Source organism: Bombina bombina, chromosome 1 (assembly GCF_027579735.1).
Source record: "Bombina bombina isolate aBomBom1 chromosome 1, aBomBom1.pri, whole genome shotgun sequence".
NCBI lineage: Eukaryota > Metazoa > Chordata > Amphibia > Anura > Bombinatoridae > Bombina > Bombina bombina.
In genome coordinates, this window is record NC_069499.1 from 444,305,820 (window position 1) to 444,377,908 (window position 72,089).

The following is a 72,089-nucleotide window of genomic DNA, read 5'->3' on the forward strand; positions in this document are numbered from 1 at the left end:
AACTGGATGCCTCAGTACCACCGCCGGTGGGATCCCCTGTTCTAAGAGAGGTGCCTTCCCCTCAGCAAGACCACAACGGGGATATATCTTTGCCTCCAGCGGACTCTTGTTCACCATCTTCTGTATCAGAGGACAGTTCATGCAAAGTTACATCAAGCGGAAGAGTGGTGAAACTTCCGGCCCGATATAGGGACTGACTTTAGCTAGAACAGTGACCGGAAGTATGGGCAGAATAATCCCATGGTCACTGTGGACTAGGGTAGTCTACCCCGATGTCCAAGTCAGGATGTAATTTATTTGTTCATGTTTTCTAACCTATTTGTTTATATAATGTTCAAAAACAAAAATGTTGTTGTATACTCTGTTTGTGTACCTTGTTATTTGTTATATGTAAATGTATGCTTCGCCTTTGAAAAAGGGGAAGATGTGATGTCACTAGTTTGTGGGCGGGGCTTAGGTCCGGTGTCTGTGTCGCAGTTAGTTTAGTACAATCAACCTGACTAGATGTGTATTGCTATGCTCTGCAATAAAATAGAGTTGTACCATCATTGCTGTGTCCTGCATATGTCCTGCATCTCATGACAGTGTCAATATACTGTGTATCTTTAATGTGTAATATTAATAGATAGTCTCAAATGAGGAAGAGAGGCAGAAGCTCATATGTTAAAACATAACTTTTAATAATTGTTTGTCATTCTAAAACTTCTTGGGGAAAAAACTTAAAAACACACACATTAATTGATCCTGCATATGAATGTCTCCCCACTATTATAGGACTGCAGTGATGTGCAAGGGTTGAGGGGAGAGAAAAGGATAGGTGTCAGGTTAGTTTTATACTTCATTGCTTATCTTGAATAAGATTGGAAATATACAGTGTTCTTAGGGTTACAACATATGTGCTGTGTTGCAGCATATACAGTGGGGCAAAAAATAATTTAGTCAGCCACCAATTGTGCAAGGTCTCCCACTTAAGAAGATGAGAGAGGCCTGTAATTTTCAACATAGGTATACCTCAACTATGAGAGACAAAATGTGGAAACAAATCCAGACAATCACATTGTCTGATTTGGAAAGAATTTATTTGCATATTATGGTGGAAAATAAGTATTTGGTCACCTACAAACAAGCAAGATTTCTGACCTGTATCTTCTTCTTTAAGAGGCTCCTCTGTCCTCCACTCATTACCTGTATTAATGGCACCTGTTTGAACTTGTTATCAGTATAAAAGACACCTGTCCACAACCTCAAACAGTCACACTCCAAACTCCACTATGGTGAAGACCAAAGAGCTGTCGAAGGACACCAGAAACAAAATTGTAGACCTGCACCAGGCTGGGAAGACTGAATCTGCAATAGGCAAGCAGATTGGTGTGAAGAAATCAACTGTGGGAGCAATAATTAGAAAATGGAAGACATACAAGACTACTGATAATCTCCCTCGATCTGGGGCTCCACTCAAGATCTCACCCCGTGGGGTCAAAATGATCACAAGAACGGTGAGCAAACATCCCAGAACCACATGGGGGGACCTAGTGAATGACCTGCAGAGAGCTGGGACCAACGTAACAAAGGCTACCATCAGTAACACACTACGCTGCCAGGGACTCAGATCCTGCAGTGCCAGACGTGTCCCCCTGCTTAAGCCAGTACATGTCCGGGCCCATCTGAAGTATGCTAGAGAGCATTTGGATGATCCAGAAGTGGATTGGGAGAATGTCATATGGTCAGATGAAACCAAAGTAGAACTGTTTGGTAGAAACACAACTCATCGTGTTTGGAGGACAGAGAATGCTGAGTTGCAACCAAAGAACATACCTACTGTGACACATGGGGGTGGCAACATCATGCTTTGGGAACAGGATGACTGATCCGTGTACATGAAAGAATGAATGGGGCCATGTATCGTGAGATTTTGAGTGCAAACCTCCTTCCATCAGCAAGGGCATTGAAGATGAAACGTGGCTGGGTCTTTCAGCATGACAATGATCCCAAACACACCGCCCGGGCAACGAAGGAGTGGATTCGTAAGAAGCATTTCAAGGTCCTGGAGTGGCCTAGCCAGTCTCCAGATCTCAACCCCATAGAAAACCTTTGGAGGGAGTTGAAAGTCTGTGTTGCTCAGCGACAGCCCCAAAACATCACTGCTCTAGAGGAGATCTGCATGCAGGAATGGGCCAACATACCAGCAACAGTGTGTGACAACCATGTGAAGACTTACAGAAAACATTTGACCTCTGTCATTGCCAACAAAGGATATATAACAAAGTATTGAGATGAACTTTAGAAATTGACCTAATACTTATTTTCCACCATAATTTGCAAATACATTCTTTCCAAATCAGACAATGTGATTGTCTGGATTTATTTGCACATTTTGGGGGGTAGTTATCAAGCCGTAAACCTCAAATATGCTGGAATTCCGCAGCGTATTTGTGGCGAGGCTGATTCACCTTAGTTATCCGATAGTGTTCCGATCAGCCAATAGAATGCAAGCTCAATCTGATTGGCTGATTGGATCAGCCAATCGGATTGAACTTGAATCTGATTGGCTGATTCCATCAGACAATCAGATTTTTCCTACCTTAATTCCGATTGGCTGATAGAATCCTATCAGCCAATCGGAATTGAAGGGACGCCATCTTGGATGACGTCCCTTAAAGGAGCCTTCATTCGTCTGTAGTTCGTTTGGAAAGAAGGATGTTCCGCGTCGGCGGGATGAAGATTCAAGACCCGGCTTCGAAGATGACATTGCCCGGATAGAAGACTTCTTCAGCGCCTCTTGGAAGATGACCTCGCCCGGATGGAAGATTTCTTCAGCGCCCCTTGGAGGATAACTTCTGCCGGTCCGGATGTCCTCTTCAGTTCCATCGGTGGCTCGGCTGAGTGAAGACAACTAAAGGTAGTATGTTCTTCAGGGGATTAGTGTTAGGTTATTTTAAGGGGGGTTTGGGTTAGATTAGGGGTATGTGGGTGGTGGGTTTTAATGTTGAGGGGGTTGTATTTTTCTTTTATAGGCAAAAGAGCTGAACTCTTTGGGGCATGCCCCCACAAAAGGCCCTTTTAAGGGCTGGTAAGGTAAAAGAGCTTTGAACTTTTTTAATGTAGAATAGGGTAGGGCATTTTTTTATTTGGGGGGGTTTGTTATTTTATTAGGGGGCTTAGATTAGGTGTAAGTAGCTTAAAATTGTTGTAATATGTTTTTAAATGTTTGTAATTTATTTTTTTTATTTTTTGTAACTTAGCTTTTTTTATTTTTTGTACTTTAGTTAGTTTTTGTAATTGTATTTAATTGTAGTTATTTGTAGGTAGTTTATTTAATTTATTTAATGATAGTGTAGTGTTAGGTTTAATTGTAACTTAGGTTAGTTTTTATTTTACTGGTAAATTTCTCTTTATTTTAGCTAGGTAAGCTATTAAATAGTTAATAACTATTTAATAGCTATTGTACCTAGTTAAAATAAATTGAAAGGAACCTGTAAAATAAAAATAAATCCTAAGATAGCTACAATATAATTGTAGCTATATTAGGGTTTATTTTATAGGTAAGTATTTAGTTTTAAATAGGATTAACTTAGTTAATAATATAAATATTATTTAGATTTATTTAATTAATATTTAAGTTAGGGGGGTGTTAGGGTTAGTGTTAGACTTAGGTTTAGGGGTTAATAATTTTATTACAGTGGCGGCGGTGTAGTGGGGGGCAGGATAGGGGTTAATAAATTTATTATAGTTGGCAACGGTGTAGGGGGGGCAGGATAGGGGTTAATAAATTTAATATAGGTTGCGGCGCGTTCAGGGAGCGGCGGTTTAGGGGTTAAACTATTTTTTTATTTGCGGCGAGGTGCAGGATCAGCAGGATAGGGGTTAATAACTTTATTATAGAGGGCGACGGTATAGGGGGGGCAGGATAGGGGTTACTAGGTATAATGTAGGTAGCAGCGGTGTCCGGGAGCGGCGGTTTAGGGGTTAATACATTTATAAGACTTGCGGCGGGGTCTAGGAGCGGCGGTTTAGGGGTTAATACATTTATAAGACTTGCGGCAGGGTCTAGGAGCGGCGGTTTAGGGGTTAATACATTTATCAGAGTTGGGGCAGGGTCTAGGAGCGGCGGTTTAGGGGTTAGTAACTTTATTTAGTTGCGGGGGGCTCCGGGGGCGCCGGTATAGGGGGTAGAACAGTGTAGTTTAGTGTGGTTGCTTAGTGACAGCAGAAAGAATGTCATACTTCACTGGTATATTCTGATTTCTTAGTCACATTGAAGAGTAAATAAGAATATCTCATCTAAAAATTCACCATCCTCTCTATTTTTAGTAAATATATACTAATGAAACTATCTGCATAATTCCACTATCTGGTGTATGCGTGGCTTGTTGGCTACAGGCACTCAGATGTGTGGTTTTAATGTATCACAGTTTTCTGTACTGATGATTGTTTCCATGGAGACAGGAAAGAAAACTGTTTAGGATGTGAGAATAAGTCCTTACAGATATTTATTTTAATGGTTTAACATTTTCAGTTCCAACCCCTTTATTTAACAAGTTTCTTGAAGTGGGATTGCAAGTCTAAGCCCATTCAAATGAATGTAAAGCTGATCACTTCTCCCTGGCATAGCTAATCAGCTTCAATGGGGTATAGCACTGGTTTTCAAACCTGTCATCAGGCCTCCCTAACAGGACACATTTTGAGGATATTTGAATTAGAGCACAAGTGAAACAACCAGCTGATTAGTAAACATGGTTATTTCACCTGCTCTCATCCAAGGTAATCCTGAAAACCTGGCCTGTTAGGGAGGCTTGAGGGCAGGTTTAAAAACGAGTGGGGTATAGTGAAGGGATTAGACAACAGTACTGTAGCATGAAATTAAATTTTTATTTCTACTTGTAAATGCACAATGCAGTGTGTCCAGGTGGGAGGTTTCTCCACACTGTTGCCCCTACTGTAGTGCCACTCCTTTACTACCCCAGCTATGCTGATTACCTCTACTAAGTTGCAGGAAGGGGTGATCATTTGCATTAAATAATATTCTCCCACCCTTACTTAGGTAACCCTAGGTACTCTCCCACACTTACACACAAGCAGTAGGTGCTCTCCCACAGTTACACATGCAAGTACTAGCCTACATTTACAGTGACCAGACAATCTCCAGGCTCTCTTCTAACCATATGCTGACATAAAACACTATTGCAATATAAAATGTTTCATTATGTACAATAAAACAGCATTGCATTATACTTTATTTATTTTGGCTTCTTTTTTTTTGTTTTGCAAGTCTGAGAACTGGAACTACACATTTTCAGACTTCAGAGGCCAAACCTTCCTAACCCTAACTGGCCTCATTAGGGGTCATCAGATAAGGAACTAACTAAATGGCAGTGGTAAGCCTTGTGTACTCTGGTAACAAGTCCAGATTGCCTCCTCGAAATGAGCATTTTTGCATTTTTGCACTCATTGTAACTATAAGGTGTTATACATATGTCATAACGTTTTCCAACTTTTATTCATACCCATCACACATACAACACTCACCCACCCTTATGTGCAGAATACCCAGGCACTCTCTCACCCATATGCATAAATCCTAGGTAACTTCTACACATGCCAGATTCTCCTTACATGCACTCTTCAAGTCTTATGTACACACGCGTACACATATGCTCTCACACACACACACAAGCACACACGTACACACATGCTCACATACACAAGCACACACGTACACACATGCTCGCACACACACTTGTGCACACACGCTCACATACAGATTCAAACACATGCTTGCATACATGCACACTCACGCTAGCACACATGAGTACACACACGCTCACACACACGTACACACATACAAACACACATACAAGTACATACATGCTCACACACACATGTACACATATGCTCACGCACACATGCATACACACATGCTTGCATACACGGGCACACACACACATGTAGACACATGCTTGCATACATGCACATACACTCAAGCTTACACACATGCTTGCATACATACACACATACTCACACGCTCACACACATGTACACACATACACACACACACGTAAACGTACATACATGCTTGCACACACACAGATGCTCGCACACACACGTACACACATGCTCACACACACACATATACACATGCTCGCATACACGCAAACACACACGTACACACATGCTCGCAAACACGCACAAACACTCCTGCATACACACATGCTTGCACACATTCACAAGTACACACAGGCTGACACACACGTACACACATGCTCTCACAGACACACACGTGCACACATGCTCACACACACACACACACACATGTACACACATGCTCGCACACAGGCAGACACTCACACTCTTACCACTGTAAACAAATCTCCAGACATTTTCCTAATCTTATGTACACCTACCAGGCTTTCTGCCACTCTTATGTATCCCGGGCACTCTCCCATAAATCCACATCCAAACACTCTTTCTCCCATACACACAGGTTCTATTCCCAATCATATATAAGATTTTAGCGAGTGAGAAAGGGAATACAGATTTTTGTGCTTGGATTAGGTTATTAGCAGAACAGGATGCACTAGGATTGCCCTATTACTGGATAGCTACAACTCAGCAGTGTGCCGCAGGCAGAATGGCAGAACTAAAGGAATGGGGAGTTATTGTGTTCTTTTATAATGTCTCTCCTATTTTTAAAGGGACATTAAACACTAAATACATTTTATAAGTATTTATTCCCTGCCTCCCTCTAGTCATGTGTGCCGGCTACTGAAATCTATCTTTCAATACATTCCAGTTCAAAACTTTCCAGTTTATTTCTATTATCAAATTAGCTTTATTCTCTTGGTATCCTTTTTTGAAGGAGCAGTAATGCACTACTGGCAGCTAGTTGAACACATCAAGTGAACCAATGACAAAAGGCATATGTCAGTATACTTTAACAAAACAGATCTCCTTGTAACACCTTATCTCCATTGTGGGAAGTATAACTATGTATACTGTAATGTCCCTTTATGTCAGGCTGCCCAATTTTGTCCATTAGCAGTGTTGTCACAGTTACTTGTGTTGACCTATTCATTTAACCATCAATTCAGTAGTATTTTCAATAAATGCAAACTCGGCTTACCCCAGCTGTCCCATTGTGTGATACAAAAAATTCAAGAGTGTGGCAGCACAACAGATTTTTATTTGAACACACAAGGAAAAACAGCAGAGCAACGTTTCGGGAGTGTGTCCCTTTGTCAAGCTGTATATCACACCACTCTGTGATACATCTGGTCCTGGGGAAAGGGAACTCCCTGCGCTGTTCCGTGCTGCTTTTGCTGCTTTCAGACAGTCCAGGGATCAAGCGTGTTCCTCTCAGCCTCCCTCTTCAGACGTCACCGGGGGGGGGGGCAATCTGTATGGTTACTGCAGTGCAAACTGCTTCCATGTTGCGGTCAATCCTCAGGATTCCATTGGGCAGCCCCTCTTTAGCTCCTAGCCAGCTCAGTGGATGAGCCTAAGAGGGAATTTCCCTGTTATTGGTGCTTCTAGCTTCTGAGTCGGTCAGAAGGTAATTAAGGATAAAGAGAATGAAGTGGAGCACCAAATATATAAAGCTTAAATTTTATATATTTGGTGCTCAGCTTCATTCTCTTTATTCTTAATTACCTTCTGATGAAATACTATGGAGAGGATACTGAATTTTGCCAGTTTGTACTCAGAGCAGCTGAAGTTCTCCTTACCCACAACTACTTCGAGTTCAAGGGGGTTTTCTACCTTCAGATATGTGGGACTGCTATGGGGGCAAAGTCTGCCCCCTCCTACGCTAACCTCTTCATGGGGTGGTGGGAGCAGGACCACATATATGTGGTGGGGAACCCCTTCGGCTTGAAGATAGTGATATACAAAAGATTTATCGATGATCTGCTGTTTATTTAGAAGGGAAAGGATAAGGAACTGCCACTCTTTGTCGATTATCTCAACTCAAACAATCTAGGTATCTCCTTAACATCATAATTTAATCCTTTTAGTATCAACTATTTGGACATCACCCTTATGGGCCGGAGTGGAGAAAAAGTACAAACTAAGGTCTATAGGAAACCAATTAGGGAATACACTTCTCCACGCAAAGAGCTGTCTTTCCATGGGATAGCGAAGGGCCAATTCATTCACCTAAAACGTAATTGCTTTAATCAAGAGCAATACGAGATAGAGTCCGAAGACCTGACTAAAAGATTGAAAGCTAGAGGATACAAAAGCGAGACCATCCAAAAAGCTGCAGAATCTGTAAAGGATCTAAATAGATCAGACCTAATACGTACTAAAGGCGATACGGTTAAAACCAGAAAATCTGTATCAGAAAAAGATGGCATACTCTTTATTACTGAGTACACCAAGCAGTATAACCACATCTGCAATATAGTAAAGAGACATCTTCCAATGCTAAAAGCAGATGATGGGCTTGAAGAATTCTTAATCAGAAACTGCAAATTCGCCTATAGACGAAATAGGATAATAGGTAATCTGGTAGCCACTACCAAATTAACCTCCACTACTTCCATTCAGTCTTCCTGGCTAACAAACAAGGGCATGTACAAATGCCACAACAGAGACTTTGTAGACTGGGAAAAGGTAGAACAAGGAGAATTGTTTAGATCATCAGCTACAGGTTTTACATACACAAAAAATATGTGCCTGAATTGCAAATCTACCTATGTTGTTTACCTGATCACCTGCAGAGAATGTGATAAACAGTATACAGGTATGACAACTCGTGAGGTAAGATTGTGAATCAGAGAACACCTATCGAGTATTAGAATTGGCAAGGCTAGTACCCCACTTGTACAGCATTTTGTACAATCACATAATAAAAGTATAAATACATTTAAATGGACCTAGATTGACAGTCTAAAAGACAATACACAAATTCTTGGGGACCTATAGCACACTCTTAGAATTAATATAAGCATAAATGTAATAGGAATAAACTTGTCTTAATCTAGGATTAATGGAGTATAATCAAATATGTTTATACTGTGCTCCGTGGAAGGCATAATAGTGCCAATTTGGAATTGTGCATAGCAAGCATTGAGCATTATAATAAATCAAGATATATATAGGCATCCATATAAAGGAGACAAGAGGTTTCATGTATTTGAATATGTTTTATTCCATTCAATATAACATAATATACTGTCCTGATGCTTGACTTATTAGTAATGTACAATAGTTGGTATAGTTATTTGTTGTTGTTCTTTATTATTCCTCCATTGTCCCTTTAAAATGATACATAAGGGACCATTGTAAGTGCAAGGCTAACTAATCAGAGTCAATGCTATATTTATTTTCAGTTAAATTCTTATAACATACACTGGCAACTGTCAGCATAATACCTCCTCCCCCTTACTTACAAATAGAAGGCAACATAATGAGTCAATGGAAGCATGTTACTATTAACCAATAAGGGCTCACTTGTTTCTAAAAGAGGTGGGGATATACTCACTTATTTTATTCAGCTTTGACAACGGCAGGAGGCCAAGACACATCAGCTATGTTCTGACTTCCTTTTTTGATTATTGCTATGCATGTGAATTCAGCTTTTATGTTGAAAATATTTTTATTCATAAATTTTAACATATACAATAAACAATAAACATTGGTCACAAATTCCAGCATTTAGAGGTCATTCAGTACATTGAAAAAGCTCTAGATTCCCATGTAATATAATTTACAGATTTTGAAGATGTCTCTACTCCCCCAAGGGGGTTAGTGGTGCTGTTTCTGAAATGCTTTGCTCAGCCTGGTCCATTTCCGCCCCCCCCCCCTCCTCAGGGCTTCATAGTAATGTATAAAGGGCTCCCATTGTTGAAGGAATGGTTTTTTATCATCTAGATATTCTGCTGTGGAGCTCACCATATCGAAATGGAATATCATCTTTTGTTTTATCATTTCAAAACTAGGGGGGGTTTCTTTCCTAAATTGGGCTATGCCCAGTCTAACAATTGTACATATCCACCTAGCTAACTTATTATTATGCTTGGATATTCCAGGGATCGGAAAGTGGAGTAAGGCCTGCTCCATTGACAAAATTATTGGTTTTTGGAAAATATCGCTCAGAAGAGCAGATGTATGATTCCAAGTTTCCCTAACGCTTCTACATTCCCACCACATATGTGGGTATGTCCCAGGTTCGCCACAACCTCTATAGCAGAGTTTGGATGATGGGTCTCCTCTATTACCTGATCTAGTTGGGAATAAGTACCATCTAAAAGCCACCTTAAGGAAATTTTCCCTAAGGGTCGCGTTTTGCGAGAAAGATAAGCCATTAACTAAGGCCTCCCTCCACGTCTTAACTGACCAAGTTCTCCCTGTGTCATTTTCCCATTTTAACATTATGGGTGGTTTACTGTCTTGAGGTTCGCTGTTGAATAGTGTGTACAAGGTGGATATGCCCCCTCTGATTTGATGATCCGCTAGGCAGAGCCTCTCTAGTGTGGTGCTTGTTGGGACCCTCTCTCCCCCCAGAACTTGCTGTGCTCTGGATTTTAATTGTAGGTAGTGATACCAAATATTCTTGTCTTCGTGATCCAAAGCCTGATATTGTTCATATGTAATCATCCTACCTTCTTTATATATATCTGCAATTCTATAGAGTCCTCTATTACGCCATTTCTGTTGAGTGGTTTTATCAAAAGAGGTAGTATTAGTTATCAAAGGGGTGATCATAGATCTCCTATTGAGTAGGGGGAATTTGGAGTTTAATGTTTTCCAGATGTGTAGGGTGTGTTGGATTGTGATATATTCACATTTTTTGGGAGTAGTTGTGGTGTCAGGGGTCCACAAGAGGTTAGATAATGGAATGGTATTCATAACGCTTGATTCAATATTTACCCATTGTGAATTATTGTTGATATTGAACCAATGTAGGGTTTGGGCAGTGCGGGCCGAATAATAATATGATATTAGATTTGGGAGACCTACCCCCCCATCTCCCTTAGTAGTTCACATAAGTTTCTTATTGATTCTCGCTCTTTTTCCCTGCCACACAAATTTTAAGATGTCCTTCTGGAGTTTTTGCAGGTCTGATAGAGGAAGAGATATGGGTAGGGAGCGAAATAAGTAGAGCAACTTAGGTAGTAAGGACATCTTAGTCGAGATAATTCTTCCATAGAATGAGATTTTGAGTTTCATCCATTTTGTAATTAGGGCTCTAATGTTTTTAAACATAGGCAGGTAGTTCAGCTGGTATAAAGAGTGTATATTATTAGATAGATTTATTCCTAAATATTTAATGGACTTCTTTGGCCATCTAAATGAAAAGTTAAGTTCCATTAATTTTTTAGTGTGGTTTGGGATACCGACTCCAAGGGCTTCGCATTTCTCGTCATTTATTTTATATCCCGAAAGGGATCCAAATTGTTGTATTAATTTATATACTGGAGGGAGGGAGAGTAAGGGTTTAGTTAATGTCAGGATTACGTCGTCAGCAAATAAGGAGATCTTATGTTCTGTTTGGCCTACCTGAATACCAGAAATATCCTGGTTTTCTCTTATCTTGATAGCTAACGGTTCTATGCTCAAGGCGAATAAAAGCGGGGATAGTGGACAACCTTGTCTAGTTCCATTATTAACGTGTATGGGTTTCGATTGGTAGCCTGACAATTTAACATAAGCTGTTGGGTGTGAGTATAATGTTTTGATGGCATCGTAGAATGACCCTGTGATGCCTACTTTTTCTAGAACTGCAAACATATAGTCCCAGTTAATTCTATCGAATGCCTTCTCTGCGTCCAACGAGAGGAACAGAGAAGGCATTCTTTCAATCGTGGCTATATTAATCAAATTGATAATTTTCCTCGTGTTGTCTGGGGCTTCTCTTTGCGTGATAAATCCTACTTGGTCTGGGTGGATTAATTTAGTAAGGAGTGGGTTTAACCGGTTTGCTAAGATTTTGGTAAATAGTTTAATGTCCTGATTGATAAGGGAGATGGGCCTGTAGTTTTGGCAATGTTGTTTGTTTTTTCCTGGTTTTGGGATCACTGTGATTCGAGCCATCAACATTTCTCTGGGGATTTCCTTACCTTGCATCATAGCATTAAAAACTTTAACTAATTGGGGTACTAAAATAGGATGCAATATTTTGTAGAAGATGGCAGGATAGCCATCAGGTCCTGGGGCTTTGGATCGTTTAAGATTCTTTATATTGAGTATTATTTCCTCTGGAGTTATGGGTTTATTTAGGGAGTCAAGATTGTCTGTGGTGACGGTTGGTAGAGTGCTATCTCCGAGAAAAGATAATAGATCAAGGGCTCTGTTTCTCTCTGTGTGTGTTATTGATAAGTTATACAGTTTACCATAGTAGTCTGCAAATAGGTTCGCTATGTCTTGAGGGTCATTGGTGGTCTTGTTGTTTGGGGCTTGTATCTGTGGGACTGTCGTGGTTTTCACTATATCTTTCAGTTTGTTAGCTAGCATTCGGTCCGGCTTATTGCCATAGATGTAGTATTGGGTGTCCACTATTTTTATTGATCTAGCTGCCTCTTTGTTTAGAAGTGAATCTAACTCTGCATTTTTAGCTTTAAGCTGATTGGCTAAGGAGCGGGAAGGATTAAGCCCAAGCTGTGATCTTAGCCTGTTAGTTTCTGCTTTTAATTCTAGTGTTTTAGTTTCTCTGATCTTATTTTGTCTTCTAGATTCGGACATGAGTAAGCCTCGTGTGTAAGCCTTCAATGCTCCCCATTCAAGGGCGGGGTTTTGTGTGGAGTTATTGTTAATGGTAATAAATTCAGATATTTGCTGTTTTAACTTTTCTAGTTCCGGCCCTTCCCTAAGCAGGGATGCATTTAGAGTCCAAGATTTAGTCCTATGTGGATTAATCAATCCTGCTAGAGTGATTTCCACTATGGAGTGGTCGGACCAAGAGCAATTTGTGATTGACGCGTCATTAAGTAGTGGTACTAAGATTTGACTTACAAAGATATAGTCTATTCTGGACTGTGAGGAGTGCATAGGAGAATAGTATGTGTAGTCTCTAGCATCCTTATTCTGGGCTCGCCAGCAATCTATCAAGTTGTGATCTAATGTAAAGTCTAGTAAGATTCTACTCGGTTTTGTAGGTGTGTTGTGAGGTGTGTGTGCTTGTGAGGATCTGTCAATTTTGTCATTCATAGTGATATTGAAATCACCTCCTACTATAGTTTTATATCTCTTCCATAGGGTTAGGTGCTTGCTATGTTTAGAGATAAAGTTAGCCTGTGATTCATTGGGGGCATATACGTTAACTAATAGGATTGGGGTGTTTTGTATCAAGCCTTGTATTATTAAATATCTACCCTCTTTGTCTCTTATTACCGATTCTTCTTGGAAATTTAGAGATGAGTGAATTAGAACGGAGACTCCGCATTTTTTTTTCGGGCCTATAGCATGAAATTGCGTGGGGTATGCCTTATCCCAATATGTGGGCGTATATGCTGATGTGAAATGTGTTTCCTGTAACATTATTATCTTGGCCCCCAGTGCCTTGTATTCTATGATTGCTTTTTTCCTTTTGATGTCAGAGTTTAACCCTCTGACGTTATGTGATATTATCTTTATGAGCATGTTGTAGTGTTGGGGAGGACTGCTTTAGAAGAGTACCTGTGAGTCTGTGAGGGGAGGATCGTGGTCTCTCTGAATTGGAGGAGGGGTTTCATGGACCAGGCCGAGCTCAGCTTCTGTAGGGGAGTTGTTATCACGCCTTCATGAATGATAGAGAAAAGGTTTAGCAAAACATACAGTGCTTCTACAGGCATTACAAAATCAACATCAACTTTCTGAGCCAACTCACCAATAAGAAGTGACCTAAAGATTAGTGACCAAAATTGAAACAAAAATGAAATACAAATAAATGTTGGAGATAAAGACATATACATGACTTATCATATAAGTGTTACATCTCATTTACCTGATCAAGTGCTTAACATGAGCGTGGGTAAGGGAGGGGGGGGGAGACAAGGGAGGGGTATGGATGGTGGGGGGTGTTGAATAGATCCTAAGAGTATATATTATTTGTGCAATAAATGGTATTGAACAATATAATCCAATATTTTAGTGAGGGTTAAAGGGTGTAAGTCCCTGAGGTCCCTTTTGAGGTAGATTGGTAATTAAGGGTGAAAGGGGCCAATAGTGTCCCTTGTCTAAAATTTTAGCGTAGGAGCCTCATAGGGGCAAAGCTCAACTGTGGAAAGCGGGAAGCTAGATAGGGGGCTTTACCTCACTGTAGCGAGTTATGCCTAAGGAATTTAACTTGTAAACATTTTAACCTAGAACTGGTTAATAAAATCAACATGAACACGAACCCAATAATAATGAGTCTTACACAGAAAAATGTTACCATGTAGGCCTTGTCCCAGTTCATTGGGATAGACCTTACATCTTGAGACTTAGTCCTTAGATACTCGCAGCTTCTTATATTAGCCTTGGTCTCATGTTGGTGAATCAGTAGCTTCATCAGAATCTTCTTCCTCTAGATCTTTGCTAGGGTTAATCTTTTGTTTCTTTGCTTTTCCATTCCTCCCGACTGGGGTCCACTCTTTTTGGAAAGCTTTTCTGGGAGGCACTAAACTTGCGGGAGTAATAGTAATGTCACTTTGAATTTGTAGGCGATCTAATAGAGCCTTTCCTTCCTCTAGGGTAGTGCAGCTGTAATTCCCATTCTGGTGCGTAAAGGCTAATTTAAAGGGGAAGTTCCATCTGTATTTTATATGTTCCTTTGTAAGAGCAGCAGTGATGGGTTTCAAATCCCTTCTTTTCCTGAGTGTTATTGGAGCAAGATCCGTGTAGATTTGGATATTGTGTCCTTCGAATTCTATACATCTTTTGTCTCTTGCAGCTTTCAAAATCTGTTCTTTAATGTGATAATAGTGTAGTTTTAAGATGATATCCCTGGTGGCATTTTGTTGTGGTCTTGTGAGGGCTCTATGGACCCTGTCCATCAACAGCATGGTTGGTTCTATATCTGGAACTAATTGTACAAATAGCTCAGTAACTGTTTCCTCTAAATTATTATAAGTCTCTGGAAGATTTCGGATTCTTAGGTTAGATCTGCGTGATCTGTTTTCCAGATCTTCAATCTGCTCTTCAAGTCTACGGACATATGCAGAGTTATCTTGTATCGAGTTTCTGAGGATGGGGATTTCCTCGGTCACACTATCCAATTTTTCTTCCAGTTCAGCAGTTCTCCCACCTATCTCTCTGAGGTCTTGTTTGATCTCAGCTAGAGCCATTTTAAATTCTTCTTGGAACAAAGACTTAATTTGGGATAGGAGCTCTTTGTTGGTTTCCTCTGTTCTGGGTTCCCCAGGTTTCTCAGCGCTCTGTGTTGGTGAACTAGTTGCCATAGGGGAATTACCTTTATCTAGACCTTTTTGTTTAGATTGAGATCTCGATAGGCATTCTTTCACTGTTTGTGATTTATTCTTCCTTTTGAGAAGTTTGATAGATGGTGTCTCTTGTTTGGGGTTTACCGTTGTGGGGAACCTAGGTGTTCAATATGCCTTGTGCTTGCTTACTCTTAGGATTTATGGGGACTCTTTAGGGTTATGCGCTCATGTTTATAATAACCCTCTACTTGCAGGGTACATGTGGATCAGTTGTCAGGCAAAATAGATGTCAAGACTGCAGTCTATATCACATTGTGTTTTTAAGGAGGTGAAATAGATGTGTTAAGTGGTCTCTCTTGTCTGGTGACCTAAAGGCTCCTGTAAATTCTCTATAAGTGTTCCCAAGCCGCTGCTACAGAGTTTCACAGGCCAGGTATAGAGTTTGGAGAAGGGGAGCCTTGTAAGGAGACTGTCCATATATAATCAAAGTTGCACTCACATTAGGTCTTGTTTCGAAAAATGGCGACTTTTCCCGCCTGCTAAGTCTCCCTCACTGCAGACCCCTTTACACTCTTGTATGTTTCCAAGCTGTCAGCGCTAACTGTGAGAGCCCTTATGCAGGAGAGAATACCTGTATAAATCGTTCTTTCCCAATAATGTCCTTATTACAAGACCTTTTTGTTAGCCAAAGTTCATGTGCATCGTAATGCCCTGTGCTGTTACGTGCAGGCCGCAGCCCGAGGTAATTATTATCGGGTGTGTGAAGGAGTAAAATGTCTTACCCTCTCTCTGCAATTTGTTTGCCTGGGAAAAGTCTCCTCTCTCGTTCCGGCTACAACCGGATTGGTATGTCACTGTCCTTTCAGACGATCCGGTTTTATGTTGTCTTAAATGCCGATATAGGCCGAAGCCCCGGACTTTCCTGTCACCTCCTCCGGTACTTCAAGTCGGCCCGGCTCCGGATCCTCTTTTGCAATAAAAATACTTCCCAGGAAAGCTATCTATGAACTCTCAGATGCTTCTCTGTTGTTATTGTGGAGATTTGTGTGCTTATTAACGCTGAAAACAATACTTTAGAAGGCTTTTTGTGCACAAGCTCTATATCAGCACGTCTCGTGAATTCAGCTTTTAATCGATTTCTAATAAACTGAAGTTTTATATATTTGGTGCTCTGCTTCATTCTCTTTATCCTATATGTCAGTATACACCAGGGTTATAATACAATTTCGGCTAGATTAGGAGTCTTGCGTTAGGGTTAAAAAGCAGCGTTGAGAGGTCCCAATGCTGCTTTTTAACGCCTGCTTTTTAACGCCCGCTGGTATTACGAGTCTGGCAGGTACAGGTGTACCGCTCACTTTTTTTCCACGACTCGAACATACCGCAAATCCACTTACGTCAATTGCGTATCCCATATTTTCAATGGGATTTTCCTACGAGTCTTGGGAAAAGTAAGCAGTACAGCCTCTCCTGTCAAGACTGATACCACATTTAAAAGTCAGTAGTTAAGAGTTTTATGGGCTAACGCTGTAACATAAAACTATTAACTAAAGTGCTAAAAAGTACACAACACCCATAAACTACCTATTAACCCCTAAACCGAGGCCCCCCCACATCGCAAACACTTAAATAAAAGTTTTAACCCCTAATCTGCAGACCGGACATCGCCGCCACTTTAATAAATATATTAACCCCTAAACTGCCGCACTCCCACCTCGCAAACACTAGTTACATTTTATTAACCCCTAATCTGCAGTCCCTTACATTGCCGACACCTACCTACAATTATTAACCCCTAATCTGCCGCCCCCAACGTCGCCACAACCTTATTAAATGTATTAACCCCTAAATCTAAGTCTAACCCTAACCCTTACACCCCCTAACTTAAAAATAATTTAAATAAATCGAAATAAAATTACTGCAATTAAATAAATTATTCCTATTTAAAACTAAATACTTACCTGTAAAATAAACCCTAAGCTAGCTACAATATAACTAATAGTTACATTGTAGCTATTTTAGGATTTATTTTTATTTTACAGGCAACTTTGTATCTATTTTAACTAGGTACAATAGTTATTATGTATTTAATAAGCTACCTAGCTAAAATAAAGACAAATTGACCAGTAAAATAAAACCTAACCTAAGTTACAATTACACCTAACACTACACTATAATCAAATTAATTCCCTACACTAACTACAATTAAGTACAATTAAATACAATTATCTAAATTACGAAAAAAAAAAAAACACTAAATTACGGAAAATAATAAAATAATTAAAAAAAATTTAAACTAATTACACCTAATCTAATCCCCCTAATAAAATAAAAAAGCCCCCCAAAATAATAAAAAAGCCCTATCCTATACTAAATTACAAATAGCCCTTAAAAGGGCTTTTTGCTGGGCATTGCCCCAAAGTAATCAACTCTTTTACCTGTAAAAAAAAAGTACAATACCCCCCACAACATTACAACCCACCACCCACACACCCAACCCTACTCTAAAACCCACCAATCCCCCCTTAATAAAACCTAACACTAACCCCTTGAAGATCACCCTACCTTGAGACGTCTTCACTCAACCGGGCAGAAGTGGTCCTCCAGACGGACAGAAGTCTTCATCCAGGCGGCATCTTCTATCTTCATCCATCCGGAGCGGAGCAGGTCCATCTTCAAGACATCCGACGCGGAGCATCCTCTTCTGTCTTGATCTGACGACTAAATGATGGTACCTTTAAGTGACGTCATCCAAGATGGCATCCCTTCAATTCCGATTGGCTGATAGAATTTTATTATTTAGTATTAAGGTAGGAAAAATCTGATTGGCTGATTGAATCAGCCAATCATATTCAAGTTCAATCCGATTGGCTGATCCAATCAGCCAATCAGATTGAGCTCATCCAATCAGCCAATCGGATTGAACTTGAATCTGATTGGCTGATTCAATCAGCCAATCAGATTTTTCCTACCTTAATTCCGATTGGCTGATAAAATCCTATCAGCCAATCGGAATTCGAGGGACGCCATCTTGGATGACATCACTTAAAGGAACCTTCATTCGTCGGGAGTCGCCGGAAGAAGAGGATGGATACCCGTCGGCTGCTTCAAGATGGTCCCGCTCCGCGCCGGATGGATGAAGATAGAAGACGCCGCCTGGATGAACATGTCTACGGTCCAGATGTCCTCTTCTTGCCGGATAGGATGAAGACTTCGGACCCTCTTCTGGACCTCTTCTTGCCGGATAGGATGAAGACTTCGGACCCTCTTCTGGATGGATCGGTGATACCCGGCATGGTGAAGATAAGGTAGGGAGATCTTCAGGGGTTTAGTGTTAGGTTTTTTAAGGGGTGTTTGGGTTAGATTAGGGGTATGTGGGTGGTGGGTTGTAATGTTGGGGGGGTATTGTATGTTTTTTTTAAATGCAAAAGAGCTGTTTTCTTTGGGGCATGCCCCGCAAAAGGCCCTTTTAAGGGCTGGTAAGATAATAGAGCTGTTAACTTTTTATTTTAGAATAGGGTAGGGCATTTTTTTATTTTGGGGGGCATTGTTATTTTTTTAGGGGGCTTAGAGTAGGTGTAATTAGTTTAAAATTCTTGTAATTTTTTTTAATTTTTTGTATTTATTTAGTGTTTGTTTTTGTAATTTAGTTTAGTTGATTTAATTGTAGATAATTGTAGGTAGTTTAGTTAATTAATTTATTGCTAGTGTAGTGTTAGGTTTAATTGTAACTTAGGTTAGGATTTATTTTACAGGTAATTTTGTAATTATTTTAACTAGGTAGCTATTAAATAGTTATTAACTATTTAATAGCTATTGTACCTAGTTAAAATAAATACAAAGTTGCCTGTAAAATAAATATAAATGCTAAAATAGCTACAATATAATTATTTGTTATATTGTAGCTATATTAGGGTTTATTTTACCAGTAAGTATTTAGCTTTAAATAGGATTAATTTATTTAATAAGATTTATTTTATTTCGTTAGAATAAAATTATATTTAACTTAGGGGGGTGTTAGGGTTAGGGTTAGACTTAGCTTTAGGGGTTAATACATTTATTATAGTAGCGGCGAGGTCCGGTCGGCAGATTAGGGGTTAATAAGTGTAGTTAGGTAGCAGCGACGTTGGGGGGGGGGCAGATATGGGGTTAATAAATATTATGTAGGTGTCGGCGATGTTAGGGGCAGCAGATTAGGGGTACATAGGGAAATTGTAGGTTGCGGCGGTGTGCGGTCGGCAGAATAGGGGTTAAAAAATTTTATTAGAGTGGCGGCGATGTGGAGGGACATCGGTTTAGGGGTACATAGGTAGTTTATAGGTGTTAGTGTACTTTAGAGCACAGTAGTTAAGAGCTTTATAAACCGGCGTTAGCCCATAAAGCTCTTAACTCCTGACTTTTTTCTGCGGCTAGAGTTTTGTCGTTAGAGTTCTAACGCTCACTTCAGCCAAGACTCTAAATACCAGCGTTAGAAAGATCCCATTGAAAAGATAGGATACGCAATTGGCGTAAGGGGATCTGCGGCATGGAAAAGTCGCGGCTGGAAAGTGAGCGTTAGACCCTTTCCTGACTGACTCTAAATACCAGCGGGCGGCCAAAACCAGCGTTAGGAGCCCTTAATGCTGGTTTGGACGGCTAACGCAGAACTCTAAATCTAGGCGAATGTAACTATTAGTTATATTGTAGCTAGCTTAGGGTTTATTTTATAGGTAAGTATTTAGTTTTAAATAGGAATAATTTAGTTAATTGTAGTAATTTTATTTAGATTTATTTAAATTATATTTAAGTTAGGGGGTGTTAGGGTTAGATTTAGGTTCAGGGGTTAAGAACTTTAATATAGTGGCGGTGACGTTGTGGGCGGCAGATTAGGGGTTCATAATTGTAGTTAGGTTGGGGCGGCAGATTAGGGGTTAATAAATATAATGTAGGTGTCGGCGATGTTGGGGGCAGCAGATTAGGGGTTCATAAGTATAATGTAGGTAACGGCGGTGTCCGGAGCGGCAGATTAGGGGTTAATAATATAATGAAGGTGTCGGCGATGTCGGGGCGGAAGATTAGGGGTTAATAAGTGTAAGATTAGGGGTGTTTAGACTCAGGGTTCATGTTAGGGTGTTAGGTGTAGACATAAAAAGTATTTTCCCATAGGAATTAATGGGGCTGCGTTAGAAGCTGAACGCTGCTTTTTTTTATTTATTCAGCCGAATCTGCCCCATTGATTCGTATGGGGAAATCGTGCACGAGCACGTTAAGCCAGCTCACCGCTACCGTAAGCAGCGCTGGTATTGAGGTGAGATGTGGAGCTAAATTTTGCTCTCCGCTCACTTTTCTGCGGCTAACGCCGGGTTTGTAAAAACCCGTAATACCAGCGTTGTTTGTAGGTGAGCGGTGAACTGAAACTGCTCGTTAGCACCTCAAGCCTTACCGACAAAAAATCGTAATCTAGCCGTTTATTTGTTATTATTCTTTAAAACAACTTCCAATTAAAATGTATATATGAAACAATTGAAATAATTATTTATTCCTACATTTTTGAGATTAGTTAAATTTATAAACACATTAAAATATATTTATATAGAAAAGATACTAGATTATGAATTGACTATACACGCATATGCTGTTATAATATTCTTTACAAAGATCATAAAAGATATACCTTTAAAATTAACTTTACTCACAATGAATCACATTAAAATGCCACAATAAAATACCAGAGTATGGACCGTTAGCTTAACAGTGTTTAGTTAAACAGTATAACAAGATACTTCACACAAATCTTACTGGATCTCAGTAGATTTAAGATAACTTTCAGACAAGTATAATTAAGCAACTTAGCCCACAAATTATTCTATATAATTTCAATTAAAAACACCAGAAGTTGTTTATATTAGTAATGCATACAACCAATTTATATGCCAATATGTCTGACCTGAAATAACCTCTTATTTATCTACAATAAGGCAAATTCTAAAATATATATATAGCAATAACTGTAATTAATTTATGATATTAAAATACAAATTTATTTCTAAACATTAATATTTAATACCAGTATACTTATTGCTCTTGGTCTAATTAATATTAAATATAAGAATAAATTATCCTTTTAAATCACAACTACGATATAACTATAGTTTTAGAATACCTTTGATTTAAAACATTCAAAAAAATATATAAAGCAGTCATATACATTACCAAATAACCAATGAGTGTTCAGCTTCTTCTTGTGGGTCATCTAAGAAGGATTTATCCACTATGTGCAAAGGTACAGGCCTCAAAATTGTTATCTTCCTTTGTCCAAGAAAGTGTCCCAACATGGCAGAGAATATACTTGGTATAAATCCTGTGTATTTTTCTCTCCAAAAGTTTATGCTTCTTTGAGTCTGTGTGTGTCTAGTGTCTGTGTGGGTCTTTATTCAAAATAAAGAATCCCTCCTCCTTTTCTTTAATCATTCCCACAATATTTTGATAGTCCCTCAGAGCTTGTCTGTTTGATAGGCCCTTAACGGAGCTTGTTCCTGATTGGCTCTGGGAATGTAAACATCTCATAGGCTATTTGATACTATAATTCCTTTTGGTTGTAATTCTTGCATAAACCACTAGATGGCAGCAGACAAACAGAAATGTAGTCTCACCATCAAAACTGTTAACATTAAATGTAGCTATCTATATATCTTCAAATGTATATTTAATACACTAACTATTTTCTGATATTATTAAATTATCTGGTCAGCACATAGGTCCCATCTAATATAATTTAGCATGTATTTATAGAGACTAAACATGGGCATATCTCTAGTAATATTTTAAAATGCCTTTAAAATCACATTTTCCATGAAAGGTTTTAAAAGGATTTAATAGGATGCTAATGAATTATTAATATATCAATTCATATTCTAATATAAGATTTTTTGATTGCATGAAAACACAGATATGATATACTTCATGGGACAACACTGGTTTCTCACAGGTCTGAAATGAAAGAAATAATGTTATTATTTTGACACAGTTAAACATTTCAGATTGATTATATAGCTACTTATTAAATTCAGCAAATATTCATATTTAATATTATACAAACAGACAATCTCATATCCATTTATTTGTATCTATTAGTTGGACAGTCTGAGGAACATATTAAACACTTGAAAACCGTATAGACAACCCGTTCAAACCTCAAATCCTCAAGACATCTATGCTTTCAAATAACACATGTTTTAAAACACTTTCTTTTGTCTGTGGATAATGTTTATTAAAAATTTAGCATGTACCAACTTGCATCGAAGTGTGAATGGTCACTTCCCCCTGTAAGACTGGTTCTTCTCTGCATACACTTAAGCCTCAAAGAGTTTTCCTATAGACAGTGTGTCTGTATATATCCACATGGAGTTATTATCTGATAACTTTTCTTACATGGAAGTAAGATCAGGAAATCAAACTTGAGAGAGCCATGTAATAAAAATTTCTTTGAACTCAACTGCCTTCACTAATTGAACCAAATGTTTTCCTTTTGTCTTCACTTGTTTTAAGTTAGCAGTGAGGGGGGCAGGGGCTATAGTGAGACCAATTCATATCAAATTAGATATTAGCTACAATGAAATATTAAATTCTGTGATACATCTGTAGTTTATTCAATGTCATTTCACAGGTACCCTGACATAATTCCCCTTCCAATTTTAAATACATGTAGGACACATGTATTTGAATTGGATCAAAGTCAGTGGTACTTGGTGAGTGTACTGACATTATCCATCATAGACAGTCTTCTATGAAGAAAATCCGTTATTTTTGAGCCCTCATGCTCGCTAGCTAGGCATCTTTAAACTACAATATTTGTTTAGTGCACTTGGGGATATGACACTTCATTCTCCCTCTATGACTTGTAGTTGGGATCTAGGATGGCACACTCGCATCTGATTAATATGGACCAATTTATCCAGAAAAGTATAATTTCTTATTTTATAGGCAACTGGAGATATTTTGTCAGTAATGACAAAAGGACCCTTTCATGACGGAAGGAATTTATTTTCCTTAACCTGATCTCTTCCAAAGTTATAAAGATAAACTTTATAATTTATTTCATATTCCTTTTTGGACGTCTTCAGATCATAATAGGTTTTAGCGGCAGTTGCGGATTTTTCTATGTTTCTTTGAGCAAATGCAAAGGCATATTGCATGTGCTTCCTTAAGTTCTCCACATATTGATGTGTATTGGCAGCATTTATTAAGTTCTGGTCTGATGCACGGTACAGTGGATGTTGAGGTAGAACCATTCTTCTACCAGTCATCAATTCAAAAGGTGACATCTTAGTAGCACTACTTGGAGTTGCTCTTAATGCCATTAGGACTAGAGGTAATTTTACATCCCAGTCTTTACCTGTTTCATTCATAAACTTTTTGAGGATTTTCACAATGGACTGGTTGTAATGCTTTACACCACCACTTGAGGCAGCTCTATATGCAATATGGAGCTATCTTTTAACCCCTAGTATTTTCCACATTTTGGTCATCACTTCGCTAGTGAAGTGGATTCCCCTATTGGATTCGATTCTCTGGGGTAAACCAAATCTGGAAAACACATGGTTGATGAGCAATGCTGCGCATGTTTCAGCACTATTGTTAGGTGCACTAATGCACTGTACCCATTTAGTGAACAGGCATGTCACTGTTAACATGTATCTGTTACCTCTTGATGACCTAGTTACTGGTTAAATCAATTTGTATATCTGACCATGCCATTACCATCCCCCTTTTCTGCAATAGCACTCTATGCGTTGGTGCAGTGGGTTGGAACTGTGGACAGATTAAACAACCTTGACAGTAGGTTTGAACATCCTTCAATATATGCGGCCAAAAGGCGTAGTCACGCAATATCTCATACGTTAATTTGGCACCACGATGGCCGGATGTGGAAGCATCATGAGCATGTTGAAGCATGAGACCTCTGAATTTTTTAGGTACCACCCATTGCTGGATGCCTGTTTTGGAGGTTCTAATTAACAAACAATCCTGTAACTTGAATTGTGATCTGGACTTCATTAAGATTCTAAGATCTTTCTTGCCAATAGCGTCCTATTTTGAGATGGTGTTGCTTTTAGGATCTTCTATGTGTTTATAGAAGATGCCTACAATAGGGTCTTCTTTTGACTAGTGATCAAGTCCTCAGTAGGAGAATCCTGACTCCATTGTACCAGGTAAGGCTCATTTTGTTGTTTAGCCTGGTTTCTGGTAATGGCTTCTACCTGAATTGCACCCATTAAGTGGTCGATATTAAGGAGTTCTCCAGTTAAGGCTCCTTGTTTGGCTAATGAATCCACAAAATCATTGCCTTCCTTATCAGGACCTAGAATCCTAGGTCCAGTGTATGGTTAAACCATTGGACACCACCAGATTATCAATCTTGCAGAACAAATTGCCATGTTTGACTGGTTTGTTGTTAGTTTTCTGCTTGTCATTTCTTTTTCAAGTTGGCGGGTATTCAAAAAAACTGTCACGCACATAATTTGAGTCAGTAATGATCACAAATTCATGAATACCTTGTTCAATAGCCATCTCAATGGTTTTTAGAGCAGCAGTTAGTTCTGCTACTTGACTGGATCTTGGTCGAATGTTAAACCCTACATAAATATTTGGGAATCCATTTCCCCAAGTTATACCAATGCCAGCGACTAGTCAGCACTCATTTTCAATAGTGGCATGGTAAGAACAACCATCAACATATACCCAAGGTAGTGTTTGACAATGGTCCTCATTGTACATTTTATATGGGAAAAGCATTTGTTCCTCCAGGAAATCATCTTCTAATAACTGTTCCCCATGATCCTTAGCAGTACAGTCGTGTAGCTCAGCAAGCCCCTGCGCAACTGGATTCTTTTTATTTTGCTTGTAGCGAATTTCTAAAGGCCAGCCTTGTAAGGAAAGAGTCCAAGCTGTCATGAGGCTATTAGACAGATCCCCATCTCTTATTCTCTCACTTTGCAGATATAGCAAAGGCTGGTGGGCCGTTTCTACAATTATTTTCTCGCCCTGTATATAGCTGCGGAAATTTTGTAGAGCCCATACAGTAGATAAGAGGGCTTTTTCGCAATCACTACATTTTATATTTACTGGGGATAGAGTTTTACTTGCATAAGCAATGACTTTGCTTAAATTATCATGCTTTTGGTATAAAACAGCACTCATACTTATAGCTATGTAACCTGTCTCTAAGTAGAAAGGTTTAAACCCTTCCGGGTATGCTAAGAAAGGTGCTTAAATGAGTTTCTGTCAGGGTGCCAGGAATCAGACTGACACGAGAAGTGCAAAAATAATCACACCTTTATTAATAGCAAAAAGTAATAAAAAGTCCACAAGTCAAATAACAAGCCAGGAGTCAAAACCAGAGCTGTTAGTCAGACAAGCCGAGTTCAGAGCCAAAGCGAATAGTCAGACCAGCTGAGTCAGGAGCCAAAGCGAGTAGTCAGATGAGCCGGAATCAGGAACAAGGAGAACAGCAGAGTCAGGAATAAGCCAGGGATCAGGAACCAGGAGGGACGTCAGACAGCCAGGTAATACACTGGAACTCACAAACAGGTCTGAGACAACACAAGGGCAAAGCGTACTGAACAGAGGCCCTCTAAATAATAAGTGATGACATCACAATTCTGAGACTGCAACCTGTCTCACACGGATGATGTGCACCAGTCTGCCATTAAAGGGCGTGCAGGAAATGAGCAACATCACACACTATGCACCAGAGTCAGCAAGAGAGGTGAGTAAAATGGCTGCCAGCAGCACATGGCAAACAAAGCAGGGAAAAAGCCCTGACAGTTTCCTCTTCAGCTCCTTGATGGCTGTTTCTTGAGTCTCACTCCAGTGCCACTTCAAATCCTTCTTTAGAAGAAGTATGTCAGGGTTTTTTCCCTGTTTTGTTTGCCATGTGCTGCTGGCAGCCATTTTATTCACCTCTCTTGCTGACTATGGTGCATTGTGGGGGATGCTGCTCATTTCCTGCACTTCCTTTTATGGCCAGACTGGTATGCATCATCCGTGTGAGACAGGATGCAGTCTCAGAATTGTGATGTCATCACTTATTATGTAAAGGGCCTCTGTTCAGTATGCTTTGCCTTTGCATTGTCTCAGACCTGTTTGTGAGAGTTCCTGTGTATTACCTGGCTGCCTGACATCCTTCCTGGTTCCTGATCCCTAGCTTGTTCCTGACTTTGCTGTTTTCCTTGTTCCTGATTCCTGCTCGTCTGACTATTCGCTTTGGCTCCTGACTTGGCTCGTCTGACTACCAGCTCTGGTTTTGACTCCTGGCTTGTTATTTGACTTGTGAACTTTTTAATTTTTTTCTATTAATAAAGGTGTGATTATTTTTGCACTTCTCGTCTCAGTCTGATTCCTGGCACCCTGACATTATGCAAAGGCCATGAATCCTGATAATAATCCACCTTTACCTGCCATAATTTCCAGGATGGATGTACAGGATCACCGCTTGGATCGATTTACACTAGCCCTGAAAACCCTGATGACTCGTACTGCACATTTGGACTAAAGTGTCCCGCAAGTTATGGCTGCTCCTGTTTCCGCTGCTGCACCTATGCCTACCAGGAGCATTTCTGGTTCTGCACCTCTATCTCAGCAATATGAAGGCAATCCTATTCAGTGCAGAGGGTTTTTGAACCAGGTGAGCATTTACTTTGAGATGTTACCTCAGGCGTTTCCCTCTGACAGAGCTAAGGTGGGATTTCTCATCTTGTTCCTCTCTGACACAGCTCTTTCCTGGGCTAATCCCTTGTGGGAGACTAATAAACATGTGAATTACCCTGAATTTGTGGCCTCCTTTCGAAGGGTATTTGATGTTCCGGCTCGCTTCTCCTCTGCTGCTAAACGACTCATGTCCAATTAAGCAAGGTACAAGATCTGTTGCTCAGTATGCTATTGAGTTCCGTACGCTTGCCACAAAGGTAGGTTGGAACAATGAAGCTCTTGTTGCCGCCTTCTTTCATGGGCTCTCTGATGCGATTAAAGACGAAGTTGCTGCCAGAGATTTACCAGAGGATCTCGAGGCATTGGTGTCTTTTTTTATCCTAATTGACATCAGACTCAGAGAGAGGCCCTCTTTCAAGGAGTGCTTGCGGAAGCCTCCTGTTCCGTTGTCTCCTATGTGTTCGTTCACACCCATGCCTCCCTCTCCTCCCATGTCTCCTGGTCCCGAGTCACCAGGTACTGCTGAGCCGATGCAGTTGGGATTCACACGTCTCTCCTTGGCAGAGAGGGCCTTTAGGAGGAGGGAGGGGCTCTGCATCCCTTCAGCCCGCACTTGTTACTCACTTGTTACTCACGAAACTGCTCCATTGTCCATGGCTGTTGGGGCTCTCCATTTTGAAACCCTCCAGTTCCAGGTGATTAACTCTCTGCATTTTCCGGTTGTTCTCGATTATCCCTGGCTCCAAAAGCACAATCCCAGTCTCGACTGGCGCAGTTCTGAAATTTTGTCGTGGTCCCCACAATGTATTTCCACTTGTCTTTGGAAACCAGTTAAAGTCTTGTGCACTTCTTCGGTATCTCAATTGCCAGAGGAGTACCGAGAGTTCCTAGACGTTTTTGACAAGGTGCGTGCCGGTACGTTGCCTCCTCACTGGTCTTACGATTGTGCCGTAGACCTGCAACCCAGAGCCATTCCTCCTCGGGGCCGGGTGTACCCTCTGTCTGTTGCAGAGAATTGTGCTATGGAGGAGTATGTTGCTGATGCTCTGTCGCGGGGATCATCTGCAAATCCTGCTCTCCTGCAGGGGCTGGCTTCTTCTTTGTGAAAAAAAAGGGTGGCGAATTATAGGGGTCTTAATCGTCTTACCATTAAGAATGCTTACCCTATTCCACTCATTACGGAACTCTTTGACTGCCTCAAGGGAGGCTTGATTTGAGAGGAGCGTACAATCTCGTTAGGATTAAGGAGGGCCACGAATGGAAAACAGGATTTAACACCAGGCATTATGAGTATCTTGTAATGCCCTTTGGCCTATGTAATGCTCCTGCTGTTTTCCAGGAATTTATTAATGATGTCCTACGAGATATGTAAAAAAAATAAAAGGTGACCGCACCACCTTACAATCAAATACTTGCTCAGGTACGGGATGGAGTCTGGCCTAAGACTCTAATAATATAAAAATATGAAAGAATCCCAGCCACAGAGTCTTAGAAATTGATTCAATACTCAATGTTTATTGCTTCAGAATATAAGTTCTAGTATCAAAACTAAACATGGAATAGCCATAAAGATGAAAGCTCACTCATCACCACACATACCCCAACCACCAACCACATCCATACTCCCATCAAGCAATCTAGAGCAAAAAATAAACACAATAGTGCTCTTAACCAAACAAGAGCAAGGTGTACCCACCGGGCGTCCCCAGTGAGTGCAGACGCTCACACACCTGTCTCTCCCCCAAATGTATCTAAAGCGCTTCACACTAAACAATAGTACAATGATGTTTCACAAAATCAATATAACCTCATATAACAAATTAGTGTTTCAAAAGAACAGTATAACATCATATGGCTGCAAAAAATGTTAATATTTTAGAACACTTGTATCAAAGATGACTGAGGAAAAAATAATCCATAAAGAAATTTTGTATCCAAACTTAGAGAATGATTATCTTGTAGAAATAGAAACAAAAAATCCAAATGTGTATTAAAGAATCTTTTTCCACTGGTGTAGATACTAATGTCCTTACTTGTTGACAGAAAACAAACTGATTGTTTTGACTAAGATGTGAGACATTATCTAGTCAAATTATATTGCAAAAAATGTCCTTATGAGGATTTTGTGAACTCCTAATAAAGAGTTACTTGAAGCGTACTGAGTACCGCCCTAATATTCTGCAGTTAATGGAACAAACGAAAAAGTGTTCAAAGTGCAGTCCTTATCAAGAGTAACTTGCATTACACTTATATAACCCACAAAATTAATTCTTGGTCATCTTCCCATTAGCGAGATATGTCCGTATAAGCAGTACAACCTCACACTCTATATAATCTTCACTCACGGTAAAGCTCTTGATAAGGACTGCACTTTGAACACTTTTTCGTTTGTTCCGTTAACCACAGAATATTAGGGCGGTACTCAGTACGCAGCCATGGATCCTGACAAGTTATCTGCAGTTCTGCAGTGGCCTCGCCCAGTTGGTCTTCTGTCTATTTAACGTTTTCTGGGGTTCGCCAATTACTATAGAAAGTTTATTAAAAACTTTTCTTCCTTGGTCAAACCTATAACAGACATGACCCGTAAAGAGATTGATCCACTCAATTGGTCACCTACTGCCATTAAGGCCTTTGATAGTCTTAAGACTGCCTTTGCTGCCGCTCCAGTTCTGGCTCATCCTAACCCTGTCCTGCCTTTCATTCTTGAGGTCGATGCATCTGAGACTGGAGTAGGTGCCCTATTGTCTCAATGTCCTATGTCTGATGGTTCCTTGCATCTGTGTGGTTTCTTCTCTAAGAAATTGTCTCCAGCGGAGTGCAATTATGAAATTAGCAACAGGGAATTACTGGCCATAATTTTGGCACTCAAGGAATGGAGGCATCTTCTCAAGGGTACTAGCGTGCCAGTGCTCATTCTTACTGACCACAAGAATTTAACTTATCTATCTGAAGCAAAATGTTTGTCGCCCCGACAGGCCAGATGGGCGCTATTTTTGTCTCTGTTTAATTATGTGGTCTCCTACCTGCCTGGTAGTAAGAATGTTAGGGCTGATGTCCTCTCTCTGCAATTTTCGCCTCTGTGCAAGGAGGAGTCTGTACCTACTCCTGCTATACCTCCTGACCATATTTTGGCTACCATATGTACTAATTTGACTTCTCCCTTGGGGGAGGAGATCCTAGCTGCACAAACCAATGCACCTCCTGAGAAACCTAGTGGCAAGTGTTTTATTCCTGAGAAACTTCGAACTAAACTTTTGCACACTTACCACTATCCTAAAGCCGCAGGTCACCCAGGCAAGAACCAAATTATTTGGTCTGTCACTCGACAATTCTGGTGGCCAGGTCTTCGTTCTGATGTTGCTGAGTATGTTGCCTCCTGCGCAGTTTGTGCACAGAATAAGACTCCTCAACGTCTTCCTGCCTTCAACCTATTGCTAATGGTGAGCGTCCTTGGACACATCTTTCCATGGACTTCATTGTCAAGCTCCCTGTTTCCAATGGCAATACTGTTATCCTTATGGTGGTTGACCGTTTTTCTAAAATGTCACATTGCATTCCCTTGATGAAGCTGCCTACCAGTCAGGAACTTGCTTCAATTCTTGCCCAAGAGGTCTTCTGTTTACATGGGTTACCCAAGGAGATATTGTCGGACCGGGGTAGCCAGTTTGTCTCCAGATTTTGGCGTTCCTTTTGTGCTTAAATGGGGATCCAGCTTTCCATCTCCTCGGCATATCACCCTCAATCCAATGGGGCTACGGAACGGTATAATCAAGCTCTGGAACAGTTCCTCCATTGCTATGTCTCAGATCACCACAATAATTGGTCTGAACTGTTACCTTGGGTAGAGTTTGCTCGTAATAGTGCTATTAATGCTTCCTCCAGGTTATCCCCGTTCATGACGAATTATGGGTTTCAACCATCCTTGTTGCCCAATTCATTCATGTCTCAGGGTATTCGGCTTTGGAGGAGCATCTCCGGCAACTCCGTTCCACGTGGGTGGAGATTCAGGATTGACTTCATCGTTTTATGCAGAGCCAAAAATTCCAGGCTGATAGTAGGCGTCTGCCCGCACCTTCCTACCAGGTTGGTGAGAGAGTTAGGCTGTCCTCCCACAACTTGAACCTTCATGTGCCTTCCAATAAATTGGCTCCCTGTTATGTTGGTCCTTTGCAAATATTCCGACGGGTAAATCCTGTGGCCTACGCTCTTGACCTTCCTCCTGCTATGCGCATCTCCAATGTTTTTCATGTCTCCCTCTTGAAACCATTGGTTTGTAATTGGTTTACCACTGTGTTGCCTCATCCCCGTCCTATCTTTGTTGACAACCATGAGGAGTATGAGGTCAGCAGCATTATTGACTCTCGTATGTCCAGGGGCCGTGTACAGTATTTGGTTCACTGGAGGGGCTACGGTCCGGAGGAGCATTCTTGGGTTCCCTCCTCTGATGTTCATGCTCCCGCCCTCCTCCGTGCCTTCCATGCCCATTTCCCCAATAAGCCTTTTGTCCTCCCGCGGGGGAGGGGTCGTTGAGGGGAGGGCACTGTCAGGGTTGTGCAAGTTGCTGTGTATCGCCTGGCTGCCTGATGTCCTTCCTGGTTCCTGATCCCTGGCTTGTTCCTGACTCTGCTCTTTTCCGGCTCGTCTGACTATTCGCTTTGGCTCCTGACTCGGCTCGTCTGTCTACCAGCTCTGGTTTTGACTCCTGGCTTGTTCGTTGACTTGTGGACTTTTTACTATTTTTTGCTATTAATAAAGGTGTGATTATTTTTGCACTTCTCGTCTCAGTCTGATTCCTGGCACCCTGACAAAGTAGCAGTGGTTTAGCTAATTCTGCATAATTATCAATAAATTTGCAAGAATAATTCATCATACCCAGGAATGATCTTCATTCATTTAAATTAGTTGGGTATTTAGAATTTAATATAGCTTCCACCTTTTTCTTCTGAGGATTTAACCCTTCAGAAGTATCTTCATGTCCCAAGAAGTTTACACGAGTGCGGCACCATTGGGCTTTTTGTAGGGATAATTTGACACCTGCCCTTTAAAGTTGGCTGAGGACGCGTTTAAGTTCTGCGATGTGTTTTTCAAAGTCTGTGATTTGATTAAAACATCATCAACATAAGATAAGGTCCTCCTTTCCAGTGCATCAGGCGTAGTCGTATGCATGAATACTGCAAATTCATGTCCTGAATTTATGTATCCATACAGGAGCCTTTGGAATGCATACTGGATCTTTTGGAACGAGAACGCAAGCTTATACTGGTCCTCCTCATGTACCTTTATGGTCCAATATCCCTCTGCACAATCAATGGCAGTGAATATTTTGGATCCCTGCATCTGTGCTAGGTACTGGTCAATATATGGCACCGGCCAGCCAGACATGTACACTCGTTTGTTTAGCTGTCTTAAGTCAGCACACAAAAGCCATTGTCCATTGGGCTTAAGAACACCTAGAATACGATTGTTCTAAGAGCTATGCACCTGTCTGATAATACCTCTTTCTTCCAAGTTCCTTATGATTTCTGCAAGAGAATCATATGAGGCTAAAGGAAGTCTGTACTGTTTAGCAAAGACAGGTGGTGCATTGGAATCTGTTTGGATTCTTGCAATGTGCAAGTTTGTAGTCTCACAGTCATAAGAATCCCTAGCAAATATTTCCTTGTACTCCATCAGGAGTTCTCGTAGCTGTTGGCATTCATCATCACTGGAACAACCATTAGCTAAGGAAATCTGCTCTTCAACTATTCATTGAAGTCCTGGGAAGATTTCAGACTGTCCTATCTCATAGGCTTCTTCCAACCTAGAGGTGAGATCCCCTTGATTATAATTTACATTGCCCCCATGACTTTGGGTATTGGGGTATTCTTGCTCTTTGATCGGCTGATCAAATACTAGAGAGGCTTCTTCACTTTTACAGATGCCTTCCTCTGAGCTGAAGGGATAAATAAACTGAATTGTAAATAGTTCCTCTGGCATAGATGCAAAGGATTGTTCTATTAATTGTTCTTCAGTTAAGTATCCTTCAGGTATTAGCCCAATTACATTATTCTGGAATCCAAAAGTATAGTAACTGGATTCTAGAGCATATTCTATGGTAGTTTCCTTGGACAAGGTGATATCCTGTGGGGTCATGTTATGTACAATAACATGTATTGGATTAGTTCCAATATTTACCATAGGAGTATGGGTCATTGTTATACCCTTATTTTTCATTCTATGGGAGAGGCATATTAGTGTTTCAGAAGTTTTTAATTTCTGACCTCTTTTTACCTGTAAGGATAAGAGGAATTTATCAGCCCCAACAGGGATTACAACATCGTTAGACACCTACATATTCACAGCATATGGCATTCGCTGGTTTGATTTCAGGGCTGCATTTTCATCCTGAAATACTTCAGGGTCCCCCTTTAACCTGCTCCAGAGGCAAAGGTTAATCAAATCTATTTGTATGGCATATCTATGTAAGAGATCATTGCCAATATATATTTGATTATGGGGAGTATTTAAAACTAAAAACAGGTGCTTCGCTGATTTATTACCTATGAAGATTGATAATAAGCATTTAGCTGGAATTTTATAGTTTTCAGAGTTATCATCTAGGTCATGGATGCAGTGATCTTGGGGAGAAAGATATTTAATTACTTTAGGTTCAGCCATCTGTGCTAATAAGCCTTTGTTTATATAGCTAGCTTCCTGTTTAAAGTTCAATTTAGCATACTTGGTTTTCCCAAGGTCATGCACTTGCATGGGGATAAATAGATCATCTTTAACTTTCTCAATTTCTGCAAGGAATTGAGAGTGATCTCCCCCTTTAGGGGACTTAGCATCCCCATTGTATAGAGATATGGTTAATACATCGCCCTCTAAGGAAATATTTGCTATCTTTCCAGGTGAAATTTTAAAAGTATTACCATCAGAGCTGCTTAAGGGAGTCTGATCATCTATTTGTAGGATAGTGATTTTAGGTACAGAGTTATTCCAGAAATCAATCTCCACAGCATCTGGTTTCTCTTCCACCACGTGACAGTTATGTTAAGTGCGAGATATACCGGACCGCTCATAATTAATAGGCCTTTTTACTTGTGACCAAATTACATTATTTATGCAATCAATTATGGTGCTTAATCGCTTCAGGAAATCACTATTAATAATTAAACGATCAGTTGGCAGATCCACTATAATGACAGGGTGTCTTATTACCCTGTTCCCCAGTTTTAGCTTTAACCATGCCGTACCATTGACTTTGAGAGAGTCACCCCCAACACCTATTAGTGAACCGTCAAATCCTTTTAGTTTAGGTTTGTAGGGTATTATCTCATTTAGCTGTGTGTAGTACCTGTGGGATAAAATAGTTGCCTGAGATCCAGTATCAATTAATCCCATGAAAGGGTTGGAGACTGAATCCTGGAGCTCAGCTAATACATAATATCTCCCTGCAGTTTCTACCATTTCACACATAAAATTGTCATGCTTACACAACTGTGGGCTTCGCCTCATTTACCTGTATTCGCCACGTTACCTGATGCATAAGAATTTTCATTCTTACCAGTCTTTTCATTCTTACCAGTCCTTTCCTCTGTAATAGGGTTGACAGGGTTCCTGTGTACTGCATCTGTGGGAATAAGGTTAGGAGAAAACTGCAAAAGAAGAGGTTTGTTAGAGCTTCCCGGCTGAGGTTGCTTGTCATCACAGCTAAAACGTTAGTTTTTGGTCTGTAGAGAGATAATATGATTAGTATCGTTATTGACATTTATCATTTTGTTTGGTATATCTCTCTCCTCTCTCTCAGGTAATGCTGCAGTATTTATGACTGTGCCTGTGGCCAACTGCTGGCCAGTGGCTGTATCCCTAAAAAATTATTATTAGGGTGCTGAGTCATCAAAGGTTGACTCATATTAGTAATTAGTGTATATAATTGACTTACTTGCGTACTGAGTTGGCCCACTTGAATGGACAAGCTATTTTTACCCATGGACTGATTTTTTTATATCCCAGGGTATTGATTCCTGGATCCTTGGGATCCCTCAGAATCATAGCTATTATTCCTATTTTGACGTGGTTGTCTTTGGGGTTCAACTTGTTCAGCGTTAATGTCTTGGAGAGCACTATTTACTTGGGGTGCCTAGTTACTCTGAGTATTTTCGCCACTTTTGGTATTTATTTTTACGGGGGTACCAATTACCTTGTGGGTTTTCATCTCTTTGGGGATAATTATTTATCTGGGCATGCCTCACATTTTGAGTATATTCTCTCTGCGCCTCAGTCCTTGATGGGGGAGGGGCAGAGTTAAAATTTTATGGGGAAGGCCTGTTTTCTCGGGCCACCTTCGCATAGGTTTTCTTTTTAGACTCTAAATTGAGGGGGCTAGTTGACACCCTAGTTTCTGCCACAATTTTGGGGCAGGGCCTTGGTTCCTTTTTAACCCCGTTCACCGGACTGCTGAATAGAGTATAACTTGGTACTCTTGATCAGCCAGTCCAATGAGCAGTTCTCATCAAAATCTCTAGCTAAGTTAAGTTTGATGTGTGCGGGCAATACTTTGTAAAATAAATTCACAAATTCTGAGCTTTCAAATATGGGGTAGTCTTCGTCCATACTATATGCATTTTTTAGTACAGAAAGGAATTCTATAGGGTTTTGATTTGTGCTACATTTTAAGCCGTATACAGCAATTTTCTGTGCAGTTTTAGTGTGATATTTCCCAAATTTCTTTTTGCACTGATCTTTTGTTTCACTCCAGGAATGAATATTCATATCCTTTAGTGAAGCAAAGAATTTGTGATGTTTACCATCAAATACCCAGGGCAGAAATTCAATTTTTAACTGTTAATTAGTAACATTCATTATGGATAAAGCATTTTCATAGTTCTCTAAGTGGTCAATTATATAAGTGGTTCCGTTTTTGGAAAATGTAGGTACTGCATCCCATCTTCCTAGGGACCTTCTTGTTAGGGTTGGAGCATTCCCTATCTGCCCTTTTACTATAGGGAGATCCCTTACGCATATTAGCATTATATGGGCTATTTGGGTAGCTGGCTCCGCCCTCTGACACACTATTAGAGCTACCCTCCCTGAATTTATAATATGAGGTGACTATGTGGGAAGTTTATTTCTGACCCGATAGGGGTCCTTTGTTTAAACTCTTCCCTAATATTCTGCAGTTCATATCTCATTAATTATTTTAGGTTTTTTAAAGTATCTGCATTATCCTCATTGCTAACAGAAGGGGGGCTTATTATTGCTAGACTGCCTTTTCAGTTCAGTTAACTCTTTGTGGCTCTGTATGAGTTGTTTATGCAAATTCTTCTATCTTGGCTTATCTAAGGCGGCCATGTCTTGTTTAAATGTAATAATTTCATTTTCGGCTATATTTAAATTCTCCTTGCATTTGCGTGATGAGCTAATATTATTGTCTAACTCCTGTAATTGCAATTCTTTTTCTATAAGGTGGAGAGACATTTTGTCAATAATGCATATTACAAGGGGCCAGGATTTTAGTATTAGCTTATCTCGCCTTCTAGAATTTTTGCATTAATTAATTTTTAATAATTCTTGGAACAATTCACTTTTTTCCATCATCAATAGCAATATTTTTAGCCTTAATTATAAACATATCCATATAATCATTTAAATCACCTGCAATATTACACCTCTTTTTAATGTGGCCTATAACGTCCATCTTAAGGACATTGCCCTGAGTGAGGGGTAATTTTGGGGAACATATTTCCACACTGAGTATAGATTAATTGGATTCACTTCTAGTAACAGACATTATTATGTTGGCTTAGTATTAGGTTAAATTTAAAACGCTAATACAATTTTGACCAAAAAGAGAAACAAAAAATTAAAATAATAATTTTGAAATATTAATTAAAAAAAATATTATTATTTTTTTAATTAATTTTTTTAATTTCTTTTTCTTTTTCTCTTTTTTAATAATCTCTATTTACTACAAATATATTATATCAATGTGATAAAGATAATAATCTTACAGCTGTGCCTCTAGATATGTCAGTATACACCAGGGTTATAATACAATTTATTTGTTATTATTCTTTAAAACAACCTCCAATTAAAATGTATATATGAAACAATTGAAATTAATGTTTATTCCTAAATTCTTGAGATTAGTTAAATTTATAAACACATTGAAATATATTTATATAGAAAAGAGACTAGATTATGAATCGACTATTCACGCTTATGCTGTTATAATATTCTTTAGAAAGATCATAAAAGATATACCTTTAAAATGAACTTTACTCACAATGAATCACATTAAAATGCCACAATAAAATACCAGAGTATGGACCGTTAGCTTAACAGTGTTTAGTTAAACAGTATAACAAGGTACTTCACACAAATCTTACTGGATCTCAGGACACTCCAAAGAGTGTTCAGCTTCTTCTTGTGGGTCATCTAAGAAGGATTTATCTGTACAGGCCTCAAAATTGTTATCTTTCTTTGTCCAAGAAAGTTTCCCAAAATGGCAGAGAATATACTTGGTATAAAACCTGTGTATTTTTCTCTCCAAAAGGTTATGCTTTTTTGAGTCTGTGTGTGTCTAGTGTGTGTGTGGGTCTTTATTCAAAATAAAGAATCCCTCCTCCTTTTCTTTAATCATTCCCACAATATTTTGATAGTCCCTCTGAGCTTGTCTCTTGAAAGGCACTTAAAGGAGTTTGTCCCTGATTGGCTCTGGGAATGTAAACATCTCATAGGCTATTTGATACTATAATTCCTTTTGGTTGTAATTCTTGCATAAACCACTAGATGGCATCAGACAACCAAAAATGTAGTCTCACCATCAAAACTGCTACCAGTAAATATAGCTATCTGTTATGGTATAACCCTGTTATCGAGGGTTAATACCAGATGAAAGATGCCCTGAATATGGGATCAGCAACACACAAATCCAGTTAATTTCCCCACAAACACGAGACCAAGCTCCGTCTAGAGGGTAAAACAGAATCTACTTTATTGAGGGCTATATGCCCGGTATTTATGCAGGTCTCCCACCTGGTTGACACTCTCCTTCAACTCTCAGAGCTCTGTGTTTTGTTTAAATTCAGGTCCTTTTGCTCAGATACTTGTTTATAGTCCTTCTCCTGCTTACTTCTGGTTCAAAAACAACTCCAACTGTCTTAGACAAAACAGTTACTCAAAACTGAAGTTAACCCCTCCAACAACAGTTACTCAAAACTGAAGTTAACCCCTCCAGTACTGTTGGATTTGCACCCTGTACCTATAATGGGCACAGGGTGACTTAACATAATGCCTGAATCCATAATCCATAGGGAGGTTGACAGAGGGGTCTGTCACACTATCTATAAAAATTGTAAATATATATGTAAAATTTTCCATGAAAGGATTTAAAAGGATACTAATGTTTTCAGTATGAATTATTAATTAAAGGGACACTAAACCCAAAATGTTATTTCATATTTCAAATAGAGAATACAATTTTAAACAACATTCCAATTTACTTCTATTATCTAATTTGCTTCATTTTTTATATATCCTTTGTTGAAGAATTAGCAATGCACATGGGTGAGTCAATCACACAAGGCATCTATGTGCAGTCACCAATCCGCAGCTAATGAGCCTATCTAGATATACTTTTCAGCAAATAATATCAAGAGAATGAAGCAAATTAGAAAATGGAAGTAAATTAGAAAGTTGTTTAAAATTGCATACTCTTTCTATACCATGAAAGAAAAAAATGGGGTTTCATGTCCCTTTAATATATCAATTCATATTCTGATATAACATTGTTTTGAATGCATGAAAACACAGATATGATATACTTCATGGGAAAACACTGGTTTCCCACAGGTCAGAAATTAAAAAAATAATGTTGTTATTTTGACACAGTTAAACATTTCAGATTGATTATATAGCTACTTATTAAATTCAGCAAATATTTATACTTAATATTATACAAACAGACACTCTCATATCCATTTATTTGTAACTATTATTTGGACAGTCTGAGGCACATATTAAACACTTGAAAACCGTATAGACAACCCGTTCAAACCTCAAATCCTCAAAACATCTATGCTTTCAAATAACACATGTTTTAAAAGACTTTCTTTTGTCTGGGGATGATGTTTATTGAAAACTCAGCATGTACCAACTTGCATTGAAGTGTGAATGGTCACTTCCCCCTGTAAGACTGGTTCTTCTCTGCATACACTTAAGCCTCAAAGAGTTTTCCTATAGACAGAATGGGGGGTAGTTATCATCGTGTCAACTTTCCTGCCTTCGCCGGACCAATACGCCCGCCTAAGCTCGCCTACCTTCGCCGCCGCGGACCTGAAAAAATACGCCTAAGTTATCAAATAAAGCTGTCAAAAAGCCGCGGGGCGATGAGCAGCGGACTGTGAGAGTTATCACTCATCCGATCTCGCTGCTCTTCGGCTGTTTGACAGCTTTCTTGCTAGCCTGTCACTAAGCACTCACACTAAACTACACTGTTCTACCCCCTATACCGGTGCCCCCGGAGCCCCCCGCAACTAAATAAAGTTACTAACCCCTAAACCGCCGCTCCTAGACCCTGCCGCAAGTCTTATAAATGTATTAACCCCTAAACCGCCACTCCCAGACACCGCTGACACCTACATTATACCTAGTAACCCCTATCCTGCCCCCCCATACCGTCGCACTCTATAATAAAGTTATTAACCCTATCCTGCTGATCCCGCACCTCGCCGCAAATAAATAAATAGTTTAACCCCTAAACTGCCGCTCCCTGAACCCGCCGCAACCTATATTAAATTTATTAACCCCTATCCTGCCCCCCCTACACCGTCGCCACCTATAATAAATTTATTAACCCCTATCCTGCCCCCCACTACACCGCCGCCACTGTAATAAAATTATTAACCCCTAAACCTAAGTCAAACACTAACCCTAACACCCCCCTAACTTAAATATTAATTAAATAAATCTAAATAATATTTATATTATTAACTAAGTTAATCCTATTTAAAACTAAATACTTACCTTTAAAATAAACCCTAATATAGCTACAATATAAATAATAATTATATTGTAGCTATCTTAGGATTTATTTTTATTTTACAGGTACCTTTCAATTTATTTTAACTAGGTACAATAGCTATTAAATAGTTATTAACTATTTAATAGCTTACCTAGCTAAAATAAAGAGAAATGTACCTGTAAACTAAAAACTAACCTAAGTTACAATTACACCTAACACTACACTATACTTTAATAAATTATTCCTATTTAAAACTAAATACTTACCTGTAAAATAAACCCTAAGATAGCTACAATATAATTAATAATTACATTGTAGCTATCTTAGGATTTATATTTATTTTACAGGTAACTTTCAATTTATTTTAGCTAGTTAGAATAGTTATTAAATAGTTATTAACTATTTAATAACTACCTAGCTAAAAGAAATACAAAATTACCTGTAAAATAAATCCTAACCTAAGTTACAATTAAACCTAACACTACACTATCATTAAATTAATTAAATAAATTACCTACAAATAACTACAATTAAATACAATTACATAAACTAACTAAAGTACAAAAAATAAAAAAGCTAAGTTACAAAAAATTAAAAAAATAGGTTACAAACATTTTAAAAATATTACAACAATTTTAAGCTACTTACACCTAATCTAAGCCCCCTAATAAAATAACAAACCCCCCCAAAATAAAAAAATGCCCTACCCTATTCTAAATTTAAAAAGTTCAAAGCCTTTTTACCTTACCAGCCCTTAAAAGGGCCTTTTGTGGGGGGCATGCCCCAAAGAGTTCAGCTCTTTTGCCTGTAAAAGAAAAATACAACCCCCCCACACATTAAAACCCACCACCCACATACCCCTAATCTAACCCAAACCCCCCTTAAAAAAACCTAACACTACCCCCCTGAAGATCATCCTACCTTGAGTCGTCTTCACTCAACCGAGCAGCGATGGAACCGAAGAGGACATCCGGTGCGGCAGAAGTGATCATCCAAGGGGCGCTGAAGAAATCTTTCATCCGGGCGAGGTCATCTTCCAAGAGGCGCTGAAGAAGTCTTCTATCCGGGCGAGGTCATCTTCGAAGCCGGGTCCTGAATCTTCATCCCGCCGACGCGGAACATCCTTCTTTCCCGACGGACTACCGACGAATGAAGGCTCCTTTAAGAGATGTCATCCAAGATGGCGTCCCTTCAATTCCGATTGGCTGATAGGATTCTATCAGCCAATCGGAATTAAGGTAGGAAAAATCTGATTGCCTGATTGAATCAGCCAATCAGATTCAAGTTCAATCCGATTGGCTGATCCAGTCAGCCAATCAGATTGAGCTCGCATTCTATTGGCTGATCGGAACAGCCAATAGAATGCGAGCTCAATCTGATTGGCTGACTGGATCAGCCAATCGGATTGAACTTGAATCTGATTGGCTGATTCAATCAGCCAATCAGATTTTTCCTACCTTAATTCCAATTGGCTGATAGAATCCTATCAGCCAATCGGAATTGAAGGGACGCCATCTTGGATGACGTCCCTTAAAGGAGCCTTCATTCGTCGGTAGTCTGTCGGGAAAGAAGGATGTTCCGCGTCGGCGGGATGAAGATTCAAGACCCGGCTTCGAAGATGACCTCGCCCGGATAGAAGACTTCTTCAGCGCCTCTTGGAAGATGACCTCCCCCGGATGGAAGATTTCTTCAGCGCCCCTTGGATGATCACTTCTGCCGCTCCGGATGTCCTCTTCGGTTCCATCGCTGCTCGGTTGAGTGAAGACGACTCAAGGTAGGATGATCTTCAGGGGGATAGTGTTAGGTTTTTTTAAGGGGGGTTTGGGTTAGATTAGGGGTATGTGGGTAGTGGGTTTTAATGTTGGGGGGGGGGTTGTATTTTTCTTTTACAGGCAAAAGAGCTGAACTCTTTGGGGCATGCCCCCACAAAAGGCCCTTTTAAGGGCTGGTAAGGTAAAAGAGCTTTGAACTTTTTTAATTTAGAATAGGGTAGGGCATTTTTTTATTTTGGGGGGGTTTGTTATTTTATTAGGGGGCTTAGATTAGGTGTAAGTAGCTTAAAATTGTTGTAATATTTTTAAAATGTTTGTAACCTATTTTTTTAATTTTTTGTAACTTAGCTTTTTTATTTTTTGTACTTTAGTTAGTTTATGTAATTGTATTTAATTGTAGTTATTTGTAGGTAATTTATTTAATTAATTTAATGATAGTGTAGTGTTAGGTTTAATTGTAACTTAGGTTAGGATTTATTTTACAGGTAATTTTGTATTTCTTTTAGCTAGGTAGTTATTAAATAGTTAATAACTATTTAATAACTATTCTAACTAGCTAAAATAAATTGAAAGTTACCTGTAAAATAAATATAAATCCTAAGATAGCTACAATGTAATTATTAATTATATTGTAGCTATCTTAGGGTTTATTTTACAGGTAAGTATTTAGTTTTAAATAGGAATAATTTATTAAAGTATAGTGTAGTGTTAGGTGTAATTGTAACTTAGGTTAGTTTTTAGTTTACAGGTACATTTCTCTTTATTTTAGCCAGGTAAGCTATTAAATAGTTAATAACTATTTAATAGCTATTGTACCTAGTTAAAATAAATTGAAAGGTACCTGTAAAATAAAAATAAATCCTAAGATAGCTACAATATAATTATTATTTATATTGTAGCTATATTAGGGTTTATTTTAAAGGTAAGTATTTAGTTTTAAATAGGATTAACTTAGTTCATAATAGAAATATTATTTAGATTTATTTAATTAATATTTAAGTTAGGGGGGTGTTAGGGTTAGACTTAGGTTTAGGCGTTAATAATTTTATTACAGTGTCGGTGTAGTGGGGGGCAGGATAGGGGTTAATAAATTTATGATAGGTGGCGACGGTGTAGGGGGGCAGATTAGGGGTTAATAAATTTAATATAGGTTGCGGCAGGGTCAGGGAGCGGAGGTTTAGGGTTTAATACATATATTATAGTTGCGGTGGGCTCCGGGAGCGGCGGTTTAGGGGTTAATATGTATAGAGTTAAGTAGAAAAAGGGGGCTGAGGGCCAGTGGGTTGAGAGTAGATAAAAATTATAGGGAAAAAATAATGGAGAATTATAAATATATTAGCCCTATAATTTAAGAGAGAGGCAGGAGGGATACCATTAATTGCAAAGACAAAGATAGATCTTGCAAGAAAAGGGCTAGGCCTGTCTGACTCTAAATATATATCTTGAAAAAACCCACTGATTTAAATTATCAACACAAGGTGGTGAATTAATATAGGAGAGCAATGCTCTGTGTCAGGGGGTAAATGGAACCCCAGATACCCAGTTAGAGGTTAGGATGTAGTTAAAATTGTCTCAGAAAACCATTCATACTGAAAAATCTTTATTAGGAGACAAGAGATAAAGTCCAGCAGGACTCAGACAGACATTCACACATACACTGATTAAAAAACAGAATTTATGCTTACCTGATAAATTACTTTCTCCAACGGTGTGTCCGGTCCACGGCGTCATCCTTACTTGTGGGATATTCTCTTCCCCAACAGGAAATGGCAAAGAGTCCCAGCAAAGCTGGTCACATGATCCCTCCTAGGCTCCGCCCACCCCAGTCATTCGACCGACGGACAGGAGGAAATATATATAGGAGAAACCATATGATACCGTGGTGACTGTAGTTAGAGAAAATAATTCATCAGACCTGATTAAAAAACCAGGGCGGGCCGTGGACCGGACACACCGTTGGAGAAAGTAATTTATCAGGTAAGCATAAATTCTGTTTTCTCCAACATTGGTGTGTCCGGTCCACGGCGTCATCCTTACTTGTGGGAACCAATACCAAAGCTTTAGGACACGGATGAAGGGAGGGAGCAAATCAGGTCACCTAAATGGAAGGCACCACGGCTTGCAAAACCTTTCTCCCAAAAATAGCCTCCGAAGAAGCAAAAGTATCAAATTTGTAAAATTTGGCAAAAGTGTGCAGTGAAGACCAAGTCGCTGCCTTACATATCTGGTCAACAGAAGCCTCGTTCTTGAAGGCCCATGTGGAAGCCACAGCCCTAGTGGAGTGAGCTGTGATTCTTTCAGGAGGCTGCCGTCCGGCAGTCTCATAAGCCAATCGGATAATGCTTTTAAGCCAAAAGGAAAGAGAGGTAGAAGTCGCTTTTTGACCTCTCCTTTTACCAGAATAAACAACAAACAAGGAAGATGTTTGTCTGAAATTTTTAGTAGCCTCTAAATAGAATTTTAGAGCACGGACTACGTCCAAATTGTGTAACAAACGTTCCTTCTTTGAAACTGGATTCGGACACAAAGAAGGTACAACTATCTCCTGGTTAATATTTTTGTTGGAAACAACTTTCGGAAGAAAACCAGGCTTAGTACGCAAAACCACCTTATCTGCATGGAACACCAGATAGGGCGGAGAACACTGCAGAGCAGATAACTCTGAAACTCTTCTAGCAGAAGAAATTGCAACCAAAAACAAAACTTTCCAAGATAATAACTTAATATCTACGGAATGTAAGGGTTCAAACGGAACCCCTTGAAGAACTGAAAGAACTAGATTTAGACTCCAGGGAGGAGTCAAAGGTCTGTAAACAGGCTTGATCCTAACCAGAGCCTGAACAAATGCTTGAACATCTGGCACAGCTGCCAGTCTTTTGTGAAGTAAAACAGATAAAGCAGAGATCTGTCCCTTCAGAGAACTTGCAGATAATCCTTTCTCCAAACCTTCTTGTAGAAAGGATAGAATCTTAGGAATTTTTATCTTGTTCCATGGGAATCCTTTAGATTCACACCAACAGATATATTTTTTCCATATTTTATGGTAAATTTTTCTAGTTACAGGCTTTCTAGCCTGAATCAGAGTATCTATTACAGAATCTGAAAACCCACGCTTTGATAAAATCAAGCGTTCAATCTCCAAGCCGTCAGTTGGAGGGAAACCAGATTCGGATGTTCGAATGGACCCTGAACAAGAAGGTCCTGTCTCAAAGGTAGCTTCCATGGTGGAGCCGATGACATATTCACCAGGTCTGCATACCAAGTCCTGCGTGGCCACGCAGGAGCTATCAAGATCACCGAGGCCCTCTCCTGATTGATCCTGGCTACCAGCCTGGGGATGAGAGGAAACGGTGGGAATACATAAGCTAGGTTGAAGGTCCAAGGTGCTACTAGTGCATCTACTAGGGTCGCCTTGGGATCCCTGGATCTGGACCCGTAGCAAGGAACCTTGAAGTTCTGACGAGACGCCATCAGATCCATGTCTGGAATGCCCCATAATTGAGTTATTTGGGCAAAGATTTCCGGATGGAGTTCCCACTCCCCCGGATGGAATGTCTGACGACTCAGAAAATCCGCTTCCCAATTTTCCACTCCTGGGATGTGGATCGCAGACAAGTGGCAGGAGTGATCCTCCGCCCATTGAATTATCTTGGTCACTTCTTTCATCGCCAGGGAAGTCCTTGTTCCCCCCTGATGATTGATATATGCAACGGTCGTCATGTTGTCTGACTGAAACCTTATGAATTTGGCCTTTGCTAGTTGAGGCCAAGCTCTGAGAGCATTGAATATCGCTCTCAGTTCCAGAATGTTTATCGGGAGAAGAGACTCTTCCCGAGACCATAGACCCTGAGCTTTCAGGGATTCCCAGACCGCGCCCCAGCCCACTAGGCTGGCGTCGGTCGTGACAATGACCCACTCTGGTCTGTGGAAGCTCATTCCCTGTGACAGATTGTCCAGGGTCAGCCACCAACGGAGTGAATCTCTGGTCTTTTGATCTACTTGAATAGTCGGAGACAAGTCTGTATAATCCCCATTCCACTGTCTGAGCATGCACAGTTGTAATGGTCTTAGATGAATTCGTGCAAAAGGAACTATGTCCATTGTTGCAACCATCAATCCTATTACTTCCATGCACTGCGCTATGGAAGGACGAGGAACAGAATGAAGTACTTGACAAGAGCTTAGAAGTTTTGATTTTCTGACCTCTGTCAGAAAAATCCTCATTTCTAAGGAATCTATTATTGTTCCCAAAAAGGGAACTCTTGTTGACGGGGACAGAGAACTTTTTTCTTTGTTCACCTTCCATCCGTGAGATCTGAGAAAGGCTAGGACGATGTCCGTATGAGCCTTTGCTTTTGACAGGGACGACGCTTGAATCAGGATGTCGTCCAAGTAAGGTACTACTGCAATGCCCCTTGGTCTTAGAACCGCTAGAATGGACCCTAGTACCTTTGTGAAAATCCTTGGAGCAGTGGCTAATCCAAATGAAAGTGCCATAAACTGGTAATGCTTGTCCAGAAAAGCGAACCTTAGGAACTGATGATGTTCCTTGTGGATAGGAATATGTAGGTACGCATCCTTTAAATCCACGGTAGTCATAAATTGATTTTCCTGGATAGTAGGTAGGATCGTTTGAATAGTTTCCATTTTGAACGATGGTACCCTGAGAAATTTGTTTAGGATCTTTAGATCCAAAATTGGTCTGAATGTTCCCTCTTTTTTGGGAACTATGAACAGATTGGAATAAAATCCCATTCCTTGTTCTCTTATTGGAACTGGATGTATCACTCCCATCTTTAACAGGTCTTCTACACAATGTAAGAATGCCTGTCTCTTTATTTGGTTTGAAGATAATTGAGACCTGTGGAACCTTCCCCTTGGGGGTAGTTCCTTGAATTCCAGGAGATAACCTTGAGAAACTATTTCTAGCGCCCAAGGATCCTGAACATCTCTTGCCCAAGCCTGAGCAAAGAGAGAAAGTCTGCCCCCCACTAGATCCGGTCCCGGATCGGGGGCTATCCCTTCATGCTGTTTTGGTAGCAGTGGTAGGCTTCTTGGCCTGCTTACCCTTGTTCCAGCCTTGCATTGGTTTCCAGGCTGGTTTGGGTTGTGAAGTATTACCCTCTTGCTTAGAGGATACAGAATTAGAGACTGGTCCGTTTCTGCGAAAGGGACGAAAATTAGGCTTATTATTAGCCTTAAAAGACCTATCCTGTGGGAGGGCGTGGCCCTTTCCCCAGTGATGTCTGAAATAATCTCTTTCAAATCAGGTCCAAATAATGTTTTACCTTTGAAAGGAATGTTAAGCAATTTTGTCTTGGAAGACACATCCGCTGACCAAGACTTTAGCCAAAGCACTATGCGCGCCACGACAGCAAACCCTGAATTTTTCGCCGCTAATCTAGCTAATTGCAAAGCGGCATCTAAAACAAAAGAGTTAGCCAATTTAAGTGCTTGAACTCTGTCCATAACCTCCTCATATGAAGATTCTTTACTGAGCGATTTTTCTAGTTCCTCGAACCAGAAACACGCTGCCGTAGTGACAGGAACAATGCATGAAATTGGTTGTAGAAGGTAACCGTGCTGTACAAAAATCTTTTTAAGCAAACCCTCTAATCCATAGGATCTTTGAAAGCACAACTATCTTTGATAGGAATAGTAGTGCGTTTGTTTAGAGTAGAAACCGCCCCCTCGACCTTGGGGACTGTCTGCCATAAGTCCTTTCTGGGGTCGACTATAGGAAATAATTTCTTAAATATAGGGGGGGGAACAAAAGGTATGCCGGGCCTTTCCCACTCTTTATTTACTATGTCCGCCACCCGCTTGGGTATAGGAAAAGCGTCGGGGGGCACCGGAACCTCTAGGAACTTGTCCATCTTACATAATTTCTCTGGAATGACCAAATTGTCACAATCATCCAGAGTAGATAACACCTCCTTAAGCAGTGCGCGGAGATGTTCTAATTTAAATTTAAATGTCACAACATCAGGTTCAGCTTGATGAGAAATTTTTCCTGAATCTGAAATTTCTCCATCAGACAAAACCTCCCTCATGGCCCCTTGAGATTGGTGTGAGGGTATGTCAGAACAGTTATCATCAGCGTCCTCTTGCTCTTCAGTGTTTAAAACAGAGCAATCGCGCTTTCTCTGATAAGTAGGCATTTTGGATAAAAGATTTGCTATGGAGTTATCCATTACAGCCGTTAATTGTTGCATGGTAATAAGTATTGGCGCACTAGATGTACTAGGGGCCTCCTGTGTGGGCATAACTGGTGTAGACACAGTAGGGGATGATGTAGTATCATGTTTACTCCCCTCATTTGAGGAATCATCTTGGGCAATATCATTATCTGTTGCATTACTGTCCTTACTTTGTTTGGACACTATGGCACAATTATCACATAAATTTAAATGGGGAGACACATTGGCTTTCATACATATAGAACATAGCTTATCTGATGGTACAGACATGTTAAACAGGCTTAAACCTGTCAACAAAGCACAAAAAACGTTTTGAAATAAAACCGTTACTGTCACTTTAAATTTCAAACTGAAAACACTTTATTACTGAATATGTGAAAAAGTATGAAGGAATTGTTCAAAATTCACCAAAATTTCACCACAGTGTCTTAAAGCATTAAAAGTATTGCACACCAAATTTCAGAGCTTTAACCCTTAAATTAACGGAACCGGAGACGTTTTTACATTTAACCCCTATACAGTCCCAGAATGAGGCTCTGTCTATAACTAGAAAGGCCCCCATCTGAAAAAGGTGTCCAACACAGTGCCTGCCGTTTTTCTAAACGTTCCCCAAGATTATAATACCAATAATTAGTTAGAATCTGCATAATATGCCTAGTAAAGCAATTGTTTTAGCCCAGAAAAATGTCTACCAGTTTTTAAGCCCTTTTTGAAGCCCTTTATTCTTTTATGTTTAACTAAGAAAATGGCTTACCGGTCCCCATGAGGGGAAATGACAGCCTTCCAGCATTACATGGTCTTGTTAGAAATATGGCTAGTCATACCTTAAGCAGAAAAGACTGCTAACTGTTTCCCCCAACTGAAGTTACTTCATCTCAACAGTCCTGTGTGGAAACAGCAATCGATTTTAGTTACTGTCTGCTAAAAATCATCTTCCTCTTACAAACAGAAATCTTCATCCTTTTCTGTTTCAGAGTAAATAGTACATACCAGCACTATTTTAAAATAACAAACACTTGATAGAAGAATAAAACTACAAAAAACTCTTAACCATCTCCGTGGAGATGTTGCCTGTGCAACGGCAAAGAGAATGACTGGGGTGGGCGGAGCCTAGGAGGGATCATGTGACCAGCTTTGCTGGGACTCTTTGCCATTTCCTGTTGGGGAAGAGAATATCCCACAAGTAAGGATGACGCCGTGGACCGGACACACCAATGTTGGAGAAATAGCTCAAACTCGTGTCTTTAATTAGAAGAATCACAATTTACATAAAAAGTGCATTTATTCATACAAATTCACAGATAAAATACAACTAACAGACAATTAAAAGAAATAAAACAGCACAAAGAGTCCAATTAAAAATACTAGCCTTGATCAGTGGCTAGTAAAAACACTAAAAATGCCCGGTTTCTCAGTACACAATATTCCAAATAATGTTGGAAAAAATATACACTTGTATTGTGGACTAGTAGAGGTGGGACATGTAGGTGTCCTAAGATACGTCTATAGTGTATAGCAACCTATATGTGCAATTGCTACGGAATTAAGTAAGATCGATGATTTATGTAAGATAAATGAATCTGCTAGTTACCGCAGCATGTGTGACATACAATGTGTGTCGTTAGAGATGGTGTGACAACCTGTGTGTGCAAATGCTTGAAGGTTGAGTGAGTTAAACAACCTATTTGTGCAAGTCCTTAAAGGTAAATAAGATAGATGATTTGGGTGCAAGTGAATTGAATCTGCTAGTTACAGCAGCGTTTATAAATTATAATGTGTGTTGTGTGAGATATGTCCTCACAGTATATCTGACTTGTGTGTAGGTTAAACCTAAACTTAGTGCTGTTCAAATTGTGGGTAAATTTTGTCCAAGGTAGTATTGCTGGATGATGTTCGTGAGTGTGAAAACTAGTGCGTGACAAATAAAAACTATGGCCTAGATTTAGAGTTCGGCGGTAAAAGGGCTGTTAACGCTCCGCGGGTTTTTTTCTGGCCGCACCATAAATTTAACTCTGGTATCGAGAGTTCAAACAAATGCTGCGTTAGGCTCCAAAAAAGGAGCGTAGAGCATTTTTACCGCAAATGCAACTCTCGATACCAGAGTTGCTTACGGACGCGGCCGGCATCAAAAACGTGCTCGTGCACGATTCTCCCATAGGAAACAATGGGGCTGTTTGAGCTGAAAAAAAACCTAACACCTGCAAAAAAGCAGCGTTCAGCTCCTAACGCAGCCCCATTGTTTCCTATGGGGAAACACCTCCTAAGTCTGCACCTAACACCCTAACATGTACCCCGAGTCTAAACACCCCTAACCTTACACTTATTAACCCCTAATCTGCCGCCCCCGCTATCGCTGACCCCTGCATTACACTTTTAACCCCTAATCTGCCGCTCCGTAAACCGCCGCCACCTACGTTATCCCTATGTACCCCTAATCTGCTGCCCTAACATCGCCGACCCCTATGTTATATTTATTAACCCCTAATCTGCCCCCCACAACGTCGCCGACACCTACCTACACTTATTAACCCCTAATCTGCCGAGCGGACCTGAGCGCTACTATAATAAAGTTATTAACCCCTAATCCGCCTCACTAACCCTATCATAAATAGTATTAACCCCTAATCTGCCCTCCCTAACATCGCCGACACCTACCTTCAATTATTAACCCCTAATCTGCCGACCGGAGCTCACCGCTATTCTAATAAATGTATTAACCCCTAAAGCTAAGTCTAACCCTAACACTAACACCCCCCTAAGTTAAATATAATTTTTATCTAACGAAATAAATTAACTCTTATTAAATAAATAATTCCTATTTAAAGCTAAATACTTACCTGTAAAATAAATCCTAATATAGCTACAATATAAATTATAATTATATTATACCTATTTTAGGATTAATATTTATTTTACAGGCAACTTTGTAATTATTTTAACCAGGTACAATAGCTATTAAATAGTTAAGAACTATTTAATAGTTACCTAGTTAAAATAATTACAAATTTACCTGTAAAATAAATCCTAACCTAAGATATAATTAAACCTAACACTACCCTATCAATAAAATAATTAAATAAACTACCTACAATTACCTACAATTAACCTAACACTACACTATCAATAAATTAATTAAACACAATTGCTACAAATAAATAAAATTAAATAAACTATCTAAAGTACAAAAAATAAAAAAGAACTAAGTTACAGAAAATAATAAAATATTTACAAACATAAGAAAAATATTACAACAATTTTAAACTAATTACACCTACTCTAAGCCCCCTAATAAAATAACAAAGCCCCCCAAAATAAAAAATTCCCTACCCTATTCTAAAATACAAATATTACAAGCTCTTTTACCTTACCAGCCCTGAACAGGGCCCTTTGCGGGGCATGCCCCAAGAATTTCAGCTCTTTTGCCTGTAAAAAAAAACATACTATACCCCCCCCCCAACATTACAACCCACCACCCACATACCCCTAATCTAACCCAAACCCCCCTTAAATAAACCTAACACTACCCCCCTGATGATCTTCCTACCTTGTCTTCACCATGCCAGGTTCACCGATCCGTCCTGGCTCCAAGATCTTCATCCAACCCAAGCGGGGGCTAGACATCCACTGAAGAAGTCCAGAAGAGGGTCCAAAGTCTTCCTCCTATCCGGCAAGAAGAGGACATCCGGACCGGCAAACATCTTCTCCAAGCGGCATCTTCTATCTTCTTCCATCCGATGACGACCGGCTCCATCTTGAAGACCTCCAGCGCGGATCCATCCTCTTCTTCCGACGACTAGACGACGAATGACGGTTCCTTTAAGGGACGTCATCCAAGATGGCGTCCCTCGAATTCCGATTGGCTGATAGGATTCTATCAGCCAATCGGAATTAAGGTAGGAATTTTCTGATTGGCTGATGGAATCAGCCAATCAGAATATAGTTCAATCCGATTGGCTGATCCAATCAGCCAATCAGATTGAGCTCGCATTCTATTGGCTGATCGGAACAGCCAATAGAATGCGAGCTCAATCTGATTGGCTGATTGGATCAGCCAATCGGATTGAACTATATTCTGATTGGCTGATTCCATCAGCCAATCAGAAAATTCCTACCTTAATTCCGATTGGCTGATAGAATCCTATCAGCCAATCGGAATTCGAGGGACGCCATCTTGGATGACGTCCCTTAAAGGAACCGTCATTCGTCGTCTAGTCGTCGGAAGAAGAGGATGGATCCGCGCTGGAGGTCTTCAAGATGGAGCCGGTCGTCATCGGATGGAAGAAGATAGAAGATGCCGCTTGGAGAAGATGTTTGCCGGTCCGGATGTCCTCTTCTTGCCGGATAGGAGGAAGACTTTGGACCCTCTTCTGGACTTCTTCAGTGGATGTCTAGCCCCCGCTTGGGTTGGATGAAGATCTTGGAGCCAGGACGGATCGGTGAACCTGGCATGGTGAAGACAAGGTAGGAAGATCATCAGGGGGGTAGTGTTAGGTTTATTTAAGGGGGGTTTGGGTTAGATTAGGGGTATGTGGGTGGTGGGTTGTAATGTTGGGGGGGGGGTATAGTATGTTTTTTTTTACAGGCAAAAGAGCTGAAATTCTTGGGGCATGCCCCGCAAAGGGCCCTGTTCAGGGCTGGTAAGGTAAAAGAGCTTGTAATATTTGTATTTTAGAATAGGGTAGGGAATTTTTTATTTTGGGGGGCTTTGTTATTTTATTAGGGGGCTTAGAGTAGGTGTAATTAGTTTAAAATTGTTGTAATATTTTTCTTATGTTTGTAAATATTTTATTATTTTCTGTAACTTAGTTCTTTTTTATTTTTTGTACTTTAGATAGTTTATTTAATTTTATTTATTTGTAGCAATTGTGTTTAATTAATTTATTGATAGTGTAGTGTTAGGTTAATTGTAGGTAATTGTAGGTAGTTTATTTAATTATTTTATTGATAGGGTAGTGTTAGGTTTAATTATATCTTAGGTTAGGATTTATTTTACAGGTAAATTTGTAATTATTTTAACTAGGTAACTATTAAATAGTTCTTAACTATTTAATAGCTATTGTACCTGGTTAAAATAATTACAAAGTTGCCTGTAAAATAAATATTAATCCTAAAATAGGTATAATATAATTATAATTTATATTGTAGCTATATTAGGATGTATTTTACAGGTAAGTATTTAGCTTTAAATAGGAATTATTTATTTAATAAGAGTTAATTTATTTCGTTAGATAAAAATTATATTTAACTTAGGGGGGTGTTAGTGTTAGGGTTAGACTTAGCTTTAGGGGTTAATACATTTATTAGAATAGCGGTGAGCTCCGGTCGGCAGATTAGGGGTTAATAATTGAAGGTAGGTGTCGGCGATGTTAGGGAGGGCAGATTAGGGGTTAATACTATTTATGATAGGGTTAGTGAGGCGGATTAGGGGTTAATAACTTTATTATAGTAGCGCTCAGGTCCGCTCGGCAGATTAGGGGTTAATAAGTGTAGGTAGGTGTCGGCGACGTTGTGGGGGGCAGATTAGGGGTTAATAAATATAACATAGGGGTCGGCGATGTTAGGGGTAGCAGATTAGGGGTACATAGGGATAACGTAGGTGGCGGCGATTTGCGGTCGGAAGATTAGGGGTTAATTATTTTAAGTAGCTTGCGGCGACGTTGTGGGGGGCAAGTTAGGGGTTAATAGATATAATACAGGGGTCGGCGGTGTTAGGGGCAGCAGATTAGGGGTACATAAGTATAACGTAGGTGGCGGTCGGCAGATTAGGGGTTAAAAATTTTAATCGAGTGGCGGCGATGTGGGGGGACCTCGGTTTAGGGGTACATAGGTAGTTTATGGGTGTTAGTGTACTTTAGGGTACAGTAGTTAAGAGCTTTATAAACCGGCGTTAGCCAGAAAGCTCTTAACTCCTGCTATTTTCAGGCGGCTGGAATCTTGTCGTTAGAGCTCTAACGCTCACTGCAGAAACGACTCTAAATACCAGCGTTAGAAAGATCCCATTGAAAAGATAGGCTACGCAAATGGCGTAGGGGGATCTGCGGTATGGAAAAGTCGCGGCTGAAAAGTGAGCGTTAGACCCTTTAATCACTGACTCCAAATACCAGCGGGCGCCCAAAACCAGCGTTAGGAGCCTCTAACGCTGGTTTTGACGGCTACCGCCGAACTCTAAATCTAGGCCTATAAATGCAAATAATAATGACACACTGAATTGTCAAAAATAGCGTGAAATATCAAAGCAAAATTCTAAAACATCCAAATAAACACTGTGAGCAACGCTAAAAAAACTTTGACGTGATAGCGTGAAATATCAGAGCAAAAAAACACAAATGAGCACTGTGATCACTGTAATACACCTTAATAGTGTCCAAAATTCAAAATCAATTCAGAAAGTCATGGTTCATGAATTTAAAGCAAACCAATAGATTCAAAAAACAGTGGCCACTGTGAAAAAAAGAAACATGTAACATTTTTCACAGTGGCCACTGTTTTTTGAATTTATTGGTTTGCTTTAAATTCATGAACCACGACTTTCTGAATTGATTTTGAATTTTGGACACTATTAAGGTGTATTACAGTGATCACAGTGCTCATTTGTGTTTTTTTGCTCTGATATTTCACGCTATCACGTCAAAGTTTTTTTAGCGTTGCTCACAGTGTTTATTTGGATGTTTTAGAATTTTGCTTTGATATTTCACGCTATTTTTGACAATTCAGTGTGTTATTATTATTTGCATTTATAGTTTTTATTTTTTATTTGTCACGCACTAGTTTTCACACTCACGAACATCATCCAGCAATACTACCTTGGACAAAATTTACCCACAATTTGAACAGCACTAAGTTTAGGTTTAACCTACACACAAGTCAGATATACTGTGAGGACATATCTCACACAACACACATTATAATTTATAAACGCTGCTGTAACTAGCAGATTCAATTCACTTGCACCCAAATCATCTATCTTATTTACCTTTAAGGACTTGCACAAATAGGTTGTTTAACTCACTCAACCTTCAAGCATTTGCACACACAGGTTGTCACACCATCTCTAACGACACACATTGTATGTCACACATGCTGCGGTAACTAGCAGATTCATTTATATTACATAAATAATCGATCTTACTTAATTCCGTAGCAATTGCACATATAGGTTGCTATACACTATAGACGTATCTTAGGACACCTACATGTCCCACCTCTACTAGTCCACAATACAAGTGTATATTTTTTCCAACATTATTTGGAATATTGTGTACTGGGAAACCGGGCATTTTTAGTGTTTTTACTAGCCACTGATCAAGGCTAGTATTTTTAATTGGACTCTTTGTGCTGTTTTATTTCTTTTAATTGTCTGTTAGTTGTATTTTATCTGTGAATTTGTATGAATAAATGCACTTTTTATGTAAATTGTGATTTCAACTATTACTGGCTCAGACCCAGCCTTTTGTTGGCGCTTTGGTAACCCCCACCCTTATCTAAATTGTATCTTGACTACTAGGAGTCAATTTTCCAAAGCTAGGGTCTTATTTAGGCAGGCGCTCAGTGTACTCCATTGCAAACTGTTTAATTAGAAGAATCCAATATATAGCGAGGGAGACAGAAATAATAATATTGCAGTAATCTCTGCAAAAAATGTTCTCAAGGATATCTGATATGGGCAAATGCTATAAGATTCCTTAGATTATTAATAATGTGCAGGTTAACTGTTACACAGTAAATTATGGACCCTTGGATGGTGTGTTCAGAAAATAATAACCAGAGTATGTATATATAAAGTAGTCAGGTTCGGCATTTAGAGTCTCATAAAGTTCAGTGGTATGTGCACTGGTAGTGACCACTTGCTGAAGAAGCGTTATGTGTAACGCGAGTCAGGGGCATTGTTCACGAGGTCATAGTACCTCACTGTTTTTAGCCGCTCGCTCGCTATTATACCTTCTAAAATTACAGAATATATGCGTGTGTGAAATTTGAACAGGTTAACAATAATACAGTCTCCGATATAGTAGAGACTTTTGCAGATGGTGATGTGAATGTTGGATCTTTATTAGCCAGAAGTAATATTAATGATAGCCTCCGCTACAGAAGAGGCTTACTTTAGCCAGTGGTTATGCGAGTCTCTCACTTTGTTAATTTGAATAACTGACAACTTAAAATATCTTCACCTATATGTGTTTGGCAACTAAGGTGGTAACCTGATATTAGTGCTGGGTCTATATCAATATCACAATTAAAGCAAGTGGTCAATAGTAAAATCAATGGTACTGACATATATGTTATAATATTTATTTTGTACTACCTTAAGTACCTTTTTATATACAGTAATGTAATGACACTCCGGTATTGACCAAAGCAACATTAATAACAGTGCAGCCTAGCAAATAATTTTCTGTTACTGAGAGATATTAGGTATCGGTTTACTTCTCCGGTTGTGCTAATATGTATCAAACATACATTTGTATTTACTAGTAAGCACGCATACACTGGTCAAACCACTGAGAATACTGGGTCACAAAATACTGCATTGGTTAGGCCTGTATTTTTTCTGAGCAACATAGCTGAACCTAAGCTCTCAGTCATATCGCAATATATTTAACCCATTTCTGCGATATCGGGTGCTACTCTTTGCTCACTACCAGTGCACATACCACTGAACTTTATGAGACTCTAAATGCCGAACCTGACTACTTTATATATACATACTCTGGTTATTATTTTCTGAACACACCATCCAAGGGTCCATAATTTACTGTGTAACAGTTAACCTGCACATTATTAATAATCTAAGGAATCTTATAGCATTTGCCCATATCAGATATCCTTGAGAACATTTTTTGCAGAGATTACTGCAATATTATTATTTCTGTCTCCCTCGCTATATATTGGATTCTTCTAATTAAAGACACGAGTTTGAGCTATTTTTAATCAGTGTATGTGTGAATGTCTGTCTGAGTCCTGCTGGACTTTATCTCTTGTCTCCTAATAAAGATTTTTCAGTATGAATGGTTTTCTGAGACAATTTTAACTACATCCTAACCTCTAACTGGGTATCTGGGGTTCCATTTACCCCCTGACACAGAGCATTGCTCTCCTATATTAATTCACCACCTTGTGTTGATAATTTAAATCAGTGGGTTTTTTCAAGATATATATTTAGAGTCAGACAGGCCTAGCCCTTTTCTTCCAAGATCTCTCTTTGTCTTTGCAATTAATGGTACATCCATTAATATGTATAGAGTAGCTTGCGGTGGGCTCCGGGAGCGGCGGTTTAGGGGGTAATAACTTTATTTAGTTGCGGCGGTGTAGGGGGGACAGATTAGTGGTGTTTAGACTTGGGGTACATGTAAGGGTGTTAGGTGCAGACATCTCCCATAGAAATCAATGGGATGTCTGTCAGCAGCGAACTTGTACTTTCGCTATGGTCAGACTCCCATTGATTCCTATGGGATCCGCCGCCTCCAGAGTGGCGGTTTGAAAACCAGGTACGCTGGGCCGTAAAAGTGCCGAGCGTACCTGCTAGTTTTTTGATAACTAGCAAAAGTAGTCAGATTGTGCCGCACTTGTGTGCGGAACATCTGTAGTGACGTAAGAATCGATCTGTGTCGGACTGAGTCCGGCGGATCGAAGTTTACGTCACAAAATTCTACTTTTGCCGGTCTTTGGCCTTTGATAACTAAGGCGAATCAGACTCGCCACAAATACGCTGTGGAATTCCAGCGTATTTGAGGTTGACAGCTTGATAACTACCCCCCTATGTCTGTATATCTCCACATGGGGTCATTATCTGATAACTTTTCTTACATGGAAGAAATCAAACTTGAGAGAGCCATGTGATAAAAATCTCTTTGAAATGAACTTCCTTCACTGATTGAACCAAATGTTTTCCTTTTGTCTTCACTTGTCTTAAGTTAGCAGTGAGGGGGCAGGGGCTATAGAGAGACCAATTCATATCAAATTAGATATTAGCTAAAATGTTTCTGTAGTTTATTCAATGTTATTTCACAGGTACCCTGACACATATAAGTGCAGCCACCAATCAGCAACTAGCTCCCAGTAGTGCAATGCAACAAAGCAAATTAGATAATAGAAGTAAATTGGAAAGTGGTTTAGAACTGCTGTTCTAGCGGCATAACAAAAAAAATGGGGTTTATGTCCCCTTAAAAGCATCCTAAGCAACAAAGGCAGCTGTGTTTTTAACAGTGTTATATATTAATGAGCACTAGAGGTCAGCAGTATTTGAAACAATGTATAACATGCTCCTGAGCCTAGTTAGCTAAGCTTTTTCAATAAAAGATACCAAGAGTACAAAGATGGTAGCACACCTGTGTCATTCACTTGAGTGCAAACTTTTTACTTTCAACTTTTGAGCGCAAGAATAGGAGTGCTATTGATTTAACTTGCGCTGTTTTAGAGCTCAGTAGTGCTAATATTTTTGTATACCACTTGTAATCTAGGGCATAATGAATAAAGGGATTTTGTTTAATAATAACATTATATAAAAAATAGAACACTTTATTTTTACACTTGAATGTTTTAAATAAAGAGACTGATCTTTACCCAACGCTAATTTTAACCAGGGCTGTCCAAGCATTTCATACGAGGGGTCACACTGTATTTATATTTTAGAAGGATGATACAAACACATTTTAAATGTCTCTAATTCCGAATTAAACTTCAAATGAGCAATGTTTTAAGAAAGGAAATATCACTGTCACAAACCTTCATATACATAATGTCAGAACGATTTATTGGATTCTCTCAGACAAAAAAAAATGTTACAGAAAAAGGAGCACGCTAGTCAACAAACTGAGCTGTCAGCTGCAGGAATGAGTCATGTTGAAGGACCATTTGTGATGCAGATGGGAGCCTGGCAGTGGAGTAATGTGGCTATGCCAGCCAAACACTTCACTACAATATCAAATATGCTATTGTGGTGGCATGCAGTCTTACAGAAACAGCTTTTAATATCATAATCATCATGGTGTAGGCATGAAGGTTATATAATATTATTAGTATTATTTTATTTTTTTAACATTTAGAAAAGTTTTCATTTAAAAAGAGCTTTTTCATTCCACTTAAAGGGACATAATACGCATATGCTAAATCACTTGAAACTGATGCAGTATAACTGTAAAAAGCTGACAGGAAAATATCCCCTGAGCATCTCTATGTAAAAAAGGAAGATATTTTACCTCACAATCTCCTCAGCTCAGCAGAGTATATTCTGTGTGAAAAGTTATACTCAGCTGCTCCCAGCTGCAGGTAAAAATAAAAAAAAAATGAAGAAATGAACAGCAGCCAATCAGCATCAGCAGTGCTGAGGTCATGAACTCTTAGGCCTAGATTTAGAGTTCGGCGGTAGCCGTCAAAACCAGCGTTAGAGGCTCCTAACGCTGGTTTTGGGCGCCCGCTGGTATTTGGAGTCAGTGATTAAAGGGTCTAACGCTCACTTTTCAGCCGCGACTTTTCCATACCGCAGATCCCCCTACGCCATTTGCGTAGCCTATCTTTTCAATGGGATCTTTCTAACGCCGGTATTTAGAGTCGTTTCTGCAGTGAGCGTTAGAGCTCTAACGACAAGATTCCAGCCGCCTGAAAATAGCAGGAGTTAAGAGCTTTCTGGCTAACGCCGGTTTATAAAGCTCTTAACTACTGTACCCTAAAGTACACTAACACCCATAAACTACCTATGTACCCCTAAACCGAGGTCCCCCCACATCGCCGCCACTCGATTAAAATTTTTAACCCCTAATCTGCCGACCGCCACCTACGTTATACTTATGTACCCCTAATCTGCTGCCCCTAACACCGCCGACCCCTGTATTATATCTATTAACCCCTAACTTGCCCCCCACAACGTCGCCGCAAGCTACTTAAAATAATTAACCCCTAATCTTCCGACCGCAAATCGCCGCCACCTACGTTATCCCTATGTACCCCTAATCTTCTGCCCCTAACATCGCCGACCCCTATGTTATATTTATTAACCCCTAATCTGCCCCCCACAACGTCGCCGACACCTACCTACACTTATTAACCCCTAATCTGCCGAGCGGACCTGAGCGCTACTATAATAAAGTTATTAACCCCTAATCCGCCTCACTAACCCTATCATAAATAGTATTAACCCCTAATCTGCCCTCCCTAACATCGCCGACACCTACCTTCAATTATTAACCCCTAATCTGCCGACCGGAGCTCACCGCTATTCTAATAAATGTATTAACCCCTAAAGCTAAGTCTAACCCTAACACTAACACCCCCCTAAGTTAAATATAATTTTTATCTAACGAAATAAATTAACTCTTATTAAATAAATAATTCCTATTTAAAGCTAAATACTTACCTGTAAAATACATCCTAATATAGCTACAATATAAATTATAATTATATTATAGCTATTTTAGGATTAATATTTATTTTACAGGCAACTTTGTAATTATTTTAACCAGGTACAATAGCTATTAAATAGTTAAGAACTATTTAATAGTTACCTAGTTAAAATAATTACAAATTTACCTGTAAAATAAATCCTAACCTAAGATATAATTAAACCTAACACTACCCTATCAATAAAATAATTAAATAAACTACCTACAATTACCTACAATTAACCTAACACTACACTATCAATAAATTAATTAAACACAATTGCTACAAATAAATAACATTAAATAAACTATCTAAAGTACAAAAAATAAAAAAGAACTAAGTTACAGAAAATAATAAAATATTTACAAACATAAGAAAAATATTACAACAATTTTAAACTAATTACACCTACTCTAAGCCCCCTAATAAAATAACAAAGCCCCCCAAAATAAAAAATTCCCTACCCTATTCTAAAATACAAATATTACAAGCTCTTTTACCTTACCAGCCCTGAACAGGGCCCTTTGCGGGGCATGCCCCAAGAATTTCAGCTCTTTTGCCTGTAAAAAAAAACATACAATACCCCCCCCCAACATTACAACCCACCACCCACATACCCCTAATCTAACCCAAACCCCCCTTAAATAAACCTAACACTACCCCCCTGATGATCTTCCTACCTTGTCTTCACCATGCCAGGTTCACCGATCCGTCCTGGCTCCAAGATCTTCATCCAACCCAAGCGGGGCTAGACATCCACTGAAGAAGTCCAGAAGAGGGTCCAAAGTCTTCCTCCTATCCGGCAAGAAGAGGACATCCGGACCGGCAAACATCTTCTCCAAGCGGCATCTTCTATCTTCTTCCATCCGATGACGACCGGCTCCATCTTGAAGACCTCCAGCGCGGATCCATCCTCTTCTTCCGACGACTAGACGACGAATGACGGTTCCTTTAAGGGACGTCATCCAAGATGGCGTCCCTCGAATTCCGATTGGCTGATAGGATTCTATCAGCCAATCGGAATTAAGGTAGGAATTTTCTGATTGGCTGATGGAATCAGCCAATCAGAATATAGTTCAATCCGATTGGCTGATCCAATCAGCCAATCAGATTGAGCTCGCATTCTATTGGCTGTTCCGATCAGCCAATAGAATGCGAGCTCAATCTGATTGGCTGATTGGATCAGCCAATCGGATTGAACTATATTCTGATTGGCTGATTCCATCAGCCAATCAGAAAATTCCTACCTTAATTCCGATTGGCTGATAGAATCCTATCAGCCAATCGGAATTCGAGGGACGCCATCTTGGATGACGTCCCTTAAAGGAACCGTCATTCGTCGTCTAGTCGTCGGAAGAAGAGGATGGATCCGCGCTGGAGGTCTTCAAGATGGAGCCGGTCGTCATCGGATGGAAGAAGATAGAAGATGCCGCTTGGAGAAGATGTTTGCCGGTCCGGATGTCCTCTTCTTGCCGGATAGGAGGAAGACTTTGGACCCTCTTCTGGACTTCTTCAGTGGATGTCTAGCCCCGCTTGGGTTGGATGAAGATATTGGAGCCAGGACGGATCGGTGAACCTGGCATGGTGAAGACAAGGTAGGAAGATCATCAGGGGGGTAGTGTTAGGTTTATTTAAGGGGGGTTTGGGTTAGATTAGGGGTATGTGGGTGGTGGGTTGTAATGTTGGGGGGGCGTATTGTATGTTTTTTTTTACAGGCAAAAGAGCTGAAATTCTTGGGGCATGCCCCGCAAAGGGCCCTGTTCAGGGCTGGTAAGGTAAAAGAGCTTGTAATATTTGTATTTTAGAATAGGGTAGGGAATTTTTTATTTTGGGGGGCTTTGTTATTTTATTAGGGGGCTTAGAGTAGGTGTAATTAGTTTAAAATTGTTGTAATATTTTTCTTATGTTTGTAAATATTTTATTATTTTCTGTAACTTAGTTCTTTTTTATTTTTTGTACTTTAGATAGTTTATTTAATGTTATTTATTTGTAGCAATTGTGTTTAATTAATTTATTGATAGTGTAGTGTTAGGTTAATTGTAGGTAATTGTAGGTAGTTTATTTAATTATTTTATTGATAGGGTAGTGTTAGGTTTAATTATATCTTAGGTTAGGATTTATTTTACAGGTAAATTTGTAATTATTTTAACTAGGTAACTATTAAATAGTTCTTAACTATTTAATAGCTATTGTACCTGGTTAAAATAATTACAAAGTTGCCTGTAAAATAAATATTAATCCTAAAATAGCTATAATATAATTATAATTTATATTGTAGCTATATTAGGATTTATTTTACAGGTAAGTATTTAGCTTTAAATAGGAATTATTTATTTAATAAGAGTTAATTAATTTCGTTAGATAAAAATTATATTTAACTTAGGGGGGTGTTAGTGTTAGGGTTAGACTTAGCTTTAGGGGTTAATACATTTATTAGAATAGCGGTGAGCTCCGGTCGGCAGATTAGGGGTTAATAATTGAAGGTAGGTGTCGGCGATGTTAGGGAGGGCAGATTAGGGGTTAATACTATTTATGATAGGGTTAGTGAGGCGGATTAGGGGTTAATAACTTTATTATAGTAGCGCTCAGGTCCGCTCGGCAGATTAGGGGTTAATAAGTGTAGGCAGGTGTCGGCGACGTTGTGGGGGGCAGATTAGGGGTTAATAAATATAACATAGGGGTCGGCGATGTTAGGGCAGCAGATTAGGGGTACATAGGGATAACGTAGGTGGCGGCGGTTTACGGAGCGGCAGATTAGGGGTTAAAAGTGTAATGCAGGGGTCAGCGATAGCGGGGGCGGCAGATTAGGGGTTAATAAGTGTAAGGTTAGGGGTGTTTAGACTCGGGGTACATGTTAGGGTGTTAGGTGCAGACTTAGGAGGTGTTTCCCCATAGGAAACAATGGGGCTGCGTTAGGAGCTGAACGCTGCTTTTTTGCAGGTGTTAGGTTTTTTTTCAGCTCAAACAGCCCCATTGTTTCCTATGGGAGAATCGTGCACGAGCACGTTTTTGATGCCGGCCGCGTCCGTAAGCAGCTCTGGTATCGAGAGTTGCATTTGCGGTAAAAATGCTCTACGCTCCTTTTTTGGAGCCTAACGCAGCATTTGTTTGAACTCTCGATACCAGAGTTAAATTTATGGTGCGGCCAGAAAAAAACCCGCGGAGCGTTAACAGCCCTTTTACCGCCGAACTCTAAATCTAGCCGTTACTGTGATCTCATGAGATTTGACTTAACTTTCATGAGATTTCATAGTAAGCTTCCTTTACCTGATTGGTGAAATAATATGAGAGTTCACGAGGCTCATCCCTTAAGATGTCCCAGGACAGACACACTAAAATGCTGCTTAGAAATCCTTTACAATGGGAGGTGGCTACTGAGGAACTTTTGAGGTAAAATATCTTTCTTTTTTACATAGAGATGTTCAGGAGATATTTTCTAGTCAGCTTTTTACAGCTATGCTGCATCACTTTCAAGTGTTTAAACATTTGGGTATTATGGCCCTTTAAATAACTCTCTCTGCCTACTAACCCATGGGTTTCTGGAGGGAGCTCACTTGCCCCCCCCCCCCTCACCTTGGAATTTTGGTCCTGGTAAAAAGTCAAGCACACTTTTGCAAGCACACAGTTAGATTAAAATTTACTCTTCAGTTGTGCTTGCAAGAAAATACCAGACTTTCTATATGATCTATTAATATTTTTGTTTTGTAACTTTTCTATGGGCTTTGCACCCAGGCTGGCCTGGAGTTAACTGCTTGAGTCACTGAGAGCTGTCCAGCTGTCTGTGAGTGCTGGTGAGCACCCAGGGCTGTGAGTTCTGCAGTAACATGGGATGTGAACCTGCTCCGGTTTGAGAGTACAGTCCCTTTCCATGTTTTATATGTGTCTAGGAATATTTGCAAAAGGTCTGTGTCACCCTTGTTTGTAGGTCAGTGTTTGGTCAAAGGCATGCATTGTATGGCTGTAGGTTAGGGACCTAGGGAGGAAGAGACCTTGATGTGATCCTGGGCTATCAACATTTGGCCAAATGCTGTAACTAACTCTTCCATTTAGCTTTTAATCTAGTTGTGTGCTTGCAAGAGAGTGCCAGACTTCATATATAAAATATTTTCTCATCATATTGCAAGTTTCTTTTTGGGCTGGCTCCTAGATTTTCAAATCATATATGCTTGTTATAGCTAAGCATAAGCACTCACTTTAGTCATTTTTTGGCACTGATGAGCTACAATGTTTAAAATTATGTGCAGCTCATGCATAAGACAAGCAACTATGTCTGCTTCACATTTATGCATTCAGAAGATGTGATATTCTAATAAATACTTTTTTTATACCAGTTTTAGTTTGAATAGCTTCTGAGAATCAGAAACAAGGATGAAATTTCCTTGAAAAATAAAGAGCACCGGACTTTGAGACTAAGTAACCGATTTATCAAAGCTTCAACTGATAATACGCTGGAATCTCGCATTAAATTGAACGCAAAGTTGATCCGCTGTAGTTAACAAAGCATCATGATGTGTGACGTAATATAGGCTTCCGTGATTTCAATCCGACACAGATCGATTCTTGCGTCATTCCAGATATTTCAAATTCACATTAGACTCTATTTGACGCTCTTCCCAATTTATCAAACATCCAGCAGGTACGCTCGCGTCTTTTCCTAACGTTCAAACCGCACCCTTGAGGCCGTGAATGCCATAGAAATTAATGGGAATCTGAAAACCCAGAAAGGTTATGTTAGATGCTGCAAGAGAATGAAGCTTATTACAGCGTATGCTGTCAGCATTTATTGATGCCTGGAGCCTCCAGTGGAGGACATGATCGCTACAGCGGATCATGTCCGCCAAACCCATGATAAATCGGCCCCATATTCAAAAATGAGTTTAGTCCTAGCCTGACCTTAAAGTGAATTTGGCATCAAACAACTTCATTGATATTTATATTCCCAATGCTTTCTTATGTTTTGTAATGAAACATGTCTGATATCTATGGAAGACACACACATATATATATATATATATATATATATATATATATATATATATATATATATATATATATATAAAATATATTAATATTCTTATTATTTGTAATAAATATGAACCAGCTTGTGAAACAAAAATCACAGAAGCGGAATAGTTACGTTTTTAATTTAACTCGCTCACTGAAATAACAGTAGGGAAACAGGTGATATGAGAGTGACTTGACTTTCAAGTACATTAAAGGGACACTGAACCCACATTATATCCTTTTGTGATTCAGATAGAGCATGCAATTTTAAACAACTTTCTAATTTACTCCTATTATCAAATTTTCTTCATTCTCTTGGTATCTTTATTTGAAAAGCAAGAATGTAAGTTTAGATGCCGGCCCATTTTTGGTGAACAACCTGGGTTGTTCTTGCTGATTGGTGGATTAGTTTAACCGACCAAGAAAAAAATGCTGTCCAGTGTTTTGAAACAAAAATTAGCTTAGATGCCTTCTTTTTAAAAAAATAGCTTAGATTCCTTCTTTTTCAAATAAAGATAGCAAGAGAACAAAGAAAAATTGATAATAGGAGTAAATTAGAAAGTTGCTTAAAATTGCATGCTCTATCTGAATCACAAAATATTTTTTTGGGGTTCAGTGTCCCTTTAAGGACCACAGCACTTTTCCATTTTCTGTCCGTTTGGGACCAAGGCTATTTTTACATTTCTTACATTTCTTTTTACATGTTGTTTTTTTTCATATTTTTCTGTAGTGTAGCTTCCCCCCTCAGAAACCAACCCCCCACCCCCTCCCAGATCCCTTAGATCAAAATTACCTCCCTCCTCTCTCCCACTTTATGTTGGAAAAAGGTCTCATAGTGTAGTGTTCCCTCCCGCTCCCGCCCCCGTGTACATGCCCGCCCTCCATCCCCATGCAAGTGCCCGCCCGCCATCCCTGTGCACGTGCACGTGTCCGTGCGTGCCCCCGGTGACCCCGCCCATGATCCCGCCCCCCTCTTACTCCTTCATAACATAGATGGCCGCCCACCCGCCTCCCACATCGGCTCCCACCCACCAACGATCATGGTCATCAATGTCCGATGCAGAGAGGGCCACTGTCGCGCCGCTCTAGCTGTTGCTAGGAATGCGGCGTCTGCTGTCTGCTCGCTGCCTAGGGGGGAGTCAGCTCCTCTCTGCGTGGGGCTGTGACGTCATCGCCACACGCTTCCTCCTGCAGAAGCCGGTCTGGATCTCCTGTGGCGCGAATTCTGCACCTATGTAAGTAACTTCAGTCCTACCTATCACTGCCCAAGTATAGGTGTTACTTACTGTTCTCCTGGGTTGTTATTCATTTGTATGCTGGGTTGCTAATTTGTTGCTGACCCCTGCTTGTCTGACTGCTCTGCCTCTTTAACCCTTAACTGCTGGATTGATACTGCTGCAAAACTCTGCTTGTCTGACCACTCTACCTGTTAACCCCTATCTACCCTGGATTGCCTTACTGTTGCCAAACCCTGCCTGCCTGACCATCCTAGTGGTTTACCATTAGACTACCTTACTGTTGCCAAACCCTGCCTGCTTGACCATCCTAGTGGTTCACCCCTGGACTGCCTTACTGTTGCCGATCCTGCCTGCCTGACCTCCTTAGTGGTTTGTCTCTGGTTTCCTGCCTGTTGCTGCCAAGGACTGTCCTGCATGTGGTGGAGTGCCATTTATTTTATCTTGCAAATGTACTCTGCTCTGGGATATTCCCTATCATCCCAGCTCAACGCCAGGATAACAAGACTACTGGCCAAGTACAGTCTGATAGCGGAGTATCCCACAAGCATTACATTATACTTGGGCCATGGAGCCAGATTAGGTGGCACGAGCAGTTTATCTTTAGGGACAGATATTGGGAACCCATACCACACAGTTGCAGAATATGGATTCCAAGTTAGAGGCTCTAACCGCTCAACTCTCTTTACTAGTTACAGCGAAGAATACTGCCCCTGTTGTTGTACCGCCAGTCTCTGCTCCTAGTACTGCAGCTTCTTCCTCTGCTTCTGGAAGTATACACGGGATACCATTGCCTGACAAGTATGAAGGTACTAATGATTGCAGGGGTTTTCTTAACCAATGCAGGCTGCACTTCTGCAATGATCCTCACACCTTTCAATCTCACCAGTCAAGGGTTACCTTAATCATTTCCTTACTGAAAGACAAGACCCTAGCCTGGGTCTCTCCCCTTTTGTAACAGAACGCTCCACTCCTGCATGATGCTGATGCTTTTATTTCTGCATTATCTTCTGTATTTGGGACTTCTGGCCGTACCTCTGCTACAGATTTTTCTCTCCTAGACCTCCACCAGGGCGATAGAACTGTGGCACAATTCGCCATCTAGTTTCGCACCTTGGCACTTGAAACCACAGCAGCCTTTAGAAGGGGTCTGCACAAACGCATCAAAGATGAACTCATTTATTGTGATATTCCTTCTTCTTTGGATGACTTTATAACACTTTGTATCAGTCTGGACTCTCGCTTCCAGGAAAGGCAACCTGAAAGAGACAGAACTAGGAGGGTGCTTCCCTCCCGTCCTCCTATTCGTCCGAGTTCAGCAGTATCCTCTACCCCTTCAACAGCTCCAGTTACCCCAGTGGAGGAACCCATAAATCTCTCCTCCTTCAAACCTTCAGAATCTGAAAGACAGAGAAGAATGATATTGAGACTATGCTTTTATTATGGGTCTAACACCCACCAACTTAAGAACTGTGACCATCGGCCAGGAAAAGCCAATGCTTAGAGGATAACACTGGGGTACCTCTATGCATGATCTCTACTTAATCCCCTCACTCCACTTCATTGATTCAGGGGCAGCTGGAAACTTTCTGGATCACCGTTTTATGATTCAAGCTGGCTTGCCTCTTCGACAGAAAAGACATTGTCTCAAAATAACTACTCTGGATGGCACCCCCCTTGGTTCAGGGTTGATCCATTTTGAGTCAGCACCCCTGACTCTGACTGTGGGAGTCCTTCATACCGAACAGCTGCAGTTCGAGGACATTAATTTTCCAGCACAGCCTGTCACCCTTGGTCTTCCTTGGCTTCGTATACACAATCCACAGTTTGACCGGGCTGAAAGACAACTGGCCTCTTGGGGTGCCTCCTGTTTCCATTCCTGCCTTGCTAAAGTCACTCCTCTATCCGTATCCCCATAGCCAGTATACAGACTCCTCCAAACCTTCCCTCAGTATATACGGACTTCGCAGATGTGTTCGAGAAAAAGGCAGCCGACGTGCTACCACTCCACCGTCCTTATGACTGCAAAATTGACCTCTTTCCCAGAGCCCCACTTCCTAAAGGGAGGACTTATCCACTTTCCAAAGCTGAAACCAAATCTATGGAGGAATATATCTAAGAGAATCTAGCTAAAGGCTTCATTCGCCTCGCCTGCTGGGGCAGGCTTCTTTTTAGTCAGTAAGAAGGATGGTGGGCTCAGACCCTGCATCGACTACAGGGCTTTGAACAATATAACTATCAAGAACCGCTATCCCATTCCTTTGATCACCGAGCTCTCTGACTCGCTCCAGAATGCTTGCTTCTTCACCAAGTTAGACTTACGTGGGACATACAATCTGATCCATATCTTCCCAGGCCATGAATAGAAGAACGTCTTCAACACAAGATCTGGGCATTACAAATACCTCGTAATGCCTTTTGGGTTATGTAACGCCCCTGCAGTCTTCCAGGCATTTGTCAACGATGTCTTCCGTGACCTCCTCAATCGCACTGTCATTGTCTACCTGGATGACATCCTTATCTTCTTTTACACTCAGGAAGAGCATCATAAGCACGTGAGACAGGTATTTCAACGTCTCAGGGACAATTCTTTAGTAGCCAAACTAGAAAAATGTGAGTTTGACCAAGTTCAGATCCAGTTCCTTGGCTATGTCATCTCGAAAGAAGGTTTTGCCATGGATCCTGCTAAACTCACCGCAGTTTTAGAATGGTCCCAACCTACTTTATTAAAGGAATTGCAGAGATTCTTGGGGTTCTCCAATTATTACCGCAAGTTTATAAAGAACTTTTCCCAAACAGTCGCTCCACTCACTTGTCAGGGTTTTTCCCTGTTTTGTTTGCCATGTGCTGCTGGCAGCCATTTTACTCACCTCTCTTGCTGACTATGGTGCATTGTGGGGGATGCTGATCATTTCCTGCACTTCCTTTTATGGCCAGACTGGTGTGCATCATCCGTGTGAGACAGGATGCAGTCTCAGAATTGTGATGTCATCCCTTATTATTTAAAGGACCTCTGTTCAGTATGCTTTGCCTTTGCGTTGTCTCAGACCTGTTTGTGAGAGTTCCTGTGTATTACCTGGCTGCCTGACGTCCTTCCTGGTTCCTGATCTCTGGCTTGTTCCTGACTCTGCTGTTTTCCTTGTTCCTGATTCCGGCTTGTCTGACTATTCACTTTGGCTCCTGACTCGGCTCGTCTGACTACCAGCTCTGGTTTTGACTCCTGGCTTGTTATTTGACTTTTGGACTTTTAAAATATTTTTTTGCTATTAATAAAGGTGTGATTATTTTTGCACTTCTCGTCTGAGTCTGATTCCTGGCACCCTGACATTACGCAAAGGCCATGAATCCTGATGGTGCTAATAATCCACCTTTACCTGCCATCATTTCCAGGATGGATGTACAGGATTACCGCTTGGATCAATTTGCACTAGCCCTGCAAACCCTGATGACTCGTACTGCACATTTGGACTAAAGTGTCCCGCAAGTTATGGCTGCTCCTGTTTCCGCTGCTGCACCTATGCCTACCAGGAGAATGTCCGGTTCTGCACCTCTACCTCAGCGATATAAAGGCGATCCTATTCAGTGCAGAGGGTTTTTGAACCAGGTGGGCATTTACTTTTAGATGTTACCTCAGGCGTTTCCCTCTGACAGAGCTAAGGTGGGATTTCTCATCTTGATACTCTCTGACACAGCTCTTGCCTGGGCTAATCCCTTGTGGGAGACTAATAAACCTGTGATTTCAAATTACCCTGAATTTGTGGCCTCCTTTTGAAGGGCATTTGAGGTTCCGGCTCGCTCCTCCTCTGCTGCTAAACGACTCATGTCCATTCAGCAAGGTACAAGATCTGTTGCTCAGTATGCTATTGAGTTCCATACGCTTGCCGCAGAGGTACGTTGGAACAATGAAGCCCTTGTTGCCACCTTCTTTCATGGGCTCTCTGATGCGATTAAAGATGAAGTTGCTGCCAGAGATTTACCAGAGGATCTCGAGGCATTGGTGTCTTTTTTCGTCCTAATTGACATCAGACTCAGAGAGAGGCCCTCTTTCAAGGAGCGCTTGCAGAAGCATCCTATTCCGTTGTCTCCTAAGTGTTCATTCCCACCCATGCCTCCCTCTCCTCCCATGCCTCCTGGTCCCGAGTCACCAGGTACTGCTGAGCCGATGCAGTTGGGATTCACGCGTCTCTCAGCGGCGGATAGGGCCTTTAGGAGGAGGGAGGGACTCTGCCTCTATTGTGGGTTACAGGGCTACCTTTTGAAGTCTTGTCCTACACGGCCGGGAAACGCTCACACTTAAGGTCCTGTCGGGGGCAGACCTTGGGTGGTTTATCCTCGTCCCCCGAACCACTTAAGGAGAAAAATTTGGTCACGGTTGTCCTTTCCTGGGTGGACTCCTCCATAGTCACTCAGGCTCTTGTTGACTCCGGTGCTGCGGGCTATTTCTTTGACAGTGCTTTTGTATCAAAGCACTCCATTCCTGTTTTGCTTTGGTCCGTTCCGCTTGCTATTGAGGCTATTGATGGCAGGCCCCTTCAGCCTGCACTTGTTACTCACAAAACTGCTCCGTTGTCCATGACTGTTGGGGCTATCTATTTTGAAACCCTCCAGTTCCAGGTGATAAACTCTCCACATTTTCCGGTTGTTCTGGGTAATCCCTGGCTCCAAAAGCACAATCCCAGTCTCGACTGGCGCAGGTCCGAAATGTTTTTGTGGTCCCCGCAATGTATTTCCACTTGTCTTCGGAAACCAGTTAAAGTCTTATGCACTTCGTAGGTATCTCAATTGCCAAAGGAGTACCGAGAGTTCCTAGACATTTTTGACAAGGTGCATGCTGGTACGTTGCCTCCTCACAGGTCTTACGATTATGCCATAGACCTGCAACCCGGAGCCATTCCTCCTCGGGGCCGGGTGTACCCTCTGTCTGTTGCAGAGAATTGTGCTATGGAGGAGTATGTTGCCGATGCTCTGTCGCGGGGGATCATCCGCAAATCCTGCTCTCCTGCAGGGGCTGGCTTCTTCTTTGTGAAGAAAAAGGGTGGCGAGTTAAGACCATGCATCGATTATAAGCATCTTAATCATCTTACCATTAAGAATGCTTACCCTATTCCGCTCATTACGGAGCTCTTTGACCGCCTCAAGGGAGCTACGGTCTTTACTAAACTTGATTTGAGAGGAGCGTACAATCTCATTAGGATTAAGGAGGGCCACGAATGGAAAACAGCATTTAACACCAGGAGCGGGCATTATGAGTATCTTGTAATGCCCTTTGGCCTATGTAATGCTCCTGCTGTTTTTCAGGAATTTATTAATGATGTCCTATGAGATATGTTGCAACAGTGGGTTGTGGTGTACTTAGACGACATCCTCATACACTCACCCACACTTGAGGCTCATCGTTCTGATGTTACATGGGTTCTCCAGAGACTACGTGAGAACGGCCTGTTTTGTAAACTTGAGAAATGTGAGTTCCATCA